Genomic DNA, 69,083 nt, shown 5'->3' with positions numbered 1-69,083 from the left:
GAGGTATAAGACCTCCACGATTTTCTTAGCCTGCAAACTAAGGGAGAAAAGCTCAATTGTTGAGCTTGTGCTCAGATTGTCTGAGTACAACAATCATTTGAATCAAGTGGGAGTTGATCTTCCAGAAAAGATAGTGATGTTTCTCTGAAGTCATTACCACCAAGCTGCTAGAGCTTCGTGATGAACTATAATATATCAGGGACATATATGATGATCCTTGAGATATTCGCGATGTTTAACACCACGAAAGTAGAAATCAAGAAGGAGCATCAATTGTTGATGGTTGGTGAAACCACTAGTTTCAAGAAGGGCAAGGGAAAAAAAGGGATACTTCATGAAACGGCAATTCAGCTGCTGCTCTAGTGAAGAAACCCAAGGTTGAACCCAAACCCGAGGCTAAGTGCTTCTGTAATAAGGGGAACAGCCACTGGAGCAGAATTACCCTAGATACTTGGTAGATAAGAAGGCTGGCAAGGTCGATAGAAGTATATTGGATATACATTATGTTAATGTGTACTTTACTAGTAGCACCAGGGTATTAGATACCGGTTCGGTTGCTAAGTGTTAGTAACTCGAAATGAAAGCTACAGAGACTAGCTAAAGGTGAGATGACGATATGTGTTGGAAGTATTTCCAAGGTTGATCAAATATCGTATGCTCCCTCTACCATCGAGATTGGTGTTTGCATTGAGCATAGACATGATTGGATTATGTCTATCGCAATACAGTTATTCATTTAAGGAAAATAATGGTTACTCTGTTTATTTGAATAATACCTTCAATGGTCTTACACCTAAAATGAATGGATTATTGAATCTCGATCGTAGTGATACATATGTTCATGCCAAAAGATAGTAATGATAGTACCACCTACTTGTGGCACTGCCACGTAAGTCATATCGGAATAAAACGCATGAAGAAGCTCCATGTTGATGGATCTTTGGGCTCACTCGTTTTTGAAAAGTTTGAGGCATGCGAACCATGTCTATTGGTGTATATGCATGAAGAAACTCCATGCAAATGGACCGTTTGGACTCACTTGATTTTGAATCACTTGAGACATGCAAATCATACCACATGGGCAAGATGACTGAAAGCCTCGTTTTCAGTAAAATGGAACTAGAAAGCAACTTGTTGGAAGTAATACATTTTGATGTGTGCAGTCCAATGAGTGATGAGGCATGTAGTGGATATCGTTATGTTCTTGCTTCACAGATGATTTGAGTAGATGTTGGGTATATTTACTTGATGAATCATGAGTCTAAATTATTGAAAGGTTCAAGTAATTTCAGGATGAAGTTGAAAGATCATCGTGGCAAGAGGATAAAATATCTATGATATGATCATAGAGATGAATATCTGAATTACGAGTTTGGCACAGAATTAAGACATTGTGGAAATTGTTTCACAACTAATACAGCCTGGAACACCATAGTGTGATGGTGTGTCCGAACATCATAACTGCACCCTATTGGATATGATGCATACCATGATGTCTCTTATCGAATTACCATGATAGTTTATGGGTTAGGCATTAGAGATAACCACATTCACTTTAAAATAGGGCACCACGTAATTCCGATGAGATGACACCGTATGAACTATGGTTTAGAGAAACCTAAGCTGTCATTTCTTAAAAGTTTGGGGCTGCGACGCTTATGTGAAAAGTTTCAGGCTGATAAGCTCGAACCCAAAGCGGATAAATGCATCTTCATAGGACACCCAAACAGTTGGGTATACCTCCTATCTCAGATCCGAAAGCAATAAGGGATTGTTTCTAGAATCGGGTCCTCTCTCGAGGGAAAAGTTTCTCTTGAAAGAATTGAGTGGGAGGATGGTGGAGACTTGATGAGGTTATTGAACTGTCTCTTCAACTAGTGTGTGGCAGGGCACAGGGAGTTGTTCCTGTGGCACCTACACCAATTGAAGTGGAAGCTTATGATAGTGATCATGAAACTTCAGATCAAGTCACTACCAAACCTCGTGGGATGACAAGGATGCGTGCTACTTCAGAGTGGTACGTAATCCTGTCTTGGAAGTCATGTTGCTAGACAACAATGAACCTACGAGCTATGGAGAAGCGGTGGTGGGCCTGGATTCCAAAATGGCTCGAGGCCATATAATCCGAGAGAGGATCCATGTATGAAAACAAAGTGTAGACTTTGGAAGAACTACTTGATGGTCGTAAGGCTGTTAGGTACATATGGATTTTAAAAGGAAGACGGACAATGATGGTAAGTATCACCATTAAGAAAGCTCGACTTGTCGTTAAGATGTTTTCCGACAAGTTCAAGGAGTTGACTGCGATGAGACTTTCTCACTCGTAGCAATGCTAAGAGTCTGTTGGAATTATGTTAGCGATTACTGCATTATTTATGAAATCTTGCAGATAGGATGTCAAAACATTGTTTCCTCGACGATTTTCTTGAAGAAAGGTTGTATGTGATACAACCGGAAGGTTTTGTCAATCCTGAAAGATGCTAATAAGTATGCAAAGCTCCAGCAATCCTTCTAAGGACTGGAGTGAGCATCTCGGAGTTGGAATGTGTGCTTTGATGATGATCAAAGATTTTTTGGGTTTATACAAAGTTTATGAGAAACTTGTATTTCCAAAGAAGTGAGTGGGAGCACTATAGAATTTCTGATGAATATATGTTGTTAACATATTGTTGATCGGAAATGATGTTGAATTTCTGGAAAGCATATAGGGTTATTTGAAAAGTGTTTTTCAATGGAAAACCTGGATTAGGCTACTTGAGTATTGAGCATTAAGATCTATAAGGATAGATCAAAACGCTTAATAGTACTTTCAAATGAATACATACCGTGACAAGATTTTGAAGGAGTTCAAAATGGATCGGCAAAGAAGGAGTTCTTGGCTGTGTTATAAGGTGTGAACATTGAGTAAGACTCGAAACCTGACCGCGGCAGAATAGAGAGAAAGGACGAAGGTCGTCCCCTATGCTTTAGACGTAGGCTCTACAGTATGCTATGCTGTATACTGCACCTGAAGTGTGCCTTGCCATGAGTCAGTCAAGGGGTACAAGAGTGATCCAAGAATGGATCACAGGACAGCGGTCAAAGTTATCCTTAGTAACTAGTGGACTAAGGAATTTTCTCGATTATGGAGGTGGTAAAGAGTTCGTCGTAAAGGGTTACGCCAATGAAAACTTTGACACTAATCCAGATTATTCTAAGTAGTAAACTGGATTCGTATAGTAGAATAGTTATTTGGAATAGCTCCAAATAGAATGTGGTAGCTGCATCTAGGAGATGACAAAGAGATTTGTAAAGCACACACGGATCTGAAAGATTCAGACCTGTTGACTATAACATCTCTCACAAGCATAACATGATCAAACCCAGAACTCATCGAGTGTTAATCACATGGTAATGTGAACTAGATTATTGACTCTAGTAAACTCTTTGGGTGTTAGTCACATGGGGATGTGACCTTGAGTGTTAATCACATATCGATGTGAACTGGATTATTGACTCTAGTGCAAGTGGGAGACTGTTGGAAATATGCCCTAGAGGCAATAATAAATTGATTATTATTATATTTCCTTGTTCATGATAATCGTTTATTATCCATGCTAGAATTGTATTGATAGGAAACTCAGATACATGTGTGGATACATAGACAACACCATGTCCCTAGTAAGCCTCTAGTTGACTAGCTCGTTGATCAATAGATGGTCACGGTTTCCTGACCATGGACATTGGATGTCGTTGATAACGGGATCACATCATTAGGAGAATGATGTGATGGACAAGACCCAATCCTAAGCCTAGCACAAGATCATGTAGTTCGTATGCTAAAGCTTTTCTAATGTCAAGTATCATTTCCTTAGACCATGAGATTGTGCAACTCCCGGATACCGTAGGAGTGCTTTGGGTGTGCCAAACGTCACAACGTAACTGGGTGGCTATAAAGGTACACTACAGGTATCTTCAAAAGTGTCTGTTGGGTTGGCACGAATCAAGACTGGGATTTGTCACTCCGTGTAAACGGAGAGGTATCTCTGGGCCCACTCGGTAGGACATCATCATAATGTGCACAATGTGACCAAGGAGTTGATCACGGGATGATGTGTTACGGAACGAGTAAAGAGACTTGCCGGTAACGAGATTGAACAAGGTATCGGGATACCGACGATCGAATCTCGGGCAAGTATCGTACCGATAGACAAAGGGAATTGTATACGGGATTGATTAAGTCCTTGACATCGTGGTTCATCCGATGAGATCATTGTAGAGCATGTGGGAGCCAACATGGGTATCCAGATCCCGCTGTTGGTTATTGACCGGAGAACGTCTCGGTCATGTCTGCATGGTTCCCGAACCCGTAGGGTCTACACACTTAAGGTTCGATGACGCTAGGGTTATAAAGGAAGTTTGTATGTGGTTACCGAATGTTGTTCGGAGTCCCAGATGAGATCCCGGACGTCACGAGGAGTTCCGGAATGGTCCGGAGGTAAAGATTTATATATGGGAAGTCCTGTTTTGGTCACAGGAAAAGTTTCGGGTTTTATCGGTAACGTACCGGGACCACCGGGAGGGTCCCGGGGGTCCACCAAGTGGGGCCACAAGCCCCGGAGGGCTGCATGGGCCAAGTGTGGGAGGGGACCAGCCCCAGGTGGGCTGGTGCGCCCCCCCCCCCCCCCACCAAGGCCCAAGGCGCAAGGAAGAGGGGAAGGGGGCAAACCCTAGGGCAGATGGGCCCTAAGGCCCACCCTGGTGCGCCTCCCCCTCTCCCCTCCCCTTGGCCGCCCCTAGATGGGATCTAGGGGGCTGCCACCACCCCTAGGGAGGGAACCCTAGGTGGGGGTGCAGCCCCTCCCCTTCCCCTATATATAGTTGAGGTTTGGGCTGCCCAATACACATGAGTTCCTCTCCCTATTGGTGCAGCCCTACCTCTCTTTCTCCTCATATCTTGCGGTGCTTGGCGAAGCCCTGCTGGAGTACCACGCTCCTCCACCACCACCACGCCGTCGTGCTGCTGCTGGATGGAGTCTTCCTCAACCTCTCCCTCTCTCCTTGCTGGATCAAGGCATGGGAGACGTCACCGAGCTGTACGTGTGTTGAACGCAGAGGTGCCGTCTGTTCGGCACTAGGATCTCCGGTGATTTGGATCACGACGAGTACGACTCCTTCAACCCCGTTCTCTTGAACGCTTCCGCTTAGCAATCTACAAGGGTATGTAGATGCACTCTCCTTCCCTTCGTTGCTGGTTTCTCCATAGATAGATCTTGGTGACACGTAGGAAAATTTTGAATTTCTGCTACGTTCCCCAACACCCAGCCCATGTAGGGCTGGTTCCCTTTCCTCTACAGCCCATTAGGCCCTCCGAGAGAGGTGGCCCCTCTCTGTGGACCCCCGGAACCCCTCCGGTGGCCCCGATACAATACCGATATGCCCCCGAACCTTTCCGGTGACCGTATGACAACTTCCTACATATAAATCTTCACCTTCGGACCATTCCGGAACTCCTCGTGATGTCCAGGATCTCATCCAAGACTCCGAACAACATTCGGTAATCACATACAAGTCTTCCTAATAACCCTAGCGTCATCGAACCTTAAGTGTGTAGACCCTACGGGTTCGGGAACCATGCAGACATGACCGAGACAACTCTCCGGCCAATAACCAACAGCGGGATCTGGATACCCATGTTGGCTCCCACATGTTCCACGATGATCTCATCGGATGAACCACGATGTCCAGGATTCAAGCAATCCCGTATACAATTCCTTTTGTCAATCGGTATGTTAGTTGCCCAAGATTCGATCATCGGTATCCCAATACCTCGTTCAATCTCGTTACCGGCAAGTCACTTTACTCGTTCCGTAATGCATGATCCCATGACCAACTACTTAGTCACACTGAGCTCATTATGATGATGCATTACCGAGTGGTCCCAGAGATACCTTTCCGTCATACGGAGTGACAAATCCCAGTCTTGATTCATGCCAACCCAACAGACACTTTCGGAGATACATGTAGTGCACCTTTATAGCCACCCAGTTACACTACTAGGGAAAACCTTATACACAGAATCTTAGCTGCAGCGCGGCATAAAAACAGGCGCTGCTGCTAAGTAGTAGCAGCGCGGCTACGGAAAGCTCGCTACTAGTGCAAACTTAGCAGTAGCGCATGACGCTTAAACCGTGCTGCTACAAAAATCCACCGACAATACACAACGACATAAGTTTACCAGTAGCGCGGTGCCAGGGAGCCCGCTGCTGCTAATGCCATAGTAGCAGCGCGCTTTTTTGTCACCTCGCTGCTGCTAATTTTTAAATTGTGCACAGGGTTGGCCCATTTAGCAGTAGCGTGTGACAGGAAAGCGTGTTGTTGCTACGCTCTTAGCAGCAGCGCGCTTTCTCTCCCGTGCTACTGCTAAGACGCAGCACCCACCACCTTTTCCACCTCCCCTCCCCATCTCCTCTCCTCCCTTTCCCCTACCTCCCACATCCTCCCTCTCTCACTCTTCTTCTTCCTCAATACTTCTCCCCCCATTACTCTCCCTCTTCTACCTACCTTTCTCTCTCTTCATTACTCCTAGCTATAACTACACCACCTCCATTAATTCATCTCCTTTCTCTTTTTCCTCCCCCCTCCACTAGTTGAAGTTGTCTCCTCCCAAATTAGCTAGCTAGGTACATGTAGCATTTAGTTAAGTGACCTATTTGCCCCCTAACTAGATCTTTCTTTGTCAAGAAGAGCTTTGTGCACTTTTGACCTCCCTACATCATCATCTCCACCGTGTGCTCGATCTCGAGATAGAGGTGTGATTAATATTTCATGCTTTTGCAAAATGGAAATATGTTTATGCATGTGTGTGATATTTTTATGGAAATTGTGTGTGTGGCATGAGTTGACGCCAAATTGTGCATTTGAGTTGCCTATGTTTTGCCGAAATGTCGATTTATTTCCGTTTCGGCGAATTCCGGGCAAACTCTAGATCTATATATGTCCTATTTTTAAGGAAGGTCATGCCAAATTTTTGTATGACTTTGATGAATGCACGCATTTTTATAATCAATTTGTTTATTATTACCGTGCAGAGTTGACGATGGTCAGTGGAACGATGGTGGACAGGTGGTTGCGGTCGGCGGTGTAGGACATGAAGGAAAATAACCTGACAGAGGTTTTATGTCCGTGTCAAAAATGCAAAGGAATAGTTTGGCTTGACCCCCATGTCGATGGTCGTGTCGAAGCGCACCTGCTCATGACTGGTTTCATGGATGGCTATACTCGGTGGATAACTGAAGATGAGGATGACGATGTTGAGGATGCCGACGGGGCAGGCAATGATGACACGGGGCAAGACGAAGAGATGATCGATAATGGCGGCGGGGAAGAGGCCGGACATGGCGGCGGAGAAGGGGCCGGACATGGCGGCGGAGAGAACGACATGGACTCCACGCAGCAGAGTTCGTAGGTACTAAGTTCAATCGTGCGGGACCCTCATGTTCAAGCATTGCTTCGCAAGGAGACGAGTACTGAGAGAGCTGCTTCTAGAGAGGAGGCTAAGCTAGAGCAACTGGTGGTAGACTCGAACACTCCATTGTATGATGGTTGCAATCCTGAGGTGACCCGCTTGAGTTTCACGCTCCAAGTGCTGAAGACGAAGGCTAAAAACAAATGGACCGACACTAGCCTCGATGAGCATCTCAAGTACCTAAAGGATGTTCTCCCCGAGGGTAATCTATGTCCTAGTAGTGTTGATGAGGCCAAGAAGATCGTGTGCCCTCTTGATCTGCCACATGTTAGATACCATGCATGCATCAACGATTGCATAATTTATCGGAAGGAGCACGCAGAAAAAACAAGTTGTCCGGTGTGCAATGCTTCTCGATGTTGGAAATATGCCCTAGAGGCAATAATAAATTGGTTATTATTATATTTCCTTGTTCATGATAATCGTTTATTATCCATGCTAGAATTGTATTGATAGGAAACTCAGATACATGTGTGGATACATAGACAACACCATGTCCCTAGTAAGCCTCTAGTCAACTAGCTCGTTGATCAATAGATGGTTACGGTTTCCTGACCATGGATATTGGATGTCGTTGATAACGGGATCACATCATTAGGAGAATGATGTGATGGACAAGACCCAAACCTAAGCCTAGCACAAGATCATGTAGTTCGTATGCTAAAGCTTTTCTAATGTCAAGTATCATTTCCTTAGACCATGAGATTGTGCAACTCCCGGATACCGTAGGAATGCTTTGGGTGTGCCAAATGTCACAACGTAACTGGGTGGCTATAAAGGTACACTACAGGTATCTCCAAAAGTGTCTGTTGGGTTGGCATGAATCGAGACTGGGATCTGTCACTCCGTGTAAACGGAGAGGTATCTCTGGGCCCACTCGGTAGGACATCATCATAATGTGCACAATGTGATCAAGGAGTTGATCACGGGATGATGTGTTACGGAACGAGTAAAGAGACTTGCCGGTAACGAGATTGAACAAGGTATCGGGATACCGACGATCGAATCTCGGGCAAGTGTCGTACCGATAGACAAAGGGAATTGTATACGGGATTGATTAAGTCCTTGACATCGTGGTTCATCCGATGAGATCATCGTGGAACATGTGGGAGCCAACATGGGTATCCAGATCCCGCTGTTGGTTATTGACCGGAGAGTCATCTCGTTCATGTCTGCATGTCTCCCGAACCCGTAGGGTCTACACACTTAAGGTTCGGTGACGCTAGGGTTATAGAGATATTAGTATGCGGTAACCCTAAGGCCCACCTAGTGGTGCGCCCCCCTCTCTCCCCCCTTGCCCCCCCTAGATGGGATCTAGGGCTGGCCGCCACCCCTAGGGGTGGAAACCTAGGTGGGGGCGCAGCCCCTCCCCTCCCCCTATATATACTTGAGGTTTTGGGCTGCCATAGGCACGAGTTCCTCTCCTTCTTGGCGCAGCCCTACCCCTCTTCCTCCTCATCTCTTGTGGTGCTTGGCGAAGCCCTGCTGGAATACCACGCTCCTCCACCACCACCACGCCGTCGTGCTGCTGCTGGATGGAGTCTTCCCCAACCTCTCCTTCTCCCCTTGCTGGATCAAGGCGAAGGAGACGTCACCGGGCTGTACGTGTGTTGAACACGGAGGTGCCGTCTGTTCGGCACTAGGATCATCGGTGATTTGAATCACGACGAGTACGACTCCATCAACCCCGTTCACTTGAACGCTTCCGCTTAGCGATCTACAAGGGTATGTAGATGCACTCTCTGATCACTCGTTGCTAGATGAACTCATAGATGGATCTTGGTGAAAACGTAGGAAAAAATTTTGTTTTCTGCAACGTTCCCCATCAGTGGCATCATGAGCTAGGTCTATGCGTAGTTTCTATGCACGAGAAGAACACAAAGTAGTTGTGGGCGTTGATTTTGTTCAATATGCTTACTGTTACTAGTCCAATCTTGATTCAGCGGCATTGTGGGATGAAGCGGCCCGGACCGACCTTACACGTACTCTTACGTGAGACTGGTTCCACCGACTGACATGCACTAGTTGCATAAGGTGGCTAGCGGGTGTCTGTCTCTCCCACTTTAGTCGGATCGGATTCGATGAAAAGGGTCCTTATGAAGGGTAAATAGCAATTGGCATATCACGTTGTGGTTTTTGCGTAGGTAAGAAACGTTCTTGCTAGAAACCCATAGCAACCACGTAAAACATGCAAACAACAATTAGAGGGCATCTAACTTGTTTTTGCAGGGTATGCTATGTGATGTGATATGGCCAATAAGAATGTGATGAATGATATGTGATATATGAGATTGATCATGTTCTTGTAATAGGAATCACGACTTGCATGTCGATGAGTATGACAACCGGGAGGAGCCATAGGAGTTGTCTTTATTTATTGTATGACCTACGTGTCATTGAACAACGCCATGTAATTACTTTACTTTATTGCTAACTGGTAGCCATAGTAGTAGAAGTAATGAGTTGGCGAGACAACTTCATGGAGACACAATGATGGAGATCATGATGATGGAGATCATGGTGTCATGCCGGTGACGATGATGATCATGGAGCCCCGAAGATGGAGATCAAAAGGAGCAATATGATATTGGCCATATCATGTCACTATTTGATTGCATGTGATGTTTATCATGTTTATACATCTTATTTGCTTAGAACGAAGGTAGCTTAAATAAGATGATCCCTCACTAAAATTTCAAGAGAAGTGTTATCCCTAACTGTGCACCGTTGCGAAAGTTCGTCGTTTCGAAGCACCACGTGATGATCGGGTGTGATAGATTCTTACGTTCGAATACAACGGGTGTTGACGAGCCTAGCATGTACAGACATGGCCTCGGAACACATGCGAAACACTTAGGTTAACTTGACGAGCCTAGCATGTACAGACATGGCCTCGGAACACGGAAGACCGAAAGGTCGAGCATGAGTCGTATGGTAGATACGATCAACATGAAGATGTTCACCGATGATGACTAGTCCGTCTCACGTGATGATCGGACACGGCCTAGTTGACTCGGATCATGTAATTACTTAGATGACTAGAGGGATGTCTATCTGAGTGGGAGTTCATAAGATGAACTTAATTATCCTGAACATAGTCAAAAGGTCTTCACAAATTATGTCGTGGCTCGCGCTTTAGTTCTACTGTTTAGATATGTTCCTAGAGAAAATTTAGTTGAAAGTTGATAGTAGCAATTATGCGGACTAGGTCCGTAAACTGAGGATTGTCCTCATTGCTTCATAGAAGGCTTATGTCCTTAATTCACCGCTCAGTGTGCTGAACCTCGAACGTCGTCTGTGGATGTTGCGAACATCTGACATACACATTTTTGATAACTACGTGATAGTTCAGTTAAACGGTTTAGAGTTGAGGCACCGAAGACGTTTTGAAACGCCGTGAAACATATGAGATGTTTCGAGGGCTGAAATTGGAATTTCAGGCTCGTGCCCACGTCAAGAGGTATAAGACCTCCGACGATTTTCTTAGCCTGCAAACTAAGGGAGAAAAAAGCTCAATTGTAGAGCTTGTGCTCAAGATTGTCTGAGTACAAAAATCATTTGAATCGAGTGGGAGTTGATCTTCCAGATGAGATAGTGATGTTTCTCCGAAGTCATTACAACCAAGCTGCTAGAGCTTCGTGATGAACTATAATATATCAGGGACATATATGATGATCCTTGAGATATTCACGATGTTTGACACCACAAAAGTAGAAATCAAGAAGGAGCATCAATTGTTGGTGAAACCACTAGTTTCAAGAAGGGCAAGGGCAAAAAGGGATACTTCATGAAACAGCAAATCAGCTGCTGCTCTAGTGAAGAAACCCAAGGTTGAACCCAAACCCGAGACTAAGTGCTTCTGTGATAAGGGGAACAGCCACTGGAGCAGAATTACCCTAGATACTTGGTAGATGAAAAGGCTGGCAAGGTCAATAAAAGTATATTGGATATACATTGTGTTAATGTGTACTTTACTAGTACTCCTAGTAGCACCATGGTATTAGATACCGGTTCGGTTGCTAAATGTTAGTAAACTCGAAATAAAAGGTTGCGGAGTAAACGGAGACTAGCTAAAGGTGAGCTGGCGATATGTGTTGGAAGTTTTTCCCAAGCTTGATGTGATCAAGTATCGCACGCTCCCTCTACCATCGAGATTGGTGTTTGCATTGAGCATAGACATGATTGGATTATGTCTATCACAATACGGTTATTCATTTAAGGAGAATAATGGTTACTCTGTTTATTTGAATAATACCTTCAATGGTCTTGCACCTAAAATGAATGGTTTATTGAATCTCGATCGTAGTGATACACATGTTCATGCCAAAAGATATAAGATAGTAATGATAGTACCACCTACTTGTGGCACTGCCACGTAAGTCATATCGGTATAAAACGCATGAAGAAGCTCCATGTTGATGGATCTTTGGGCTCACTCATTTTTGAAAAGTTTGAGACATGCGAACCATGTCTATTGGTGTATATGCATGAAGAAACTCCATGCAAATGGACCGTTTGGACTCACTTGATTTTGAATCACTTGAGACATGCAAATCATACCACATGGGCAAGATGACTGAAAGCCTCGTTTTCAGTAAAATGGAACTAGAAAGCAACTTGTTGGAAGTAATACATTTTGATGTGTGCAGTCCAATGAGTGCTGAGGCGTGTAGTGGATATCGTTATGTTCTTACTTCACAAATGATTTGAGTGTTGAGTACATTTAGTTGATGAATCATGAGTCTGAATTATTGAAAGGTTCAAGTAATTTCAGGGTGAAGGTGAGAGATCGTCATGACAAGAGGATAAAATATCTATGATATGATCATAGAGATGAATATCTGAATTACGAGTTTGGCACAGTATTAAGACATTGTGGAAATTGTTTCACAACTAATACAGCCTGGAACACCATAGTGTGATGGTGTGTCCGGACATCATAACTGCACCCTATTGGATATGATGCATACCATGATGTCTCTTATCGAATTACCACGATAGTTTATGGGTTAGGCATTAGAGACAACCACATTCACTTTAAATGGGGCACCACGTAATTCTGATGAGATGACACCGTATGAACTATGGTTTAGAGAAACCTAAGCTGTCATTTCTTAAAAGTTTGGGGCTGCGACGCTTATGTGAAAAAGTTTCAGGCTGATAAGCTCGAACCCAAAGCGGATAAATGCATCTTCATAGGACACCCAAAATAGTTGGGTATACCTCCTGTCTCAGATCCGAAAGCAATAAGGGATTGTTTCTAGAATCGGGTCCTTTCTCGAGGAAAAGTTTCTCTTGAAAGAATTGAGTGGGAGGATGGTGGAGACTTGATGAGGTTATTGAACCGTCTCTTCAACTAGTGTGTGGCAGGGCACAGGGAGTTGTTCCTGTGGCACCTACACCAATTGAAGTGGAAGCTTATGATAGCGATCATGAAACTTCAGATCAAGTCACTACCAAACCTCGTGGGATGACAAGGATGCGTACTACTTCAAAATGGTACGTAATCCTGTCTTGGAAGTCATGTTGCTAGACAACAATGAACCTACGAGCTATGGAGAAGCGATGGTGGGTCTGGATTCCATATAATCCGAGAGAGGATCCATATATGAAAACAAAGTGTAGACTTTGGAAGAACTACTTGATGGTCGTAAGGCTGTTAGGTACATATGGATTTTAAAAGGAAGACGGACAATGATGGTAAGTATCACCATTAAGAAAGCTCGACTTGTCGTTAAGATGTTTTCTGACAAGTTCAAAGAGTTGACTACGATGAGACTTTCTCACTCGTAGTGATGCTAAGAGTCTGTTGGAATTATATTAGCGATTACTGCATTATTTATGAAATCTTGCAGATAGGATGTCAAAACATTGTTTCCTCGACGATTTTCTTGAGGAAAGGTTGTATGTGATACAATCGGAAGGTTTTGTCAATCCTGAAAGATGCTAACAAGTATGCAAAGCTCCAGCAATCCTTCTAAGGACTGGAGTAAGCATCTCGGAGTTGGAATGTATGCTTTGATGAGATGATCAAAGTTTTTGGGTGTATACAAAGTTTATGAGAAACTTGTATTTCCAAAGAAGTGAGTGGGAGCACTATACAATTTCTGATGAATATATGTTGTTGATCAGAAATGACGTAGAATCTCTGGAAAGCATATAGGGTTATTTGGAAAGTGTTTTTTCAATGGAAAGCCTGGATTAAGCTACTTGAACATTGAGCATCAAGATCTATAAGGATAGATCAAAACGCTTAATGGTACTTTCAAATGAGCACATACCTTGACATGATCTTGAAGGTGTTCAAGATGGATCAGTCAAAGAAGGAGTTCTTGCCTGAGTTGTAAGGTATGAAGTTAAGACTTAGAGCTCGACCATGGCAGAAGAAAGAGGAAGGACGAAGGTCCTCCCCTATGCTTTTGTCATAGGCTCCATACGGTATGCCATGCTGAGTACCACACCTGATGTGTGTCTTGCCACATATCTGGCAAGAGGGTACAAAGGTAATCTAGGAGTAGATCACCAGATAGCGGTCTAAATTATCCTTAGAGGAATAAGGATATGTTTCTCGGTTATGGAGGTGATAAAGAGTTCGACGTAAAGAGTTACGTCGATGCAAGCTTAACACCTATCCGGATAGCTCTGAGTAGAGATACCGGATACGTATAATGGAGCAACAATTTAGAATAGCTCCAAGTAGAACAGTTATTTGAAATGGCTCCAAATGTAGCATAGTAGTTGCATCTACAAGATGACATAGAAATTTGCGAAGAACATACGGATATGAATGTTGCAAACCCGCTGAAACCTCTCTCACAAGCATAACATGATCAAACCCAGAACTCTTTGGGTGTTAGTCACATGGGGATGTGACCATGAGTGTTAATCACATATCAATGTGAACTAGATTATTGACTCTAGTGCAAGTGGGAGACTATTAGAAATATGCCCTAGAGGCAATAATAAATTGGTTATTATTATATTTCCTTGTTCATGATAATCGTTTATTATCCATGCTAGAATTGTATTGATAGGAAACTCAGATACATGTGTGGATACATAGACAACACCATGTCCCTAGTAAGCCTCTAGTCAACTAGCTCGTTGATCAATAGATGGTTACGGTTTCCTGACCATGGACATTGGATGTCGTTGATAACGGGATCACATCATTAGGAGAATGATGTGATGGACAAGACCCAAACCTAAGCCTAGCACAAGATCATGTAGTTCGTATGCTAAAGCTTTTCTAATGTCAGGTATCATTTCCTTAGACCATGAGATTGTGCAACTCCCGGATACCATAGGAATGCTTTGGGTGTGCCAAACGTCACAACGTAACTGGGTGGCTATAAAGGTACACTACAGGTATCTCCGAAAGTGTCTGTTGGGTTGGCACGAATCGAGACTGGGATTTGTCACTCCGTGTAAACGGAGAGGTATCTCTGGGCCCACTCGGTAGGACATCATCATAATGTGCACAATGTGATCAAGGAGTTGATCACGGGATGATGTGTTACAGAACGAGTAAAGAGACTTGCCGGTAACGAGATTGAACAAGGTATCGGGATACCGACGATCGAATCTCGGGCAAGTATCGTACCGCTAGACAAAGGGAATTGTATACGGGATTGATTGAATCCTCGACATCGTGGTTCATCTGATGAGATCATCGTGGAACATGTGGGAGCCAACATGGGTATCCAGATCCCGTTGTTGGTTATTGGCCGGAGAGTTATCTTGGCCATGTCTGCATGACTCCTGAACCCGTAGGGTCTACACACTTAAGGTTCGATGACGCTAGGGTTATAGGGAATAGATATATGTGGTTACCGAATGTTGTTCGGAGTCCCGGATGAGATCCCGGACGTCACGAGGAGTTTCGGAATGGTCCGGAGGTAAAGATTTATATATGGGAAGTCATGTTTTGGTCGCCGGAAAAGTTTCGGGTTTTATCGGTAATGTACCGGGACCACCGGGAGGGTCCCGGTGGTCCACCAAGTGGGGCCACTAGCCCCGGAGGGCTGCATGGGCCAAGTGTGGGAGGGGACCAGCCCCAGGTGGGCTGGTGCGTCCCCCCACCAAGGCCCAAGGCGCAAGGGAGAGTGGAAGGGGGCAAACCCTAGGCTCAGATGGGCCTAAGGCCCACCTAGTGGTGCGCCCCCCTCTCTCCCCCCTTGGCCGCCCCCCTAGATGGGATCTAGGGCTGGCCGCCACCCCTAGGGGTGGAAACCTAGGTGGGGGCGCAGCCCCTCCCCTCCCCCTATATATACTGGAGGTTTTGGGCTGCCATAGACACGAGTTCCTCTCCTTCTTGGCGCAGCCCTACCCCTCTCCCTCCTCGTCTCTTGCGGTGCTTGGCGAAGCCCTGCTGGAGTACCACGCTCCTCCACCACCACCACGCCGTCGTGCTGCTGCTGGATGGAGTCTTCCCCAACCTCTCCTTCTCCCCTTGCTGGATCAAGGCGAAGGAGACGTCACCGGGCTGTACGTGTGTTGAACATGGAGGTGTCGTCCATTCGGCACTAGGATCATCGGTGATTTGAATCACGACAAGTACGACTCCATCAACCCAGTTCACTTGAACGCTTCCGCTTAGCAATCTACAAGGGTATGTAGATGCACTCTCTGATCACTCGTTGCTAGATGAACTCATAGATGGATCTTGGTGAAAACGTAGGAATTTTTTTTGTTTTCTGCAACGTTCCCCATCACTCGATACAAGAAGGCCGGGAAGAAATGTTCCCAGAAAGTGGTATGGTACTCCCTCCGGTCCTTTTTACTCTGCACATTAGGTTTGTCTGAAGTCAACCTCATCCAACTTTGACCAAGTTTATACAAAAAATTATTAACATTCACATAACAACACATTTATTAATAGATCCATCTCGGAATATATCTTCATATTATATTTATTAGATGTTATAGATGTTAATATTTTCTAATATAAATTTGGTTAAACTTAGCAAACTTTGACTTCAGTCAAAGCTAATGTGCGGAGTAAAAAGGACCGGAGGGAGTACTTACCGATCACTCCCCGTCTCCAGAGGTATTTTGTAGATCCTAAGGAAGCAAAGCTAATGCGCTGGCACGCGGAGAGGAAGAAGCCCGACGATGGAGATGATCCAAAGCTGAGACACGTCAAGGATGGAAGCCAGTGGAGAGCGTTGAACAGCTTCTATCGGTATTTTGAATGTGATGCAAGGAACATCGTGCTCGGCACGTGTACCGATGGCATGAATCCGTTTGGCAACCAGAGCACCAACCATAGCACATGGCCCGTGTTTGTATGGATGTACAACCTCCCCTCCTGGTTGTGCATGAAATCGAAGTACATTCACATGGGCATGCTTATTGAAGGGCCGAAACAACCAGGAAATAATATTAATTTGTATCTGGGGCTACTTCAGGAGGAGTTAGACACGTTATGGAAAACACCGGCCAAGACATGGGACGCCAGCAAAGGCGAGTATTTCAACATGAGAGCCGCGCTGATCATGACAGTGCACGACTATCTTGGTTATGGATATGTGGCAGGCCAGGTGTGCCATGGATATTGCGGATGCATGCGGTGCATGGATGATACGATGTCTCAGCAGCTAACGTCAAGGAAAGATGGCGGGTCTGGGAAAATCGTGTACATGGGGCATCGAAGATGGCTCGAACAGGACGACCCGTGGAGAAACCGTGGAGATCTATTCAATGGTCACGCTGAGCATCGAGGACCTCCACGTAAGCGGAGCGGTGCCGAAATCGATGAGCTGTTGAAAAACTGGAAGGAGTGCCCCGCGCCGGGAAAGACGATGAGAAAGGCGCCGGAGCCGCTGCTGAAGGTATGGAAGACGAGGTCTGTGTTCTGGGACTTGGAGTACTGGCACAAACTCGATACACCTCATTGCCTTGATCAAATGCATATCTGTAAGAATGTCCTTGAGAGCTTGCTCGCAACACTGATGAACATGCCGGATAAGACCAAGGATGGGCCGAAGGCAAGAAAAGACTTGCAAGATTTGAAAATCAGGGAAGATCTGCACATGCCGCCCCGTAAAATGTCGGACGAGACAGAGACGGAGACAGAGGCACGGGAGAAGAAGGGCAAGAAAATAAAGAATGAGGATTATTGCCCCCCTTCTTGCTTCACCTTAAGTCAGGCTGAGATCAATCAATTCTAAGTGCCTTACCAGAGTCAAAGTTAGTTCCGGTTACTGTGGCAAGATAAGTAGATATCTAGACACGGACAAGAAAAGGTTCAGCGGGATGAAGTCTCATGACTGTCATGTGATGATGACGCAGATATTACCTGTTGCCCTTAGAGGGATAATGGACAAGCACGTCCGTGACACACTTATTGGTCTCTGCAACTTTTTTGACGTCATCTCTCGAAAGTCGATCAGTGTGAAGCAGCTCCGAAGGCTACAGGAAGAGATCGTTGTGATACTGAATGAGCTTGAGATGTACTTCCCGCCCGCGTTCTTTAACGTGATGGTGCATCTCTGTGTCCATATTGTGGATGACATAATAGACCTGGGGCCGTCATTCCTGCACAACATGATGCCGTTTGAGAGGATGAATGGGATCATCAAAGGATTCGTTCGTAACATGTCCCGTCCGGATGGAAGCATCGTCCAGGGCTATTTGACACAAGAGTGCATCTCTTTCTGTGAGAATTTTCTATATGGCGCAGACCAGCCGCCTGGTGTTAGTGTTGGTTTGCCCGTTAACAAGCACGATGGGAGGCTCGAAGGAGAAGGTCACTGCAACGGTCGCAGGGAACTACACGTGGCATACTCAAATCGACGCAACGACTTTGACAGAGCAAACTTGGTAGTGCTACAACACCTAGACGAGGTAGATCCTTTCGTGGCACTGCACAAAGAAATTATCGCAAAGAAGTATCGTGACCGGGGGGTATGCAGGAAGGACGCCGAAGTTACTAGAGAGCACAACTCCACTTTCCTGCATTGGTTCAAAGAGCATATTATTGCTAATCCCCCGGAGGAGGGCTCTAAGGACGGATTGCTCATATACGCCTTAGCACATGGCCCCTCGCCCAACCTCGTAACCTATCAGGCATATGATATCAACGGATACACGTTCTACACGAAGGCCAAAGATACGGACAGTGATGAATATCAGAACTCAGGGGTGACGATGGAATGCATGACCGGCAGGGACAACGGCGCAACTGAATGATTTTATGGAAGGGTCGAGGAGATCTGGGAGCTTGACTACTCTGGACTGCACAACACGACGATGTTCCGTGTCAGATGGGCTAAGAATGTCGAAAGAGAAAGCCGGATTTTCACTACCATGACTATACCCGACGCCAAGAGCGCTACCGTGAACGCTATCACAAAAAACGAGCCATGGGTACAAGCTAAGCACGTGACACAATGCTTCTTCATAACCGACCCATGCAATCCCAGTCGTGTTGTCGTGAGGAAAGGCAAAAGAAACATCATTGGAATGGATGGAGTCGCCAACGAGGAAGACTATGATCAGTACGGCAACCCAATGAGGGAAGATGACGATGATGATGAAGTATACGTCAAAAGAAGAACCAATACTACATTACCAAAGAAAAATCGTACTCCATGGAAAAGGCAAAGTCACAATGAGGGGCTCAATTATTCTTCGACGAACAAGAAGGGAAACAAGCTGACTCAAAAACGAAAACGTCAGCGCTGAGGAATCGGTCAAATGATGTAATATATATACGTTCCTATTTTGTATACACACTTAATTAGCCAATATTATGCATGGGTCCAATGATGTAATATATATATGTTCCTATTTTGTATACACACTTAGCCATTATTATGCAAGGGTCCAATGATGTAATATATATGTTCCTATTATGCTGAGGAAAAGAAAAAAGGGAAACTGGTTATAGCAGTAGCGCTTTAGTGAAAAAGAGCTACAGCTAGTCAAGATAGCAGTAGCGGTTTCTGCAGAAAATTGCTATAGCTGCTCGTAATAGTAGTAGCGCGTTTCGTGAAAACGCGCTACTGCTACGTCCACTTAACCCAAAATTCTCCCTCTCCCTGCTTCATCCCGCCTCTTTTCCCCCAAATCCCCACTCTCTCTTCCCCGACCCCGTCGCACCGCCGCGCCCGCCCCCGACCTCGGCGCGCTCGCCCCCAACCCCGCCGCCCCCGACCCCGCCGCGCCCGACCCCGGCGCGCTCGCCCCCGACCCCGCCGCCCCCGACCCAGGCGCGCTCGCCCCCGGCGCCGGCGCTCGCCCCCGACCCGTCGGCCCTCGCCTCCCTCCTCTGCTTCCTCCCCTCCCAACCTCGGCCGTCGTCGGGCCTGCCTCCTCACCTTGCACCCTCTGTAAACCACCCCCCATCTCTCTCTCTGCTAGCTAGGGTTAATTTACTTAGGTTTTAGTTATGTTAATTAGGTTATCTATTTAGTTATGAATTTAGATAGGTTCCAAATTTGCTGAATTTATATGCAAATTTGAACTGGACATGTGATATGTGGATATGTCATGTTTTGGACATGTCATGTTTTGGTAAATGATCCGAGTTGCCTATGTTACGCCGGAATGTTGATTCATTTCCGTTCCGGTCAATTTCAGGCGCTCGATATGTCCATTTTTTAGCAAAGGTCATGCCGAAATTGTCCTCGTGCCTTATCATCCAAAGTAAGTCAGTTTCGAACAACCCTTTCATACATTTCAATCATTCCTTCTCTCTCTATGGGGAATAATTTGAGGTGTCTTTTCCCCGCGGCAACGGGCGCGCCGTCCTTATCGTTCTTTATCCGCAAGTCTCCCACGCCGTGTATTTTGACCCTTCCAGAGACTACGAGAAAAAAAGACTACACCCACATAATGAATATTCTAGATGATGCTCTCCAAGGCTTCAGCTTTAGAGGTGGCCACATGCAGATCAGGAAACAAAGGAACAAGAAGATGGGTTTCGCGCATAAAACTAACTTCTCCTGCATCCAAGTCCCAAAACCAAGCAAGAAGGATGGATTCTACATCCTCCATCTCATGATTCAGTTCAACACGGATCACCAAAAGCTTCGCATGAGAAGCAGAAATGATGATCATATCCACAAGTGGCTAGAATCTCATGGAGAAGCGGATTATAAACTTAGAGATGACTTCTTTCGCATCCAAAGCGACATTGCGACGATCATCATGAAAGAAGTCGTCGATGAGAAGGGGATGTTCCACCACGGCCCTATATCGCGAGCTGATGTACGAACTCGCATAGACATGCAACGTCTAGACCTCACGCCGTTCAAGAAGCTAGGGTCCATCCTCGATGATATGGAAGGATGGAACTTCTAGTGATTTATGATGCCGATGATGATGATATGTGTCGGTTGAACTTGTATACTATTTGTAGCGATGCAACTTTGTGATGTCCACGATCCCTAGTTGCATCTAGTTGCTAACCCTTTCTTTTTCGGTGTTCTCTAGTATATTTTGTTGCATATATATGAGTGTACATCCTCTTCATGAACAAGCATCTCTAACAGGTACCTAGTTTCTTGATGGCGAGATGGAACTGTTATGTCGTGTACAAAGGGAAGGTTCTGGGGGTGTACAACGAGTGGCATGAGTGTCAGGCGCAAGTTAATGGGTTCTCGGACGCCAGCCATAAAGGCTTCAAAAGCAGACAAGAAGGAGAAGCTAGTTACTTGAGGTTCACGCTAGCGCGAGAGAGGACTCGTAACCGCCATCTCATGTACTGCATAGTTCCGCTCTCACTCATAGTGATAGCTCTTCTCGCGTATACCTTTGTTTAGATGGATAACATTGTAGTTGCAAGTATTCGAGACTTGCATGTATCGCTATTTTCGAGATGATGACAAGATACCACTTTGTGTTGGATGATGATTATGACGAGACTATTTGTATGTATATGCTATGATTACATTTGTGGTCTCGCAGGCATTTGTATGTGTATCATGATGAAATTTGTATGTGCTAAAGATTCTTCTATAAAGCCTGTTCAAATACAAAACAAATATGCCGAAAAAAAACAAAAAAACTACTAAAATTAGCAGTAGCGAGTGGAGAAAAGTTAGCAGCAGCGCGGTTGTAGCAGTAGCGCGCGCAGGGGAAGCGCGCTATAGCTATTAGCAGCAGCGAGGTTCCTTTAAGCGTGCTGCTGCAACACTTGTGTAGCAGTAGCGCGGGTGGACCAGCGTTACTGCTATACGTTAGCTGTAGCGTCTTATTAGTAGCGCCGGCCCCCGCGCTACTAAAAGGCCGAAAACCCGTGCTGCTGCTAGGCTTTTCCCTAGTAGTGTTACGTTGTGACGTTTGGTACACCCAAAGCACTCCTACGGTATCCGGGAGTTGCACAATCTCATGGTCTAAGGAAATGATACTTGACACTTAGAAAAGCTCTACCAGACGAACTACACGATCTTGTGCTATGATTAGGATTGGGTCTTGTCCATCACATCATTCTCCTAATGATGTGATCCCGTTATCAATGACATCCAATGTCCATGGTCAGGAAACCGTAACCATCTATTGATCAACGAGCTAGTCAACTAGAGGCTCACTAGGGACATGTTGTGGTCTATGTATTCACACATGTATTACGATTTCCGGATAACACAATTATAGCATGAACAATAGACAATTATCATGAACAGGGAAATATAATAATAACCATTTTATTATTGCCTCTAGGGCATATTTCCAACAAGGTGGTTATCTAGTTGGTATGTGCTGGCGGATGTCGATGGCGGCTTTGTTCTTGAGGACTGTGTGGTGGTGTCGACCTATCTCATCATGTCTATTTGTTTCACATTCCTTTCCTGAATGCGCGTTTTGATATGACCGTGTGTAATTTATTTATGATGGTCGCTGCTAACAAAACAAAGTCTACACCTATGGTCGAATATGCTACTGGTATTGTTCAAGATAAAGCTCTAATTGTTGTTGATCATGAAACTACATGTGGGCTGACTAGGGGAGCAATCATGGAGTTGATACGGTGGACTAGTATGAAGCAAAGTGATGCATGCGTTCTTGCATGGAAGGTCTTTTCTTGGAGTTGCAAAAAAGGAAAGAGATCATGTATGTTTGGTAACTACAAATACAAGGCACGATGATGTATATTATATTTGTTCCTGCCATGCAAGAAGGCATACAAGATAGATACGGGCAGGAGACTTAATGCATGGAGTTGTTTATCTCTATAGGATGTAGGATGGGGCCCACCAGAAAGAAAGATGGTGTACAGGGTTAAACTAGCTAGAAAATCCAATCTGAGATGTAAAAAGATTGGGCTCTTATATTTTATACTAGTTTATTTTCTTTCCAAAGTTGAGTGCGTGCGTGAGGGGTTTAGGCCAGGTTCAAGTCAGTTATTTAAAGCCATTGTGCATGGATGTAAAAGGCAGGTTATATTTTTATGAAATAGACACGATGTGTTTTTAGGGTAGACACCCGTATCAAGTTTTGGAGGGATGTTTAGAAAACCTCTGTGTTGCGATTTCTCTTCGTGGAAATTGTTTTGCACGTGAGTACCTTCGTCGAGATTGGTTTTCTCATGCTGGGCCGCAAGGTTCAAACCCTCTACATCGTGTACATCGCGTGCGCGGGCGAGATGTTACTGCTATTGGTGGTGGAGTGTCGTGAAAGGTCTGGCCGCAATGACGGATCAGATCTTGCCATGAGGTTCGGTCTATATCAGGTGGTATCAGAGCATCAGGTTGTTCACGACACTATGGAGAAGATGGTGAGGGCATCGTCATTCAGTAAGTTAAGCTATGGATTTCAGTTGGAGGAGGAAGGCCGTTGGACCGGGCTTTTTCACACGCGTGTGGTGGTGAGAGAGAGATCATGTGCCATGACGATCGATCACATGAATTTGATCAACGCTGCAAGCATCGAGATGGTGGAGAAGCTGAATCTACCAATGACACCACGTCCACAACCATACTTGTTTCGTTGGGGCCAAGAAGAGCTCACTGTCACGCAGCAAACCAAGGTACCGTTTTTGTTGGGAAATTATTTTTGTGAGGTTTTGTGCGATGTGATTCCGGCACCGATGGTTTCGTGTCACTTGTTGCTGGGCAAGCCATGGTACAAAGAGCACGATGTTGTGTATGATGGTCAAACACACAGATATACCATTAAGAAGGGTAAGAAGTGCATGCTCGTGCCCATGGGTGAGGAGCGTTATATTGCTTGGAGGAAAGAACATCAGGAAAAGATTAAAGAGGAGGGAGAAGCAACGAAGAAGAAGGTTCAAGCTGGTAAAATTTCTACAATCATGGTGCAGTCTATAGATAAGAATTTTGCTGAACAAATCGACTCGAAACCGAGGACGGTTTCGTTGCAAGGGGGAGAGGATGATATGACCGTGTGTAATTTATTTATGATGGTCGCTGCTAACAAAACAAAGTCTACACCTATGGTCGAATATGCTACTGGTATTGTTCAAGATAAAGCTCTAATTGTTGTTGATCATGAAACTACACGTGGGCTGACTAGGGGAGCAAGCATGGAGTTGATACGATGGACTAGTATGAAGCAAAGTGATGCATGCGTTCTTGCATGGAAGGTCTTTTTTTGGAGTTGCAAAAAAGGAAAGAGATCATGTATGTTTGGTAACTACAAATACAAGGCACGGCGATGTATATTATATTTGTTCCTGCCATGCAAGAAGGCTTACAAGATAGATATGGGCAGGAGACTTAATGCATGGAGTTGTTTATCTCTACAGGATGTAGGATGGGGCCCACCAGAAAGAAAGATGGCGTACAGGGTTAAACTAGCTAGAAAATCCAATTGAGATGTAAAAAGATTGGACTCTTATATTTTATACTAGTTTATTTTCTTTCCAAAGTTGAGTGCGTGCGTGAGGGGTTTAGGCCAGGTTCAAGTCAGTTATTTAAAGCCATTGTGCATGGATGTAAAAGGCAGGTTATATTTTTATGAAATAGACACGATGTGTTTTTAGGGTAGACACCCGTATCAAGTTTTGGAGGGATCTTTAGAAAACCTCTGTGTTGCGATTTCTCTTCGTGGAAATTGTTTTGCGCGTGAGTACCTTCGTCGAGATTGGTTTTCTCGTGCTGGGCCGCAAGGTTCAAACCCTCTACATCGTGTACATCGCGTGCGCGGGCGAAAGGTTACTGCTATTGGTGGTGGAGTGTCGTGAAAGGTCGGGCCGCAACGACGGATCGGATCTCGCCACGAGGTTCGGTCTATATCACGTTTTCTGCATGGCCATGCCATTGCAATGACAAGTCTCATGTGGTGTAATGTGGATTGTTCATTGTTGATGTCCCTCCCTGATAACCTTGTTGTCATGTGTTCATTCGGGTTATTGCAGAACCACTCCGACTACGGACAGTGCTACGTTCTTTCAATCCGGGACAAGAAGGTTGTAGCCTTTTCGGCGACGAAGACGGTTGTCATTGTACCCAGGTTTTCATCATTCGGGAGTGGACTAGGGCTTACTCCTTTTACTTTGGTGTCTCCCACAAGATCAATGTTGCTTTTTTGGTGATGACTGCTTCGGCGGACGAAGATCTCGACGGATCAAGCTCAAGTTTGTGTTGGCAGTTACTTGTGATGTCTTTGGCATGTGCCATGTCTTGATTGCACCATGTATCTGCCGCATGGGGTTGTTTCTCAGTTTCTTTTAATTTTATGTTGCTTGTAAGTAATTGATCATTGTATCTATGGACGCTTGATCAGTATATCTTTGTAGTTGTTTCTGATGTCTTTGGAAGATGAAATCGCCATAGGGGGGACGCGACAATCGGCTCTCGGCGAGCCAATCCGGAATTTGAGTGCACTGGTGAGCACCGAGGTTGCAGCAGTCGAACCGAAGGAAGGCGGATAGCCAGAGCGATCGGGACATCAAAGCTAGAGGGGGCATCGAAGGAGAACAGGTGCTCCCGAACAAAGCCCTGGAACGCAGCTCTAGGAGCCGTCGAACGAAGATTCTCGGCAAGAGGGCCAAACACTAGAGAGCCAAGGAGGGGCGAGATTGAGCAGTGAAGCCCGGACAATAAAGGACGTGAAAACTGTTGTCGAGACTATACAGCGGAGAACGTGAATATAAATCAAGTGCGCCTTATAGTTTGGAAAGGTGCACATCTTTTCTGAAAATTTGAAAAACAGTTTCCATTTCCAAGTTGATGTGATACGGCGTTCACTATACTTGCTCGATCTTTCATCTTTTGACTATCTACCATACTCGAATTACTTGCGTGCGAACCAACCCTGACCGACGGCGTTGCTCGCTCGCCAGGGTACGATGTAAACGGGATGCCGACGACTTGTGGACTTGTTTACTGGGTGGCAGGCACAGCAACCAAAAAGTGGCTGGATCTTTGGTTGGTACCAAGAGCCGCCCTCTTGAGGTTGACACTGTGCTGCTTCTGTTGTTCAATATTCTTTTTCTTCCAAGTGGTTCGCTTGGACCCTCGAGCTCGAATGGCTACAGCTTTAATTAGGTTCTTTGATTTAACAGGAGTCAGGCTTTGGATCCCCGAAAATGCACATGCAAATTTGTTCTAGTCAACAGTTTACCTAGTATAAATAATTATAATGCACCCTAATAAAATAAAAAGTTAAACTGCGTGCATAGTTTATTTTATACAGTATATAATAAAAACAAAGGTATACTAATGCGCATGTTAGGCTTGGCGCTGGCAGGCAGCGATGCCATCACCACATCTCTGTTGCAGATGCAACCAATAATGCAACGACAGAATAGTACTGAGCTTGAGCTTTGGCACATGCCAAAATATCACCACAGACCTACCCCCATCATACTACTGCGGTAATCAGTCTTTACTTCTAGGACATGCCAACATGTAGTGCAAGAAGTGCAGAGACAATCTATCGGCCACCCAAATTTTACCGCTCTGTCCTGAATGTAAGATGTTTTTGCAGTTTAATTTGGTTAAACTGCAAAGACGTCTTACATTTAGATGCTTCCTCCATTTCTTTTTAGTCATATAAAGTTTGGTCAAAGTCAAACTTTATAGAAGTTTGACTAACTTCATATTAGAAAATATCATCATTTACAATATGAAGTCGATATATTTTCATACTATACAGTTTTTTGGTATTATAGACATTCGTATTTCTTGATGTAAATTTGATCAAACTTTGTGTAGTTTGACTCTGACCAAATTTTATACGTGGGGGTAAAAAGAAACTTATTAGAAGATCCTTTCATTGTACTACTATCTCTTTAGGAACGTTCTCGGACTGGCCATTTAACGAACGAACGGACCCGGCGGTCACCATTTCAAGGGTAAACCCAGCATGAAAACCGCCTGGGGTTTCATTTCGATTGGCCCATGCGTGCCGCACCGCACGTGGAGATATGCCACCACTGACGAACGGACGGTTAGCATATGGATGGAATCGGTTGGCGGAGCCAGAGCGATGACCAAGTACTACCAGCCAGCGGATCCCAGACCTTCCTTCCCGGCGATCCAATCGGCGGCCTACTCAGACCCAGCCCCAGCCCCAGCCCCAGAGAGATCCACTTGGAATAAGATAAGTAAAAAGCGCGCGCACGCATGACAGTCAGTATGTATATATATCTCGCCGTTTCTAGCTAGCTAGGCAGCGACTCTCCACGCCGCCGAAGAGCTCTTTCTCCCCCGACTAGTCTCTCGGCAGCTCGTCTCCCTCCCTCTCCTCGCGCACCCAAGAGGCCATCCATCTTTCCTCCCCCGACCCCATCCCCCTCCTCCTCCTCCTCTCGCACCTTATCTTACTCGTTTAAATACCTTGTCCTTCTCGGGCCTCCAGGAGAGAGAGAGAGAGGAACCAACCAGGAAGAAGGGTAGAGAGAGGGGGTGGGTGGAGAGAGAGGGACAAAAGCATGGCAGTGCGGCCCGGCATTGGCTGCACCAGCAGCAACGTCCTGGCAAGAGGAGGATCGCGGTGTCTGGCAGCGGCGTCCCACGCGCCCTCCTCTTCACCTGTCTTCCTCCTGCACGTCAATGGCGGCGGCGGCAGCAGCAGGCAGGCGCATCTCCTCTCGCGCAAGGCCACCGGCAACGCCGCAGGCCTATTAAGCGAGAGGACGAGGAGACGAGAGCCACGGGCCGTCGTCGTCGCCGCGGCGGCGGCCAATGTCACGCCGGCGTCGCCCCGCGGCGTCAGCGCCAGCGACGTCCTCTGGCCTTCCGCTGGTGAGTCCGTCCGAGTTCTTAAGCTTCGATGCTCTCTCTCCGCTTGGCTGGTGTGTGGTGTGGTGTGGTGTGGTGTTCCCGGATCTTCATGCTCTCTTCCCGGCCGTTCGTGTCAGATAGGTGTTGCCGGATATGGGTTTCCTCTCTTCAATGGCACTTGCCACACAAAGATTTTAACCATTTGAGAGCATCTTTATTTGCAAAGCCATAGAGTTTCATTAGCAGTATTACCAATAATTTTTCATCAGGAATAAGGCCTCCGGTTTGAGATATTGTCCGGTCATGCTCAAGCTGAAATTATGATGATGCAGGCGCCTTCTTGGCGATGGCGGTGCTGGGAAGGATGGACCAAATGATGGCCTTCAAGGGAGTGTCATTGACAATTGCACCACTGGGGGCCGTCTGCGCCGTGCTCTTCACCGCTCCAGACTCACCACCTGCCAAGGTTCCTACCTTACAAGTCAACACCAATTTTTTATTTATATATTTGTATCACACACAGCTACGAACAACCTAGGGCAGATTTACAATGACCTAGTGCATGCACTGATTACCTTCAAAGAAAATCTATGTGCATAATGCATCTAACCGTTTCTTACTAGGGTACATCTCCGAGAGTTGGTAGAATAGTAGTATATTCGTAACTACAGAATGCACAAGAGTGGCTGTAACTCAACATATCAGTTCATGTTAATTTTTGAAACAAAATTTCCAGCCAATGAACTATGCAAATTAATATTCTTCAAGTGCTCCATCCATAAGCTCATAAGCGGTTGGTATCAAGCATATATACTACTAGAACACTATGAACTTTGTTCAAGTCTCAGCCCACTGTGATTGATTTCTCAAGTCATCAACAGACCATAAATTGTGATGATTCCTGAAATTTTTAGTGTAGTAAAAGGCCATGTTATACTAGTTTTTTCATGTGCCTTACAGTGAAAAGAGAGATCTGGATAACCAATACTAACGCTTTCAGGTGGAAATTCTTGCAGAAATATAACATGTTCGTCGCTCAGATTGGTTGTGCGGCCATCGGTGTGCTAGCCCTTTCGTTGTTCGGGCCCGGATGGCTAGCAAGGGGTGCAGCTCTTTCTGCATCCATAGCATTCATGACCATCACAGGCTCTTCGCACCCTCCAGGTAAACCCTCAACAGAAATACTGAATTTGTCTTACTTAACTCTTATTTATATGTGCCTTCTTTTTTTCAGCTACAAAATGCAGCAAAGAAATATTTTGAGCTCACCTCTTTTTATGATAACTGCAGCTGCGAGCTTGCCTCTCCTGTTTATTGATGGTCCGAAGTTTCACCACTTACAACTTTGGTATGCACTTTTCCCTGGGGCTGCCGGCTGCGCCATCCTTTGCTTGATTGTAAGTTAACTGTACATCTCATCTATCCTGAAACTACAGCAGAATTATTAGATTGAGAATCAAAACATTGACCCTTTTACTGCACTTGTTGCAGCAAGAAGTGGTGGTTTACCTGAAGAAGAACTGCAAGTTTTGATTCAAGCGGTGGCTTTTCCTGATTCTTGATGGTTGTTTGATTATTATCAAACCTGTGGCATACATAAGTTGACGAAGCGGCCTTTGGATGAAGTTGATAAATGTAGATTTAGTCTTCTTGGTTCATTTACCAAGGAAAAGTAGTAGGAAAAGAAGCTGATTCTGCTTCATAATTGTTATTGATCATTGGTTCACATCATGAAAATGTGAAGTACATATATACCAATCCGAATGGAGCGTGATATTTCGACACAGAAATACCTCTTTTATCCAATAGTATTCTTCATGCAATACAGCTTGTGACTGCAAATGGCAAATGTAAAACATTTCCAACAACATCTGGTAATCTGAAATGAAAAAACAAACTATTCATTCTGAACCATGGTAGCAGTTGCATGCACACTGACAGTGACAAATTACAGTTTGCAAACCCGATACAACTCTGATTAACAACTGAAAAGGTAAAAAGTGTATCCAGTAATATATACAGGTGGGACCATAGATGCGATAAAATATGTTATCTTTGGAGACGTATAGAAATGGGATAATATACTTAACTGTATGCAAACGGTCACTTCAGTGTTGCACTAATCATCCTGAACTACCAACTTGGAAACTTAGCCAATCAGACTATGCAAATCTCAAGAAAAAGGTATCCAGTTATCTCTGTTACTATACATCCCAGCCATCACCTCGACTGCTAAAGAATCTTTTAGCAGATAAGTTCCCATAGACTTCTGAAAATTTAGCAAGGCATTTGCTCCTAACATGATAATGTGCTTGTGTGTTTCGACTAATGGCTACTCCTGAAAACTTAGACATATCAATTGCCCAAGCTGGCTTTACATACTCCACCGTGCTCATTGAGCTTGCATTTGCAAACAGAAAATTTAGAAGGACATCCTCACAATTGAAGAAACTGTCTACCATCTTCCTTCCTACCTCAGCCTTCTTGCTCCAATACCTCTCAAAGGCCAAGCCATGATCCATGAATGCTGCTCCAGTCAGTACCATGTTATAACCTCCTTGTTGCCGAGCATACCTCTCATTGCGGTATTCCAGTGGAGTACCTTCAGCGAGGCGTGGGTAGTACCCAACAATCCTATTAGGGTGCTCCCTCCATACCTTGAACCCACGCTCTAAGTCGTCACATGCCATCATGATATCATCATCGAGCTCCATAACAGCTCTTGTGTGAATTTTTTCATCTATGTTGAATCTATTGTTCAGAGTGTTCTTATCTTCAACTCTGACCCTGACAGGAACAGCCGACTTCAATTCATTTTGCACTGGCGGGCGACCTTTATTCCAGATAACCACAATCTCCCTCACTGATGCACATTTGGAGTAATGCTCCACAAACATCTTCAGATTCCAAAGACGGGCATCATATGTCATAGTTAACAGCGTGAACTGCGAGTACCTACCCTTGATTGGATATGGCTCTTCAGCACCATTGCCACCATATATGCAGTGAGTTCCAAGACAAGTTAGAAAAATTAAGACTAGTATTACTAGCACAACATAAACCCGTCCCTTCCAAGTTCTGTAGTTGATTCTCCCACCAAGAAGAGAACCCAACTTGTTCAAACTGGAAAACAGCGAGCTTAGCTTATACTTCAGAAAGAACTGCTGCTTTCCATGTAACAAGTCACCCCGTTTCTCAGTATGTGGAACATACCATCTGAGTGGTATCGTGCATCTAATTGCACCAATAAGCCCACCAAGCAGAAGAACTAGTAACAGAGTGACTCCATAAAACATGTACCCTATGGTCAGGCGGTGAACTGAATCGTTTGAGGGCACTCTATCACCATCCATTACCCCAATCCAGAGTTGACTTGATGGAAGCCATTGAACATCAAGGTGATGGGATCGTGCACCGTTCCATGCATTTCGACCCTTGCGGGGCTTGTCAAAGACAAATGGGACCTCAATTTCCTTGTATTCATTTGCTGTTAGGATTTCTACTCTGAACACTTTAATACTATGGCCAGACACACCACCACTCTGTTTGCCTATACGATAGAGATCGCCGTCATAAACGAATGGCCTGCCTCCATTTCTAAAACTCGACCCGTTATCCATGCTACCGATTGTATTATGCCTGTGTGGATTCCAAGGAGCAAGAGGAGAGCTGCTATACCAGATACTGAGCTCTCCATTCTGCTTCGCACCATAAGAACTTAAATCTGACCCAAGGAGCCAATACGAACCCCTGAAATTTATGATGACTGAATCCACAAGTGGCTTCTCCAGAAGGACCTTTTCCAGTGTCCAATTAAGGGGGAAATCTAATGCACGATACAACCGGAGATCTCCGTTCTTGCTACTTTCAGGCATCATATAGACCTGTGGAGCCAATAGGCAAGCAAAGAAGCGCATGTGAGAATGATTACAACATGAACTTGTTGGTTACAAATAAAATAAGCAGCTGCGAGTGGGATATTTGCCTTGCTATTGTAGCTGAACACGTATGGGTAGGAGAGATGCCACTCCTCATCTAGCACCACGCCCAGCTGCTGCCATGTCGCGCCGGCGTCCTTGCTCACGGCAGCGGCAATGTCGCCTTGCGATGTTACGGGGTTCTTCGTCTCGAAAAACATGTAGATGGCATCACCCTGAGGAGAATTTAGCTTCACGTCCATCAGGGCAAGAACAGGAATCGATCATGGTCGTTGTCAAAATTCACATGAAAGATGGCCGGCAGGGTACGAATCACAATTCACAAGTACCACTGCTGATTTCACCTCTCGGTGTCCAGATGTTTGGTAGTTCCAACCTGGAGGAAGAGGAAGGGGCTGGCGACGAAGCTGCTGGGGGACCCGGCCTCCGCCACGTCCGCGCACGTCACCGCCGGGTTCGCGACGGGCCACGCCGCGCCCGCGTCCGCGTCCGCCGAGATTCCCCACTGCACGCACGCGAACCACACGGAAAGCCAAAATTAACGCCACGAGCGACGACGACGACGCGCCTAGGGGGGGAATTGGGGCCGTTGAGGTACGTGTTCGATGGGCTTGAGGGCGAACGGGGAGTCGCCGAGGAAGACGCCGGCGGACCAGGAGCCCTCGGGGTCGGGGCGGCAGCGGCGGGCGTCGGGCGGGCTGGGGAAGCGGGGGGCGAGGGCGCGGGAGAAGGCCGCGGCGACGAGGGCCAGGAGGGCGGCCGCCGCGGAGAGGTAGGCGGCCGGGTGCAGGCGCCGGCGCTGCGCCGCCGGCCGCGGGGACGACGACGACATCGGCGGTTGGAGATGGTATGTAGTACTACTAGGTGGATACGTGTCGCGCGGAGAAGCCGTGCAGCCGCGCGCTTCGGGGGCACTTTGCGCGGAACTGGACGTGACGGTTACGGGAAAAATCCTGCGACGTCGATGGCCGATCCGACGGCTGCCGTGAGCCCGCAGGAACACGCAATCTCGTCTTCCTTTGCCCATCATTTTGTTTTGAGAGAACGTATCATTGAGATTCGAGAGGGAAACGCGTGTCGTCTTTGTATAAAAAAATGGGGAGGTCGAGTCACAAAATCAATGGTGTTCACAATTGTCACTAGATTCACTTTCAAAAATATTTACTCATGTTGTGATTTACTATGTACTAACATAGTAATAATTATCAGTTAAAGACTCCATATATTTTGCGGCGAAGAGAGTACCGCTGTTGCGGGTTTTGGATGATAGGAAAAATAGATTCTGAAAAACATGAGCAGGAAAACGGCAACCATGAGCACGGTAGGAGGAAAAAAAGAAAAACACCGTCAAGGCGGAGCAAAAATGGATTCTGGACATGTTACATGAATTTCCAACATCATCAGTAACATCAATAGAAGTTCCAGATTTTTTCCCTTCTCAGCTCAATAAGGGGATGACATTCCCAGCAAAGTAGCAGAAAAATACTTGCTCCTTGGTATGGCGTGTGTATCAGTATCAGAAAAACACTTTCTCCCAAGTTGGTATGTGTAAGCATCCACCAGCACACCAAAACAATGTCATGTCATGGATCCATACGTGCCTCCAGAAGAGATCAAAACCGCTTTATTTACAGTTCTAGATTTCTAGGTGATTCCGCATATGGTGCATGGTGTCTACAATATCTTCCTATCCTTTAGGTACTTGTACATGATGAAAAACCCGGCTACTGCTCCCACTGCTATTCCACCAGTCGTCGCCCAAAATGCCCACTGCTCCAAAACAAACCAACTGTCAAAAAAGACGGGCATACGCTACATCGGGTACGAATCCAACGGCTAGTGCCGGCACGTGTCTGTCACTGAAAGCGGAATAAAATCTGAGGGGTGCGATGCTATACCGTGTTGTTCTCCAGGTACGATTTGAGGTTCATGCCGAATATCCCTACATGAAGAAACACGGTGATTTAGCCAGGTATAAACAGCATTGTTTAGGAGTGCCATGTAGGAAAATAACCACCTTCTGGTGAATAAGAAAGTACCCAAAGTTGTGAAATGCTCAGATTTGTATACCTGCGATTAATGCTCCTACAGCGACGCAAAATGTTCCGACCTGAAGAAGCAACTCCACTCTGCTTACTTCTAGTCGTCGGGAACTGTGGCAAGGGAAAACGTCATGTCATGGTTTATGAGCAAGTTGGCTACATATATTTAACGGCACCAAAATACGAGATCCTGTAATCCTCAGAATCGTTTGATACATCTGTTGTCAGAGACGTAGGAGCCACCAACTTATACTGGTTAAGTCATTTTATATTGACCTCAACCCAGTTCTTCAAGGCACGACATTCTTGCTTATGCGTAGAACCCAAAACAAACTTAATCAAAATGCACAAACCTTAAGTTCACTGCAATTGAATCTTCCATTTCTCTTGCAGAATCAAGAAGCCTCTCTGCTTGACCATGGCATGATTCACATCTGACAGTAAAAATGCACACCTTAATGAAAATGCAAACCACAAGGAAGCAACATGAAACACAATAATTTGTTGCAGAGCTCACCTTTGAAGGTAATTTTCCAATAGCATCTCAATTTCTTCCTCTTCCTCTGTTGAGATCAAAAGTTGCCAATAAATTCAAGTGAACACCAATTAGGTGACTACTGATGAAATACTCGGAGCCACATAACCAAATTTAAAAAAAAAACATTCCTTCTCAAAACTCCAAGCTGCTCCACATAAACATAACGAAAATACTTTCAGTTGCTTTCATTTCATCTTCATCAGTGGGCCTTCCTTTTCATTTGTTTCATTTCTTCATAAAAATATCACAAATGCATTTGTACTTTGCCAGCTAAAACTACCTCCGTAATCCAAAAAATTAATCTATTGCTTTTCATACGATATTGCCCAAGTAATTAGATGGTAGAGTAACATACTGAAGGAGCAGAAGATGCAAAGTCGTAATGATAAATTTCAGCTGTACCTTCGGCAACTTGCTTTTCTAATGGAACAGAACATTCCATATCATCACTCACTTTATCTAGTGTACAATTTCTCCCCATAATGCATATTCGACGAATTTCATGGGGATCTTCAAGGAGATCGATGAGCATTTGTTTAAGATCACCTGCCCGTGAACCCAGCTCGACCTTGACAGATGAATATAGAAGCAAAATTAAATTAATTTACCAAATGAATCTAGGAGATGATTCTCAGGGCAGCTGTAATACCAATGATTGTTTGCTTAGACGAAGCTGCTCCAAAACATCACCTGTCAACCGATTTGGTAGAACTTCAAGCAATGTAGCCACCTGAGATGAAATCCCAGATACCCAGAACAATGTTAACTATCTTTTTTAGGTATTACAATAGGATGCATTTGTCATAAATGCAGCTGCTTGATTGACGGTCTCTGATCAATTTGCGTCATATTAAACCATCACAACGTGAGGAGTAGTGGCTTTGCTTCAGTCCATAGGGAATAAAAGGAAAACTTATCCTAAGGTGTTTCACTACTTTCCATTCCACCATAACAAGATCGCCAGTTCATCACAATGAAACTGCAGAGCCAGCATGGCAAGGCTCTTCCCTACTGTTTGGGTGTAAAATAAGATGCAGAGTCAGCGACCTGACCACAGATACGGTATTAAGTTCAAACAGGGCCCCAGTGAGCAACATAGCACTTGTCCTATCTCAGCTTGCTGGCAATTTACAAAAGAATACTTAGTACTATGGTCAGGCAACTAGACGGCTGAAACTGATTGCTAGCAAGTAGCAGTCATCCGGCGAGTTCAGTTGGCAGAGGTATTATAGGGAGGAGGATTTGCACCGGAGTTGGACACTTGTAAGAGACCAAAAGGCTCTCAGGTGTTAAGGCACGGCATGAAATTGTGTAAGCTAAACTAGGAAATAGGGAAAGGGAACAACAGTCCAGAAGTGATCGAAGTTATCTATTGAGGAACAGACTACAGATTACCCTTAAAATGAATGTGCGCCAAGAAAGCGAACAACATCGTATATGGTTCTGTACAAGCATATCAACTGATGTGAAGACCATAGACACCTTAAGGAGACATGACTTTTCAGGTACTCACACGAGGTTCAACATGCATTAATCTTCGTTCCAGCCTTTGTATTCTAGAAAGCAATGCAGCTTCAACAACCTGAACATAATGAAAACACAATGAAAGATTATATCATCTCGCTCCAATGTCTGACAGACCGGTACTCCCAAATTCTGTGAAAAATGCAAGCATGGCATGAAATATTGTCAAATTCAAATGGAAAGGCCACAATAGATCATGTCTTATTACCACTTTATTAACTGAACTGAATGTAAGAAGATTAAACGGGTACACTACAACCATAAAGAATTTAGGAAACCATGGATGATATCCGTATAGTTATTCTTCAAGATTCGACTTACTGGATAAGGGGACTCAGGATGAACAATCAACTTGTAACGATGCTATGCTACTTTTAAATTAAAAATACTTAACTGTTCGACATGATTCATTGGGAAAAATATGATATAGATATGAACAGAAATAAGCAGCTCTTTTACGAATGCTGAGGCTCCCAAATACTGGGTGAGTTCAAATCAGTAAACCTCAAGAGACAGAAAACTTCCCAAGTTTCTATTTTCTAAGGATATAGGTAGTGAAGAAAACATATAGCCAAGGCAACACGTTGTCAAATTAACACCATTTAGACTGCAAATGCAGATGAATATAGTATCTATATATTTATTACCTCAAGTTGAAAAGGCATTGCAGGCCCACCATTGATGTTCCTTGGATTTAACCGAGGTCGTAATAGCTCTAAAAAGACCTTTCCTCCTGGGCTACTCATGTTAGAGAAAATAACTGATAAGTTTGTAGCACAAACGATGACAAGTTCACCAATGCCAGTAGGTCTTTTTCTGAACAAACATACAAACTGACCTGTTATAATTGAATATAAGGACACGTTCATGCATAGCAATTGCTCGCAAGGAACCAAGGTTGAGTAATATGGCCTGTTCACGTACCTACAATAAATGGTGAAACACGAGTTTACATGCTACATATAAACCGTCATATAGCCATCTTTTATACAAAGCAATCAAGTAGTGCCTATTAGCATTTAATCAGTCATAGTGAAGGTTCCTGAAACATATAACTAAGCACAACTTCAGCTGATGTTATGAGTCTGACAGAAATTGCAGTGAACTTAACTTTATTTTCTTATTTTCCAATCTGTTAAAGTACATGTATTTGTGAAATCCATGATCTACTATAAAGACACCAGGTGGTTTTGACTTTTGGAGAAAAGGAAACAATTATGCTGTCTTAGGAGTAGGTCGTCTGTCGCCCGGCATCTATTGTTTTTACAACTGAAAAGATGCAGAGGACAAGAATACAGCAAACAGAGGGAGACCTATATAGTTAAATATTGGAAAGTTTCCTGTTACCAGCAGGGAAGGCATTGAATTCATTAGCCATAGTGACGGGTCAACGCTTCTTGTATCTCGTAGGCGGAGGCCTGGCAGCACAAGAGTAAAATGAGATCACGTGCAAGCACTTAAAAACAACAAAGAAGAATGTTAAGCATCCGTATCAAGAATATTTTACAATTATAACCAGCCAAAATCAAAGTAATGTGTAGTAGTGGTATATGGAGTTTATGCAATCATATGGAGAGTTCGAGCAAGTATGATTGGTGAACATGATGAAGTTAATGCGTTGTAGTACAGAGCATTGGAAACACACTGATTTTACATACCACTTGATTTCAGTAGCTGCCGGCGGCTTATTTTTTCGGTAGACACGCTTCCATTAGCTTTCACTTCTACCACCTGAGTAGAGTTTCGATGGTGAGGTGGGGTTTAGTTTGCATCTTGCATGATGGTAAGCTCCAAACCTTGTATTGTGCATACCCCATCCCAAGCCCACCCACCCTTTCGGAAAACATGTCATCAAACTAGCATACCAACTCTTGATTTGAACTATAGGAGAACAAAAGTACACACTGCTCCTTCATATTTTTCGGTCACGACACGCAATGACACGCTTTTGATGCGTGCTCAAGAAAAAATATTTGTGGTCAGAAATTCAGAATGACCAAATTACTGTATTTCCTTCTAGACTAGAGGCACGGAATGCTTGTTTTTACAGACTGTGGCAGTCTGAAACACTTTCAGAACAATTTTGCAGGAAGAGGGCATGGAGGTAGTGTTTCAGAGCAGATGTGGGCATTCCTGGTGGATGATGATGATTTTCATGTGGCAATGGCAATGTGTGATTGCAACAATTCAATTTCTGGCCGGCCGGAGTTGGCCGGGGACCTACCTCGTAGACGGGCTCCCTGATGCCAAGCGAGATGTAGTCGGCGGCGAACCGCCCGGAGCCCCTCGCCGCCCCCGCGCCCTCCGCCTCCCGAGCCCCGTCGTCCTCGCCCGCCTCCCTCCCTCCCACATCCTCCTCCTCGTCCTCCTCATCCACCTCCTCCTCCTTGGCCGCGGCCCGCCCGTCGCCCCCCTCCGCGGCCCGCGGGAGCGCCTCTCCCCTCCGCGCGGCGGCGGAGAGGCCTAGCTGCGGGAGCGGCAGCCTCCGCAGGCGGCAGACGAGCTGGAGCTGGAGCGGCAGCGGGAGGAGGTGGCGGACGGCGGCCTGCGGCGGGCGCGGGCAGGAGGCGGGCACGGACGCCATGGGCGCGCGCTCCGCGGGGGCATGAAGCGCACCCGCCCCGTGTTTTTTTGGGCCGGCTCGGAGGGCGACGGCAATGGCGAGGTGGAGGGCGGAGGGGGAGGCGGGAAGAGGGAAATGCTATCCAGTGGTTGGGCTGGTGGCTGTCCGGCCTCCCGCGGAGGGGCATCCGGGCCGTCCGACGCCCGATCCGACGGCGCAGGCGGGTCGGGGGCTGGCGATTGCTCCTTTGTCGTCCGCACGTACCAACTGGCCGGCGGGGCCTCCGGGGAGTGAGTTGGTGAGCTCATTCCACGGCTTGTCGACAGCTGGTGGTCCCGTCGCCGTCGCCGTCACGTCGTCACCGAGCTATCCTTCTTCTTCTTCTCCGGCGACAGCGAGCGCGGGAGAGGGAAATGTGGTAGAGAAATCCCGTCGGCCGTATACGCGCCCGCGAAGACGACTGTTGATGCGCGCGCGCGTCGTTTGTGTTCGGGACGTTCAACCAGGGCTACAACAAATGGTGGCCTTATCCAGGTGGCTTTTTTTTTGTCTGATTTGATTGATACAGGCGTTTTCTCAAATATGAATATCGGATATTTCGGATTGTTCACTTCCACTTTCCACCTTAGCTGAGACTGTCGTTTAGTTTAGCCTTTCCTTGATGCACTGATGCCCCGGCTGTCAGATGTGTCATTTTTTTTACTTTTCCAGGGCATGGTTGAGTTAGACAAGCGTAAAAACAACAACTAGAGCAACACCCTGTGGTTTCTTAATAAGATGGAAGGTGTGAAATCCGGGATGGTTAGGAGGCTTCGATGTGCTCCGACCACTCGGCTACTGGCATAGGCAAGCTTGGGTTCCGCAAAACATAGTATATTACTTCAAAATATACTAGAAGTATCAAGCTATCCTTGTTGAAAATATGCACAGGAGACAATAATAAGATATTATTATGATATTTTTCATTTTCGTAATTAAGTTTATATTTATGTGTTATAGTTGCATTGGTTCTTTATGAATTACTGAGAGATTACATCGTTAGTATGTTGTCGGTATTTTCATATAAAGTATTATGTTGTCGTTATTATTTAGGTTCCTCCCTGGCAGCCTACAAGACACACAAAGTTGTGTAGAACCTTCATGTGAATATCCCAATAGTTATCGTCCCAACAAAGAGCGGAGGAGAATATTGATTGTGGCGTTTCGATCACACTCAATGTGTTATAAAGTCTTGTGTGAAGTAACTGTTCAAAAATTTGCAAGTGCCACTATTGAAGGTAGACGAACCAGAAGCCGGGTTGATCCAATCACATAACACAAGAGGAGCCCGCCTGTATTTCGTCTTCGAGGAGGACTGATTCCAAAACTTCAGACAAGTTCGGAGGAGCTACTGACGATACATTATACCGGGGAGGATAGTCATCATCTTGGCATGCAAGCCAAGGTTCCTTTGGTCAACTCTGAGTCGGGGTCGATTAGGAAATCTGTAAAGCCTACCGCTAAGTAGATCGAGGATCATCTGACTTATCATCAACACCTCGGTAGCTATTACCACATCCTATCTGTAACACCCCTCACACGAGGCGTTTTTACCATTAATCAAAAGCAAAGCAAGAGATAGGGTGTTACCTCAAGCCATGACGGCCCGAACCTAGGTAAAAACCTCGTGTGTGATCCCTTCTGGTACATCCAGTCGTGCTCTCCACCCTACCGAGGACACTGGCGGTTTTCGATACCATCACCTTAGAGGTATGGTCTTCTATCAGACATGCGGCCTCGTGGTTGGTGTGGAAGACAAAGCAGCGGCTCCGAATCATGTAGTAGGGTGTCGACTCTAGTTGCCTGGGTGATAGAGTCATCAGCTCATCTGGTACACAACCTCGAGGCCGGTGCGTGTGTTCTTGAGGTTTGTATGCCAGAGCGGTAGCTCTGGGTCGTTTGATAGGGTGTCATATCCAGTTGCTTGGGCGGCAAAGTAGTCAGTTCGCTTGGGGCGCAACCTCGGGGCTGGCGTGTGTGTGGGTATGTATTAGTTTTTGGCCAATTTTCCTTTTATAAACAGGTCAATTATCTTCTTGTTCTTATATGAAAAAAGGGAGAGCTCCTGCCAGTTGCTAAAAAAATGTTTGCTTCAGACTTACAGTCAAAATCTAGTATTAATTGAAATAGTTTTTGCAAGAGTCTTATAGATTAGTTTGCTAAATATTAATGAAACGATTGGGTCTGACAACAAAAATATTTCCAGGGACGCCCGATTTGATACTAGGTTTCTTTTCCCAAATTACTGATCTCATAAGTGTAGTGAACTCAAACCATAACGTGTTCACCAAATTGATGCAACCAGGGCGAATCCTGATGCATGAGACATTAAGTTAAGTCATCAACAGAACCACTAGCGGCGGCCCAACACGACTACACGAGACTGCAGGAGATGTCACGAATCAGTCGCATGAAAATGTTGAGAGATTCCAGTCAAATTTCTCGCTGTTGGAATTTGGACGTGCTCCTACGTTCATCTGAGATAACCCTAAAACAATTCGAAGCACCAAAAGGGCCTCTCTGAGTTACCAGCGGGCGATCTACAACAAGGTAACGAGCACGGGTACAGAGTGGCAGCAATGCTAAGAGTGCTACACTGACACGAATCATCAGGAGGGAGCAAGGAGTTAAGAGTGCTCATGACGGTGAGCCGACACCATAGGCATCGGCCTCGTAGAAGAAGTTGTAAGCCTCAGCGACTTCCATGTACCACATCGCTTCACGGTCCGGCTGCGTCGAGAGATCCACTATCTTGTGCACCTGCGACGATCAAATCCAGGAGGTAAGAGATGTATCTGACAGCATGCACCGTGATGCAAGATATAACGGCTTCTCTGTGAAATCTCAGGTGTGGTAAGCACTGAGCATACAAACAGTAAGCAACTGCTGAAGTGTGCACTTAAGACAAAAACTGTAATTTTTGGCCCAAAATCATGAGTGTTGTTGAAGTTAAAAGGATGAACGCCTCGTCCACTCCCACGAGTGAGACTACTAAACTGTACATGAGTACTAGTGTACTACGAGCAGACATTACTATTATTCTTTCTATTTGCATAATCATTAGACAGGCAGCCTGGAACTCCAGGTGTTGGCTCAAGTATTCAAATGGTTTCAAAACTGAACTTCACCTCAAACAATATAGAAAGCACCAACAGAAAACCTCAAAATTTCAGTATATGGATACAGATATGAATGTAAGCAGACAAGGATGGGCAAAGAGTGTAAGGGAGGGAGATGGAACCTTGACCGCTGGCAGATTTTCGGTAGACTCTGGCGCAATATATGCCCCAATAATCAGCACATACATCCCTACAGCATAAGATAGGGCCGTCAGTAAACAAATCATGAACTAGCCTGAAAAAGAAGCAGAGCACGAACAGAGTAAAAGCATTGCAAAATGCAAACAATAAAAATACTACTGTATGTACCACTTTGCCAGGTCTGATAATTAATTTAACTCATGGGGCATCTTGTCTTGTGGTAATTTCTAGGTTTTCCACACTTATTTTTGCAAGCAGTTTCGCATCAACAGCACTACAGCAGCAAAACAACACGTGCAATTTGATTATGTCGCACAGGCAAAGTTGATCTTCAGAAACAACATATCTAAGAAACGGAGCATAAGCAGAGGGGATCGAAGAAGGTTGGGAGAACCTGGGCGCCAGGGCTGGCCCTTGGCATCCTCGGACCGGAGCATGAACTCGGTGACGCAGGAGCCGTCATCCACGAACAGGCTCCCGTTGTCGCCGGTGCTGTAGTCCACGCGCACGATCACGCCCTGCCTGCCGCTGCAAGTCGTCAGGGCTCCGAGCAGGGGAACGGGGAATGGCGGGGAGAAGATGTGGGATGGGTCGGGGTCGGGGACCTGGATCCAGGCGCGCTGGAAGCGGATGCCGAAGAGCATCTGCGCCGGGGAGGAGTCCTCGGAGGAGGGGGCCGTGGTGGAGCCCGCCAGCTGCGAGGCCAACAGCTTCAGCGCCGCCAGCGAGTAGTCCATCGCCGTCCGGCCGCCGCCGCCGCCGCCGCGGGGGCGCCCCTCCATTTTACTCGCGGTTGCGATTCGTGCTGGTCGCAGTTGCGCGGATGTTCTTTTTTTTTAGGCAAGGTAGGGTAGGGCTCCACATCCATACACGATACGCGGGCTTCCAAACTGGGCTCAGACGGTGAAAGGCCCAAACATCTGAATTCTCGCTATCATTTGACCATTTTTTCCTCCGCTGATTAACTTAACATCTCACGGTCCCGATATCTCTCGGGAGTGCCCTTGTTACACGCTAAAAAACCCTATAGGGAGGGTAATCTGGTGGATTTGCAGATCGTGATGCCGTCCTAGTCTCCTAGACAACTGTTTGCGATATGTTGCCAGCCGCAAGCGTTTGAAAAGCGCGGGTGATAGATAGCCCTAGCTATCGCACAAGTGTTTTTAGGCCGCATCGTGCATGATATACCATACTAATGCAAACATTTTGTTTAAGCAAATTGTGTGGGATGTTTAGCAAGTCTCATACAGCTTGTCCCAGATAGCTCTCCCGATCACACACGTGCACTTTAGTGTCTTCGTGTGTGGTCTGAGGAGCAATCGCAGATGATTAGTCTGGGTCTTGTGCGGTGGACCCCCTATCGCACACCTTCACATAAGACGGCGGTTTAAAACTATGTCAGTGAAAGTAATTTAAAACTATTTGCATCCTGCAGCAGTGATCTCACATGTTAACAAACAACACACATCAAGACACGCTTAATTAACCAACGGTACTATAGCAAGATTCCGTACGTTACAGGGCCAAGAGAGGTAGTAAAAGGGACCAACAAGTTTTTATTCTCATTACACGGATGAAAAAGAGGTAAATACACCAATGATGATTAAACTTATTATGGATGTTCACTTTAGTGTCTGAACTTGAAAAATATGTCAAACCGATTCTAAAACTTGGCACGAACGCGTAAATACAGTGCTAATCTCATTCGTAGACGTAAAATGCGTCGACACATATAGCATCGTATACGGCTGAAGTGGCACCGACATGGCATGGGACCCACTTGTAGCGACGAAGCAATAGTACGTACTGTTATACGCATGCGCATGCATGGTCTCCTCGATCTCCACGATCGATCTTCAAGCAGTGGAGCTGTTCCTCTTGAAGGAGCCCATCGCCGCCAGCGACTCCTTCACCACAGCCCCGTCGCGCAGCACGATCTTGTGGTAGAACGCCGCCATGGCCGCGCCGGTGAAAGGCCCGACCCAGAAGATCCACTGCATGCAGATCATCAAAGGGACACTTTATTTTAATCTCATTAATTTTCTAACAACAGCAATTAATGGGTCCCACGTACGTACGTGTTGCTTCCAGGTTTCGTGCTGGTTGTACAGCACGGCGGCGCCCAGGCTCCTCGCCGGGTTGATGCCCGTGCCGGTGATCGGGATGGTGGCCAGGTGCACCACGAACACCGCCATGCCGATCGGGAGCGCCGCCACCAGCTGCATGCAGTTAATCGACGACAAACCATCATATACATAGTATATAGGCACTTCCGGCCGTGATCACCACGAGCTAGCTAGCTAGCTGAGAGTGAGTGAGTGAGAGGAGAAGGCGTCTGGTACGTACGGGGACGAAGGCGTCGCGGGCGGTGCGCTTGGGGTCGGTGGCGGAGAAGACGGCGTAGGCGAGGACGAAGGTGCCCAAGGTCTCCGCGCCAAGGGCCGCCCCGAGCGAGTACCCCCCGGCCACCGCGTTGGCGCCGCCCCCCAGGTCGTCGTAGGGGTGCTTCATGATCCCCTTGACGACGCCCACGCCGACGACGGCGCCGAGGCACTGCGCCGCCACGTACAGCACCGCGCGCACCAGCGTCACCTTCCCGGCCATGAAGAGCGCGAACGTCACCGCCGGGTTTATGTGCCCACCTGCATTGCACACGGCCGGGGCGGGAGGCGAAATATAATCAACCGTCGCAACAACTTGCACGTATCTGTATGTTGCTAGGTGTGCCTGCCTGAGACGCCGCTGGTGGAGTAGACGAGGACGGAGACGGTGGCGCCGAAGGACCAGGCGACGCCGAGGTAGCCGACGCCGGTGCACCGCTCGTCGGCGGCGGAGGACTGGTTCCTGTACCCGATGACGGTGGCGATGCTCACGTAGAGGAGGATGAGGGAGGCCGTGAACTCGCCGATGAGGGCGCGGTACAGGGACCACGTGCCAAGCTCGCTCGTGTCCAGCGCCCGGACCGCTGGCGGGTCCCCGTACGGCACCCTATGGACGACGATATCTGTTGTCTCTTCGTCGGCGGTGACCACCTTCTCCACCTCCTTGGCCGCTATGGTCGTCTGCGGCATGGTCGGTCGGCTTGGTTGGAACCTCTCTCTCTCTGTGTGAGAGAGAGAGAGAGTCTGGTAGTAGGATTGTTCACGCCAAGAGTGCAAGCTTAAATAGGCATGATGGTGGTCAAGTGCTGGCAAAGCTGCATGCATGCGTGATGGAGGCTGTGCTTGGACTAGATACTTGGAGTTGGAGGAGGTTTTCTCCTTGGAATCTACTCCTACATGTCCGAGAGCTTCTACCGCACGGGTGATTAACCTAACGGCGGAGGTGGAATATAACCAACAGGAACCCTACACCTACGATACTGTTTTTTTAGGGTCACATCTACGATACTGTTAGTAAGCCTCTATCAATCACATAACATTTCTTACGTAGATGTAGCATTGCTCTTCCGTTTACGAATTATATATGTCGACCGGATCTTCATCCATTGTCCAATGGTGGATCGCCCCATTCATTTATCTTTGCTTATTCTTAAGTCTTAACCCGGATCCTCCTGGACACTACTCCCAGATCTTGCGCCGCTACGTACGTGTTTCTCCCCCGGATCAGCCCGCCCCGCAACCCCCGGTGTGCTAGGAGGTGGCGGTGGCGGCCGATGTTCTTCTCATGAAGGCATGTTGTTTCTTTTGTTGTCCGTCGGTGTTGCTCGATGTGCATCGTTGGGGAAACCATCGTCTTGTTCAACAACCTCTTCTTCTGAGACTTTGTGAGCAAGATCATCGGCTTGGTCTCACGATACTGACCGACCACTTGCCTATACCAGGGTGATGCCCCATTTTTGCCAATCTTTGTGGCACGTGGTGGCCTACTATTGCGCGGGTTAAATGAGGTCTGGTCTTCTAAATGTCTTGTAGGTACTTTAGTGGTTGAGTTTCTCTATGTTTTCCATTGCAAGTGAAGCCATGGTGGCACAACGAAGATGAGTCTGGTAGCTGGCTGGCTTCGGAAAGAATATTGAGGTGTATGGCATTGGTTGTACATTGTTCAAAAAATCTCCCGATTCAGTGATTTATCGTCCGCTTTATCTCTACTCCTAATGAAGCAGTTGGTAGCCTCGTACGGTTTATTTTCGTCCTCCTCCCACCTCTCCTGGGTTTTTTTCGTCCTCCCTCCCACCTCCTAATTTCGTTGGTTTTTTTCGTCGGTTTTTACTCGCCCCCTCCCACCTTCCAATTTCATCCGGTTTTTATTCGTCCCGCCTCCCACCACCCCCTCGTACTGGTTCTTTTTCTCTCTACTCTTTCCTTGCAAACCAATAATGTCCTAACATACAAAAGATCATGAATCTATCTTTCCTTACCCGAATCAATCGCTCCCTACATCAGTGCATTTCTTTATTAAGAAAACTAACACGTAAATTTTAACACATTGTAAACAAATCCCGTTATGGACCTAATTAATTTATTATGGAATCTATACGTGGTCGCATTGGTTCTTTTTCTCTTCACTCTTTCCTTGCAAACCAGTAATTTCCTAACATACAAAAGATCACGGATCTATCTTTCCTTACTCGAATCAATCGATTCCTATATCAGTGCATTTCTTTATTAAGAAAACTAACACGTAAATCTTAACGCATTGTAAACAAATCCCGTTATGGACCTAACTAATTTATTATGGAATCTGTAACGGGATTTTTGTAACAGAATCTGTAACGCATTGTAAACAAATCCCTTTATGGAATCTGTAGTTTAGGTTCTGATTCATTTCAATCACGTAAATAAATAGGTAATTAACAATTCAGAACTCGCACCATATATTTGAGATTATCTTCCTAAAATATAGACGTAATATTTTCCTCGATAACCTTCCAAAACAAAATGAGATATTCCTAAATAACAAACCATTAATTCTGCGCACTATATCATTATTATTATCTCCACTATTAATTGACTATCACAAGTTTCCTAAACAACAAAAGAACATATATTTTACTTGTGGGTGTACGCATCTACGCGCCCCTACGGATGACGCCATGCGCGATACGATGGAGGATGTCGTGGCCGGGCCTAACACTTGCGTGATACTCGAGAATGCCACGGCGTGCATCACGATGTCAAGGACGGCCATGACAGGAGGCGTGTCGTCATACCACCACGTACATGTGTTCGTGGACACGGTCATATTATATTTCTTGTCATTAATACACAGAAACACACATACTACATTCTCAAATCAAGTGTGTCCACTAAATGTCAAGAAATTGGTTAAGGAAATGTGTCCTAAAATACTTGGTAGTCGTCATCATTCGTAGCAGCCATTCATGCGATAATATTTTGTAAATCGAGCGCTGAATCAATTTGGAAATAAAACCATTAATGTAATTAATTAACTAGATGGTTAATTATGTATGCAAATAATTAGGTCCATTTAAATAGAAATTATTTTTTGCATCCAATCAATTTTGAAACCAAGTCATTAATGTAACTAATGGTTTAGGTAGACACTTAATTATGCCTACAGATAATTAGAAGTAGAGATTTTTTCCAATTAGACGGGTAATTAGTCGATTTGGTTGGCAGTTAATCAGGCGTGCGAAGAATTAGGTAGGTTGTTAATTATTTATGTAATTAATTAAGCAAGCAGTTCATCGCGTTGAATCATTTTAAAAGCGCTCGTCGACAAGGACAATCAACAGGCTCTCAGCGACATGGTCGAGCACCACTTGGCAGCATGGACAACGGACACCATGCGCCCGCGACATGGACGACCTAGCGTTCACCAAGATGGATGACGACCATCCTTTGCAGGATGTCCACATGTTGACGGTTTTCGAAACGTTCGCAGATGAGTACAACACGACATTAGATTGGCGAGGTGGTTCATGCTATAGTTGAAAGCGAGTGTTTCATGAATAAGAAGGAAAAAAGAACTAAAGCGGCCAAGTGGTCCATGGTGTTGGAGATGTAAAGAGTGTTCCAAAAATATAAAGTGAAACAAGAAAGAAAGAGTATTATAAAAAATAAGTAGGAATGAGAATTAAAACTGGCGAGGAAGGAGGAAGAAAAAGAAGATGAGGCGTCACTGACAAACGCGCTGATGTTGGTGTCAACGAAACGGGTTGGCGAAGAGACTAGGAGTAGAAGATGTGGGGAAGGACGAAGAAGAGAAGAATATCAATTATCCCTTCTATCAATGAATGGTATCTGGGCTGGAGGTGGAGCTTATTGGCGACTAGGAATACATTCAGGTTGCCACTTACCTCCCATGTCAGTGTGCATTTGCGAAGTTGAATGGACCTTTGAGACTGATCTCTATAGTTATTTATTATTTTGTGTCAATAGTATGTGTTAGTTTAATCCACTTTATTATATAATAAATATGAAAAAAATTATCTTTGTTGCAACGCATGAGGAAGATGAGGTGGGTGTCATTTGATTTTAAAGGAGGCTCCAGCGAGAAATGTCCCATTACGGCGGGAAACCGAGTGAGAAAGGAAGGGTCCGAGAGAAAAAGGGGGCGATACGTTGTGGGGTGGGGTTTTTTGTGTTGGGCCCATGTGTTGGAGATAACATGGGGGATAGTCTGAACAACCGCATTTTCCCCCATATAAAGTCTAAATTTGGAGCAGCCTAGACTATCCATACGGTTAAATTTTGAAGAGCCTACTAAGCGTTCATTTGATGTCCGAACATGTCCGGACCTTTGAGAACAAATGAGTTTTGACCTTATAGCTAACCTTAATCATTTGTTTAATTAATTTATATATGCATAGCCCGTAGCAGCGCACGGGCGTTCTGCTAGTCACTACTCAGGGGGTAACCGATAAGATTATGACATATCTTTACCGTTTAGCGTTTGGGTCAATTTATCACTTTGACAAGTGATTTATCAGGAATCTATCGATAAACCGAGCCTATTTCTAGTATTTTGTGTGCAAAACTATATTTATTTGTGTTTTTTCAACCTTGTTATCAAATATGTATTCTTGTCCTGCTTTTATTGTCACTGTAAAAGTATTCAAAGCCAAGTAATCAACGTAACACTTTTGTCTAATAGTATTTGTTTATTTTGAATATATCATATTTTAGTGCTACGAAACTTTTAGTTGCAAAAAAATGCCGATTAATTATCGACCGATAAAATCGATTAATAGGCCGATTGCTGATTAATCTCTAATCCCTGGCCGACCGAAACACTAACGATAAGCGATATCCTCAACATTATTTGGTTGTATCTTATTTTGTCTGTGGATTCAATTACCCATTATCTGGTTGTATTTTATGTTCACTTGATCATATATGCTCCTAAAAGAAACATATTGATTTTTTTAATGCGAGGCAAAGTTTGGTTGTTTCTTTAGTTCTTCTATATGAGCTTCAATCACTGGCTTGAACAATTAGTGAGAAGAATGAGCCATAGCATGCTGATGGGTGCTTACTCAATTATTTTATCTCAGAAACTAGCGTACTGAGAATCTGAGATGCATTTCTGTGACGCTTTGTGCAAAATCAAGACTCTGTTCATGGTACGGGGGGTTCCTTCTTTTGGGGGCAAAAAGAGGGAGATTCCAAAGAGCAATGCTTGTTTGGGCATGCAAGCATCGTCCGAAAACCGAGCTCTGAGTGATGAACTCGATTCTGGTTGTTTTGCTTCAGAAATGAGCGAGCCTAAAGTAAGTCTAAGCCTATATGGACTGCCGACCTCCACAACAAAAGGAAAGCAGAGCATTCTCTGAGGTGAGTTACCAGCAGCAATCTACGACAATGGCAGCAATGTAAGAGAGTGCTGCACTGAAACGGATCGTCGGGAGAGACCAAGGAGTGCTCATGGCGGTGAGCCGGCACCGGAGGCGTCAGCCTTGTAGAAGAAGTTGTATGCCTCGGCCACTTCCATGTACCACATCGCTTCACGGTCCGGGTGCCCAGAGAGATCCACTATCTTGTGCACCTGCAACGATCAAGTCCAGGGATGCTCGAGTATGAGATGTAGCCGACAACATGCACCGTGATGCAGGATATTACTTCACACAAAAGCTTTCATTTTGATTTGCATTGGTAAGCCATGGTAAAGTGGCAATTGACTGGAGACTGAACACATAATCTAATGATAATCTAGGGGGTCAAACAAAAAAGGAATCCAAAAAAATGCCTCCCACTTAATCTAGGGGGAAACATTACATGTCAAGATTACCCATCCATACATTAGATAGCTCTTGTAATAATATGATACCATGCTGATTACAACACTACGACAGCATGTGATGACATTACTAAACTTTCTGTTATCCTCAATACATTCAAATGATGAGTTGCAAGAAGGATGCCAGGCCCAAAATCATGGGTGCTATTAATTGAACGTAAAGGATGAACCACTCCCACGAGTGAGACTACTAAATTGTAAATGAATACTAACATGCATTACTATTTCCTTTTTGTATAACCATTAGTCAGGCAGACTCTGAAACTCCAGGTGTCGGCTCAAGCAAACAAATGGTTCCAGAACTGAAGTTTGCATCAAATAATCCCTCTCCCGAATTACTTGTCGCAGAAACTGAAGTTCAGGACGGAGGGAGTAATAAACAAGGCACCAACAGAGAACCTCAAATTCTTCACAGTACGTGGATAGGAATAAGCAAGGATGCATAAATAGAGTAAGAGAGGGAGACGGAACCTTGACCATTGGCAGACTTTCAGTAGACTGGGGAGCAATATATGCCCCAATAATCAGCACATACATCCCTGCAGCATAAAATAGAGCCATCAATCAGCTAGAGTAAAGAAAATCATGAATTAGCTTGCAAAAGAAAAGAGGCGGTCGGTCGGGCCCCCCAGAACACGAACAGAGTAAAGGCATTGTAAAAACAATCAAAAAAAAGTCACCGCCTCCGTTCCAAATTATAAGACGTTTTGGATGTTTTGTATGGACTGCATGCGGACTGACACGGGTGAACAAACACACTAAAACACGCCTATATACATCCGATTCAGAGAAAAAGTTAGAACATCTCGGTACGGGGGGAGTGCCACCAAGTACCACTGTAGCATTTTTACCAGGTCTGATAATAATGAATGAATTACTTCATGAGGCCATCTTGTGGTAAAGAGCCTCTACTGCAAAGAGTACACCTGCAGGGTATTTTGATGGTGGCTGGGATTGTTCGACTCTTGCATCGATCATCCCGAGGGGGTTCCCAAGTAAATTCTAGGTTGTCTTGGCATGCAGTTTCGTACATGATACCGCTTTTTTTCAGGGGAAATAATACAGCTAATATTACTGAGCAACAGCAGCAAAACTAGTAGTCCCTCCGTTCCAAATTACTCGTCGTGGTTTTAGTTCAAATTTGAACGGAGTTGAACTAAAACCACGACGAGTAATTTGGAACGGAGGGAGTACTACATGGGCAATGTCGCGGCACAAGCAAAGTTGGTCAACAGACACATCATCAATCATATCTGAGAAACGGAGAAGGCGAGACAAAATAAGAGAGATTGGGGGAACCTGGGCGCCAGGGCTGGCCCTTGGCATCCTCGGGCCGGAGCATGAGCTCGGTGACGCAGGAGCCGTCATCCACGAACAGCCTCCCGTCGCCGACGCTGTAGTCCGCGCGCACCACCACGCCCTGCCTGCCGCAGCGAGCCGTCAGGGCAAGGGCTCCCAGCAAAAGAAGGAAGGGACGGGGAAGAAGACGGGACCTGGATCCAGGCGCGCTGGAAGCGGATGCCGAAGAGCATCTGCGCCGGGGAGGAGCCCTCCGAGGAGGGGGCGGTCGTGGATCCCGCCAGCTGCGAGGCGAACAGCTTCAGCGCCGCCAGCGAGTAGTCCATGGCGGTCCGGCCGCCGCCGCGGGGGCGTCCCTCCATTTTACCTCCACTCTTTTTTTCTCGGGCTCGCGGTTGCGATTCTCGGTCTTGCAGGTGGCAGTTGTGATACGGGCCTCCAAGCTGGGCTCAGACGGTGAAACGCGTCGCCCTCAAAAAAGACGGTGAAACGCGTCAATATTTGTGGTACGGGCTTTCATCATGGGCTAAAAAGACTAACTAGTACTGCTTCACTCACCGCTCAGAAAAAAAAGGTACTGCTTCACTTGAAACAGAACAAAAACTCAAGGGCCTCTCTGATTCATAATAGGATTATTAGAACAGAAATGTCATGCCCGCTCGAATTCTAAAGGATTTGAGTTTATTTGATGATTGCATCACAGGAAAAACAAAGAATTATTTTAAGAGGTTGGAGTGGATTCTAAAATTGGTATGAAATATACTCCCTCCATTTTTGTATACAATGACACAGACCCATATTACAGGTATCAAGGCAAAAGTAAATGTGTGCTTAAGCCAATGTTTGTCGTGTTAATTAATGCATATTTCTTTGTTCCACCCAAAACTCGCATATCCCCACCCATGCCCCTAGTTAATCTTCGTTTGCCGATTTTCTTTACAGGTTGCAGTCGTCTGAAACGACATTCCAGTTCCAAAATCCCAGCGGCCAACATACCGCATTCTCTCTCAGGTCAGCAGCGTTGATCACAAAACCGCAGCAAGCTTGTCAGTGGAGTGGGGTTTCCAGTTAGCGGAGCACCTTCTGGCAGTAGCTCAGCACCTCCCGAGCATTGTCAATGGCGTCTTTGTTGCCCCGGGAGGACTTCTCCTCGATCCATCTCTCCATGAAGAAGGAGATTGCCATGAGCTGTTACGGATATTTTGTAGCATAGGAAAAACAATGCGATTGCCATCATGTTAGTTTGTTTGTAAATGTAGCTTATTAAGATCTAGATTTCCATGAAGGACAACTTGTATATACTATTGTTTTAAAGGATACACATCTCGATATCCATCCCTTCAGGAGAGCATCCTCAGGTGTTAACTTCTCTTCATCAACCACCTGACTCTCGAGGTCATGTTTGATGAGGCCGAACTTGCCTGAAAACAGAGACGCAAACCGGTTGAGGGACAAGGAGTTCAACTCAGTTCCTTGCACTTGTGCCAGAACACGCGATAAGATACTCCAAAGTGCATATCGAGCTTGGTCATCATCAGGGACCACTGGAAGAACTTCAAGTAGGCCCTCCAGGAACGGTAAATCTGAAACAATTGAGAGACTGGATCACTGTAATGGCACTAAATGGAAACATCGATTTCAAGTCATGCAGTGCACTGCTTAGCAAATACGATAGTTGCTTAGAAAATACGGTAAGTGCTAAGAAAAAATGTGCCTACCACGGGATATCATAGGCATCAAATGCTTTCCATCTGTCAAAATATTTGATATTACGATCACCACCGAAGCACAATAGCCTGCAACCTGAAGAAGAGTTTGTGAATAAGAATACAATTACCATGCTTGACTTGCATTCCTACATCTGAATCTACACATCTTTCAAGTGAAACATCCTAGGTCACCATTGAGGTTGTAGGGTGAGGACTCAAAAGAATTAATGCAAGGTGAAGTTTGCCAAATGTACAAATGGAAGAGGCAAGGAATGTTTCTTCAAATTTCCGGAAAAAAAAATGTCATGACTTACTGACAATCAAAAATCAGAACAGGTTGCTTGTTAAGAGTTATGAGTTGGTCAAGCTAACAATTCGGTACCAAGGAGGCAACAACATAATGCATTTCTTCCAAAATGTATGAACCAGAATTCGATCGGGCTGATGAACAAATATATGAAATGGTAGCGGTGGCAAACATGCTCACCTCAACTTTATCTGGCGACTTGATCATGTTAACTAGCACTTTAATCAGCCGGTCATTCGATGTCATTGCCTTTGAAACACAGTGTATGACTGATAATTCTTCCATGAAGTGAAGGACCAAATCAAGAGAACCCGATCTGAAACGTGTTAAGAAAAAGGTAAGGTAAATCCATTACTGTCCCAGGTTCTTAATTCAAAATTCAAAAACTAAGAAGGGTTATCGTAGTGACAGAGAAATGCAGCTACAGTCCTATTAAATTAAAACTAGGAAGTGGGAATGTAATAAGAAATTTAAAATGCTCAGACCATATTATTGGAAAACAACAAATGGCCGCATCTCAGAAGACAGGTTAAGGACCTAAACTTTGCCTAGAAGACATGAAATATATATAAAAAAAAATCTATGAAGCTTTAAGGATCTCTTTGAAACAATGACTTTAAACGGGACTATGGAGGATTCAAATCCTTGAGGGTTCCTTACACAACTGTTTTGGAAGCTTCAGCATTCAGCCCATAATCGAACTGAATGCCACATATCCAAATAGGCCCTTAGGTGTTTTTCCTATGATTTGTTCTTAAACTACAGAAAGTTTACCAAATACTCCCTCCAATCTAAAATGTAAAGTGTATTAGTTTTCAAAAGGTCAAACGCTTTTCTATTTGACCAAACCTAGATACGTTTGACTTCTCTCAAAATTAATACACCTTGCATTTTGGAATGGAGGGAGTACATAGGAGAAGCTTCCATGATACCTTGAACAATAATAGTTCAAAATCTGTAACAGATAACTTTTATAAAATGAAAATCTTGCCGAATTTCAAGTTAGTTCAACATACCTGTCTAGCTTCTCATCCGGTGATCTTTCAAGCTCAGTTGTTAGTAACCCAATAACACGGTCAACTAAACCCAGTTTAAGCAAGGGCTGGATAAGCATAGCATTCACATCTTGATTATCAATGACAGTTGATAGGAAGTCAATGATCTGCGACCAGTAATTCACATAAGAAATAACCAAACAGTTGAACACATGCAAATATAAAGGAATGGAAATTTTTCAGCTGAACCATAGTATAATAAGATGAAAGTAGTTGCGATAGTTCGGCTGGGCTGACAATTTCAACCGAATCATACAACACATAACAATAGGCAACATTAGTTTTACAGTATAATTGTATGAAACTTGTTATGTAGAACGATAAGCAAATAGATGCTAGTTCAAAGACCATAAGACCTCTGCAGCTAAAAGTTTGATAAAATTGCAATCTGAAGTCACATGTTTCTCAAGTCAACTGTTGCCAAAATGCAGTCAAAAAAGTTCAGATATTCTCCTAAGAGAAGAATTTTCACAGAAGAAAAAAACAGGACCTCATTCTGAACAAGGATAATTCTACATTGTTCGGATAACATGGATATGGTAGCAATGAGTAAGACTGGACCATACAACTAAGTGTTTGGGAAGATGAAACAGTCCATAGAAACAATTCGATGACGACCTTCTTGAAACTACCTCAGGATATGGTGAACTGATAAAAGAGTTAAGCAAGCAAACACATGCCTAACCATCACGTATAGAAGAATGAGCTAAGATGATTAAAACAATTTATGTTACACAAGTCCTACAAAAGAAATATAATGTGTCCATATATGTCAAAATTCAATTTAAAAAGAACAGAAGTCACTAAAGTTGTGAGGACCAACTCTACGGATTAGTCACAACAAGTTGCATATACAAATTCAGTAAATACGCAGTCACAACAAGTTGCATATACGAATTCAGTACAATACCTTTTCAAGTAATGTAGAATTATCTGTCTTCCCAACTATCCGTAGAATACGTGAAAGAATCTCATCAGGTAAAAGAGCTTCAGCCCAAGAAACAAATGCACTGGACCGAAGAATGGCAGCCAACAACCTGTCTAAGAAAAACTGTGTGAGGATGCACCACTGATGAAATTTAGCAACAATACTCATTCCAACTATCTCGGGGTGTAAGATTTTTTTTTTACAGACAGCAACACAAGTCAAAATAAGCAAAAAAGAACAGAGCATAGATGGAACTTCTCAGTTCTCATTGTCTACAACTCAGAACAATTAGAAAGCAGCTTCTCCAAGTTTTGAACATCGACAAATAGAAAATTAAATTATCAAGAAAAACAAAATCTAAATTTACTTAGCTCCCATCCCCCAAATGATTAATAACATAAGTACATAACCTACTAACACAGTTGAAAATGGTTATATTTTTGCAAAACTGCTGTATGTTCAAGCATTTTCATCCACAAGTTCAACAACTTGTGATTGATTGGGTATGTCCAAATGTAGGTATGCATGTAACATGTGATGTAAGGATGTGTAGTTTTGCATGTGGGCATTTGCATAGTTATTTGGTAAAATTGAATGGGTATCTGACCAATACAAAATGCACAAATTCAAGAACATAAATAATATATCAACATGGTAATCGTGTGTGTGCTGAGCTGAACTACCAAGATCTATTTCACATGATAAGACTTAAATTTCACGGGATGAAATATCTTGCAATGCTAGAATAGTAAACAGCTTGTCAAACAGCTGATAAATAAATAAATAAATAAATGGTTCTAAATAATAACTTTGAGTCCGGCAAAAAAAAACTTAATCCCAAAGATACCCAACCTGAATGTTTCAGAAAGGCATTTGACATCATCTAGAAACAATTGCTCCACGACAGTTGCAATTAAACCTTTTTTCAAAGAGATTGCAGCAACTACAGATTCATGACAGGCTAAGTTTCCCATGATTCCAAGACAAATTTCCTGCAGGGACAAAAGATTCAAAGAAACAAGATACTTTAATACATGCTTAGCAAAAAGAGAGGAGGTAGCAGTAGAGGAAAATTTCATTTCACCTTCACCCTAGAAGAATTTGCCATACAAAGGTTTTCCAAAAGCACTTCAATCACAAGGTTATTAATCTACAAGGGTTAAATATAATGTGTTGTTAGCAGCAGAAGATGCACAATTACTAAGGTATAAAGAAAGGTGGATAATTCTGTCGATTATGCCTTAATTTCCTTTTGTAGTTCCTTTGAACACTTGATTTGCTCTTAGATCAATTAGGATTTAGGAGAAATACTTTTGACTTACTGCAACCTGGCCATTCTTCGATTTAAAATGTTTGTTAGAATTAGCATGTTATTATGACATAAGCATTCACACTACAAGTAGCTATCACCAGCAATAATTTATATGGTTCGCAAATTATACTAAAGAATTTGCTACAATAAACTGATAGAGAACTAAAATTCAGGGCCAGGAAGATAAAATATAAGCACAAAGGAGCTACAAAACTAAAAGAATGAAACAATTACAGTTATCCACCTTAATTTTTTGCTTATCTACTCCTAATTGATCTAACAAGCCAACCACATCGTATTAAAATCCAGGACATCCAAACAATGTCTAAAGCCAGTGCAGATAAGGCAATCAAAATCTCTCACACTTCCTGCTTGCTAGTATCTTGCTCAGTAAAAAATTGAGCAGCAATAAACAAGTTTCATATAGCAAAACGGTCCGCCTTCTGTTTATGACAAACCTATAGAAGAAATACATCCTTATACAAGAGAATGATGCAGATAAATACCATAAGTTCTGCTTGAGGTTCACTAGCCGCAAGATCCCACAGAATACAACCACACTCTTCCAACTGATCCTTAGGACTGACACTCCTTTCTTCTGGAAGACCCTGCTTGTCACTTTTTGCATGAGGTAGACATTATTAGGACAACCAGGTCGTTTTAATAACAGCCTTCATTGCTAAACAAACTTAATGAGGGGAAATCTGAAAGTACCACTCACCTGAACTCTTTCTCCACACTGGATCCATTAGGTATTAGTTGCCTTATAAGAGAGATGGTATAGCTTGGATCAACTGTAGTTGTCTCCTCAAGTGACTGCAGATAATTACAACCAGAAGATTGAACATTAAGACAACACGATATTACTATAATTCCAAGGGAGCATGTATGGCAACTATTTATGTCTTCCTGGCAAGGCATCTAAATGAAAATATTGATGACAAAGCAACTAAACAGGGTAATTAAACACCAATTGAGAAAACTATGTACATTAAACTTCCATGTTCACGATAAGCAGTTGCTTGGTACTAAGTAAACTCCAGTTGTAATAACTATGTAGAGGGAGTACATTCGAGTGCCATATTCACGGTACTCAGCTGTAAATGCAAATTGACATCATCTAGAAACAATTGCTCCACAACAGTTAAACTCCAGTTGTAATAACAGATTTGGGCATGTAAACATAGTGGCAGTTCTCAGCAGTAAATGCAAATTGCATGGCCCACAAATCACAATAGCAAAGGAAATGCAAGATGGATGTTCCCCAGGAAGGAATTCACCCTCTGTCCCATGGATGGAGGAGGATTCAACCAGCATCGAGCACAACGTGCCGTGTGGGCTGTCCTCGCTCACCCTGAGGCACGGAATCGCCTAGTTTTTCGAACAACAGCGGTCGCCCCTCGAAGCGCACACCAACTGCTCGACGGAATGCTCGCGAGAGCGCGAGGGAAATGGAGACCGCACGAGCGACGCAAAAACCCTCGTCGCGCGCGCCGCAGAGGGGACGCTAGGCGTGGAGATGGGTGGGAGGCGAGGCGAGGCCGCGTACCTCTTCCTCCGCGGGCGCGAACGGCAGGTGCGTCGGGGCGTCCTCCTCGTCCTCGTCCCCCTCCTCCTCCTCCTCGTCCATATCGTCCTCCGTGGCGTCGCCGCCCTCCTCCGGGTCGGGCGCGCCGTCGTCCTGCCCCGCCTCGACCGCGCCGCTGGCGCCCTCTTCCTCTTCGGAAGCGCCCGGCGACACCGGAGCGTGGTGATCGGGGTCCGGCCCCCGCGGCGACTCGGGCTCGCCGTCCTTCCCCGCTCCGCCCGCCGCGGGCGCGCCCGTGTCGCCGGCCGCCATGGCAGCTTCTTCGGCGGTGGCGGGCGTGGGCGAGAGGAGAGGAGCGGGGGGCGCAGGTCTGGTTTAATAATTGCACAAAAACCCCAACCCGGACGCAGAACGTTTGGGCTTTTCGCAGGGCCGGGCTGCGGCAGGGCGTTCGGGCGGCCAGTGGGTTTTGGCCTGGCCCTGATAGTCCTTCTTTTTTTTGTTTGAGGTGGTCCTTTTTCTTTTCTAGAAAACTTGCAATCCTGTTAAAAAAAACTTACAACCCAGGTCAAAAAACAAAAAGACTTTGGCCATGATGAATGCTATCAGGCTTTGCTGAAGAGTTTAGTATGGGCTGAGTTATTTTCATCACGAACCGCCTCTCGCCGAAGCTTGCGTTGGGGTCAGTAACCTCGGACCGTGCGCCTCTTGGCATCCTCTTCCGAGAAGCTAAGTTCAAGCTACAAATGGACTTCATAGATTGTAAGATTGATTGATGCTTGTTCTCGTCTTTGTAATATCCCTGCTCACCACTAGCTGGTTATGCTTCGAGGGCTATGATCGACAGCCAATGTATTTGGCTTACTGATCTCCCCCAAAATGTAAGTGGTGTTGTGGCTGGTAATATTACCGGACCCACTAGTTAATGGAATGCATGGTGTTTCACGTAAAAAAAAGAATTTGCAATCGGCTCAGTTAGGGCTAAATATTAGTCAAAGAGACACGCTCCTGGCGTTTTAATGTGACTGGTAAAACTATTATATAGTATTGAAATGGTTCGCAAAGTATTAAGTCTGAATCGATGCACTTACCCTTTTTGGTTACACTCTTTTTTATATAAATAGCAAATAAAAAAAATGTGTTCCATTTCCATGGCATCACCATGAACAAAAAAGGGCAACTAGATGCGAGTGAAGTGAAGTGAATATAGTTATGGTCAACATTGGTTGTATCTCAAAGCTAGCGTGGTGGACGCTTAGGGGGTTCTGTGGTTCATGTCGGTGTCAAAACCGACGGATCTCGGGTAGGGGGTCCCGAACTGTGTGTCTAAGGTCGATGGTAACAGGAGACAGGGGACACAATGTTTTACCCAGGTTCGGGCCCTCTCTATGGAGGTAATACCCTACATCCTGCTTGATTGATCTTGATGAATATGAGTATTACAAGAGTTGATCTACCATGAGATCGTAATGGCTAAACCATAGAGGTCTAGCTTGTATGGCTATGATAATGTCTCTCCTCCGAACTAAGTCCTCCGGTTTATATAGACACCGGGAGGATCTAGGGTTACACAAGGTCGGTTACAAAGAAAGGAATCTACATATTTAGTCGCCAAGCTTGCCTTTCACACCAAGGAGAGTCCCATCCGGACAGGTGTGTAGTCTTCGGTCTTCGTATCTGCACAGCCCATCAGTCCAGCCCATGGCTAACAGGCCGGACGCCCGAGGACCCCTTAGTCCAGGATTCCCTCAGTAGCCCCTGAACCTGGCTTCAATGACAAGGTATCCGGCGCATAGGTCTGTCTTCGGCATTGCAAGGCGGGTTCCTCCTTCCGAACTCCACAACAGTCTTCGGACGTATCGACGTGTCCGGACCTGTAACACACACAACACACAACCGCAGAGAGAATATAGTTTTACACGAGTCCAATCTGCTGACAACTTTTCATAACATGACATCACAGCTGTTCGGTCATAATTTCAAACTGTTTTTCGTCTGCCGCTCCACGTTCCGAGACGCGGTTGCCATTGGCACGTCTTGTCAAAGCAGAGATCGTGTCCCCTTATTACGGGATTCTCATCAATACGGGCGTGGGTAACCCAACCGTGCGGTTTATACAGCCCTTGGGAATAGGCGAGTTTTATGGCAAGTAGGAAGGCGTTTGACATTCTTGACCTTTATAAGGGGATAAGGATTCACCCTCACTAACCCCTGCCTTCTCCTTCCTCTGCCCATCCATTCCTGAGCTCCAGCGCCCAAGCCCTAGCTTCCCCCGCCAGAGAAAGCACTCCAACCATGTCCGGATCCGAAGCTGGTGGCAAATGGATGGCTTCCTCTGTTAAGAAGAAAGACATCAAGGAGCTCCGAGAGGCCGGATACCTGGCCAAGGAGACCGCTCACCGTCTCCCGGACGAGGGACAGATCGTCCCTACCCCAGAGCCCCATGTGAGGGTTGTGTTTCTCACACATTTCGTCCGCGGGCTAGGATTCCCTCTCCACCCGTTTGTCTGCGGACTGATGTTTTACTACGGGCTGGACTTTCATGATCTAGCCCCCAACTTTATCCTCAACATCTCAGTATTTATAGTCGTTTGCGAGGCCTTTAATGTAAAGTAGAAGGTGGTGAGAGGCCAACAAGGAGAGTGCGGAGGTGCCATGGTGGGAAAGATGCCCAACGTCACATGGCCCGAAGGCTCCTTTGTGGAGATGGTGAAGGGGTGGCAGTCGGAGTGGTTCTACATCACCGAGCCGCGCGACACCAACTGGGCGGCGACCCCCGAATTTTGATCCAAAGCTCCGCTGCGGCTCATCTCCTGGCAAGAGAAGGGCCTAACCTGGGGTTCTTTGAGCGAGCTAGCTGGGCTCCAGACGTGCGTCCAGAACATGATAACCAAGAGAATAAAACTTGTCAACGTGATTCAGGTTATGCTCATTCGCCGGATCCTTCCGTGCCAACGCCGGACTTGCTATTTGTGGGAGTTCGATCCGGCCAAGCACCAGACGCTGCTAGAGCTCTTCGGCACGACGCACGAAGACATCTGGAAAGTGCTCTTCAAGGCCAGCGAGACACCACCGCCTACGACCGAGGATCGCGGGCTCAGCTTAAAACACCAGGCTAATTCGATAAGTTCTTTCATGTTTTCAAGGTATGGCCTTTACTGACATATTCTGAGAAGGAGTCTAAGCTTTCCTATCAATTTTTTCAGGCCTGGATCGACATAGCGGGGCAGACTAACTGTCCGGCTCCGCTGCCCGAAGACCAAGAGACCCCGCTTCTGATGAAGATGTTGTTTCCGGCGCCTTATGACGTGCCAGAGAAGAAGGCCAAGAAAACGGCCAAGGGGGGCCGGAGTGGCCTTCGCCGAAAAGGCGCTTCGGACGTGACGTCCAAAGACGGGACTCGCTCTTCGGCCGCCGAAGATGACGACGAGGAGGAGGAAGAAAGCGACTCCCCCCTAGAGGGGGAAGGAAGAAAAGGGGGGCCTCCCCAAATTTGGAGGCGAAGGCCCCCAAGAGGGGAAGGGCTCCCTTGTGGATGAATCTGCGTGGGATGTCGATAGCAGTCCAGAGCGGATGCCCCGGACCAAGCCTCGGGCCGCCTCGTAAGTACCAAAAACCTTATGGACGCCCAAATGCCTGGCCTTTCCATTTTGTAATATTAATATGTTTAAATTATGCCATCACAGTCCAGCTCGCGACAGCTCCTTGCGATCCTCGACAGAGGGTTCGCTAGATTCAAAGGAGATGGTCAGTGTATCACTGCCGCCCGCTGACTCCCCCAAGGCCAAGGACAACGCGGAGGTGTTGTCCTGAAGGACTTTCTCGGGCCGGGGAGAGGCTCAGGAGGTGCCATAAGGCGATGCCTCCGTCGCCGGACACCAGCGGGAGCCGATCCCCAGGGAGACTGGTGGCGAGGAGGGTCGTGTTCGGTCCGGCCCTCAGCCGGACTCGATTCCGGAGACCGATGCGGCTCCCGAATCCGGCACGCAACCTCCTTCGAAAGAAGAGGGTAGCATATTCCGCCAGTGACCCCTGTCCAACCCGGGGCACCGGATAATCTGCTGGAAGCGCTGCAAGGCGCTTCCATTGTGGATGAGCACCGTGTCCTTATGGGCACGGTAGTCGAGAAGGTTCAGTCCGTAAAAAGCGGACTGACTGAAGCCTGTGCTAGCCTTTTAACAGGCTTTGAGGTAAGTAATGTAATTGTAGAAAGGATATCACAGTGTAGACAGTAGCCCCTGATGCTCTGTTCGGTGTTCGGAAAGAAAAGGCCGAACAGAGGATCAAAATAATTTTCGCATGAGTCTAACATAAGATGTCTATGTGAATAAACAGGTGTCACTGCTGGCTGCTGCCGCTCATATTGTGGAGGTCTCCGGCCTGAAGCAGAGCCTGGAGCGGGCCGAAGAAGAGCTCCGCCTCATGAAGAAGTAGCTGGAGGACAGCCAAAGTATGCAGTGACCTGCGCGTAAATTGAGGAAGGATAATGTTTCGTGCTGACTAAAGTGGCATGAGTTTTATTAGGGGCCACGACCGAGGTGGCGGCCCTCAAGAAGGCGTTAGCCGAGGCTGAGGACAAAGCGGCCAAGGAGTACATCAGAGAAGTCAGTTCCCGTAATGCCTACACCAAACAAAGAGGGAGCTAATGATGATGATCATGAAACTTCAGATCAAGTTACTACCGAACCTCATAGGTCAAACAGAGTACGATCCGCACTAGAGTGGTACGGTAATCATGTACTAGACATCATGTTGTTGGACAACGATGAACCTACGAACTATGAAGAAGCTGTGACAAGCCCAGATTCTGACAAATGGCTCGCGACCATGAAATCTGAGATAGGATCCATGTATGAGAACAAAGTGTGGACTTTGGTGGACTTTCCCGATGATCGGCAAGCCATTGAGAATAAATGGATCTTCAAGAGGAAGACAGATGCTGATGGTAACATTACTGTCTACAAAGCTCGACTCGTCACAAAAGGTTTTCGACAAGTTCAAGGGGTTGACTACGATGAGACTTTCTCACCTGTAGCGATGCTTAAGTCTGTCCGAATCATGTTAGCAATTGCCGCATTTTATGATTATGAAATTTGGCAAATGGACGTCAAAACTGCATTCCTTAATGGATTTCTTAAAGAAGAGTTGTATATGATGCAACCAGAAGGTTTTGTAGATCCTAAAGGTGCTAACAAAGTGTGCAAGCTCCAGCGATCCATCTATGGACTGGTGCAAGCATCTTGGAGTTGGAACTTACGCTTTGATGAGGTGATCAAAGCATTTGGTTTTACACAGACTTATGGTGAAGCCTGTATTTACAAGAAAGTGAGTGGGAGCTCTGTAGCATTTCTGATATTATGTGTGGATGACATATTGTTGATCGGAAATGATATAGAATTTCTTGATAGCATAAAAGGATACTTGAATAAGAATTTTTCAATGAAAGACATCGGTGAGGCTGCTTACATATTGGGCATCAAGATCTACAGAGATAGATCAAGATGCTTAATTGGACTTTCACAAAGCACATACCTTGATAAAGTTTTGAAGAAGTTCAAAATGGATCAGTCAAATAAAGGGTTCTTGCCTGTGTTACAAGGTGTGAAATTGAGTAAGACTCAAAGCCCGACCACGGCAGAAGATATAGATAAAATGAAAGTCATTCCCTATGCCTCAGCCATGGGTTCTATAATGTATGCCATGCTGTGTACCAGACCTGATGTGTGCCTTGCCATAAGTTTGGCAGGGAGGTACCAAAGTAATCCAGGAGTGGATCACTGGACAGCGGTCAAGAACATCCTGAAGTACCTGAAAAGGACCAAGGACATGTTTCTCATTTATGGAGGTGAAGAAGAGCTCGTCGTAAAGGGTTACATCGATGCTAGCTTCCACACAGATCCGGATGACTCTAAGTCACAAAGCGGATACGTATTTTTATTAAATGGTGGAGCTTTCAGTTGGTGCAGTTCCAAGCAGAGCGTCGTGGCGGGATCTACGTGTGAAGCGGAATACATTGCGGCTTCGGAAGCAGCACATGAAGGAGTCTGGATGAAGGAGTTCATATCCGATCTAGGTGTAATACCTAGTGCGTCGGGTCCAATGACAATCTTTTGTGATAATACTGGCGCAATTGCAATAGCAAAGTGAAGGAAATATGCCCTAGAGGCAATAATAAAGTTATTATTTATTTCCTTATTTCATGATTAATGTTTATTATTCATGCTAGAATTGTATTAACCGGAAACATAATACATGTGTGAATACATAGACAAACATAGTGTCACTAGTATGCCTCTACTTGACCAGCTCATTGATCAAAGATGGTTAAGTTTCCTAGCCATAGACATGAGTTGTTATTTGATCAACGAGATCACATCATTAGGAGAAGAATGATGTGATTGACTTGACCCATTTCGTTAGCTTAGCACTTGATCATTTAAGTTTACTGCTATTGCTTTCTTCATGACTTATATATGTTCCTATGACTATGAGATTATGCAACTCCCGAATACCGGAGGAACACTTTGTGTGCTACCAAACATCACAACGTAACTGGGTGATTATAAAGGTGCTCTACATGTGTCTCCGATGGTGTTCGTGGAGTTGGCATAGATCAAGAATAGGATTTGTCACTCCGATTGTCGGAGAGGTATCTCTGGGCCCTCTCGGTAATGCACATCACTATAAGCCTTGCAAGCAGTGTGACTAATGAGTTAGTTGCGGGATGTTGCATTATGAAACAAGTAAAGAGACTTGACGGTAACAATATTGAACTAGGTATTGAGATACCAACGATCGAATCTCGGGCAAGTAACATACTGATGACAAAGGGAACAACGTATGTTGTTACACGGTTTGACCGATAAAGATCTTCGTAGAATATGTAGGAACCAATATGAGCATCCAGGTTCCGCCATTGGTTATCGACCGGAGACGTGTCTCGGTCATGTCTACATAGTTCTCGAACCCGTAGGGTCCGCACGCTTAAAGTTCTGTGACGATCGATATTATGAGTTTTTGTGTTTTGATGTACCGAAGGTAGTTCAGAGTACCGGATATGATCACGGACATGACGAGGAATCTCGAAATGGTCGAGACGTAAAGATCGATGTATATTGGAAGGTTATATTCGGACACTGGATGAGTTCCGGGGGTTATCGGATAAATACGGGAGAACCGGGAGGTTACCGGAACCTCCCGGGGGGTTATTGGGCCTTATGGGCCCAAGTGGAGGAAGAGGAGAGGCGGCCAGCTAGGGGCGCCCCCCCCTAGCCCAAACCGAATTGGACTAGGGGTCCAGCCCCCCTTTCCTTCTTCTTCTCCAACCCTTCCTTCCCCTCTCCTACTAGGACTAGGAAAGAGGGGGGAATCCTACTTGGAGTAGGATTGCCCTCCTTGGGCGCACCTCCTCCTCATTGGCCGCCCCCTCCTCCATTCCCTCCTTTATATACGGGGAGGGGCACCCCTTGGAGACACAACAATTGATCTGTTGATCTCTTAGCCGTGTGCGGTGCCCCCCTCCACCACAATCCACCTCGGTTATATCGTAGTGGTGCTTAGGAGAAGCCCTGCGACGGTAACTTCATCAACATCGTCACCATGTCGTCGTGCTGACGAAACTCTCCCTCGAGCTCTACTGGATCATGAGTTCGTGGGACATCACTGAGCTGAACGTGTGCTGAACGCGGAGGTGCCGTACGTTCGGTGCTAAGGATTGGTCGATCGTGAAGACGTATGACTACATCAACCGCGTTGTTATAACGCTTCCGCTTAACGGTCTACGAGGGTACATGGACGACACTCTCCCCTCTCGTTTCTATGCATCACCATGATCTTGCGTGTGCGTAGGATTTTTTTTGAAATTACTACGTTCCCCAACACAAAGAAGCCCAGATTTCACAAGAGAACCAAGCACATCAAGCGACGCTTCAACTCCATTCATGATTATGTCAAGGATGGAGACATAGAAATTTGCAAAGTACACACGGATCTGAATGTGGCAGACCTGTTGACTAAGCCTCTCCCAAGGGCAAAACATGATCAACACCAAGACTCCATGGGTGTTCGATTCATTACTATGTAATCTAGATTATTGACTCTAGTGCAAGTGGGAGACTGAAGGAAATATGCCCTAGAGGAAATAATAAAGTTGTTATTTCATATTTCCTTATGTCATGATAAATCTTTATGATTCATGCTAGAATTGTATTTACCGGAAACTTGATACATGTGTGGATACATAGACTGTTGGAAATATGCCCTAGAGGCAATAATAAAATGGTTATTATTATATTTCTTTGTTCATGATAATTGTCTATTGTTCATGCTATAATTGTGTTATCCGGAAATCGTAATACATGTGTGAATACATAGAGCACAACACGTCCCTAGTGAGCCTCTAGTTGACTAGCTCGTTGATCAAAGGATAGTCATTGTTTCCTGACTATGGACATTAGATGTCATTGATAATGGGATCACATCATTAGGAGAATGATGTGATGGACAAGACCCAATCCTAAGCTTAGCTCAAAGATCGTGTAGTTCGTTTGTTGTAGCTTTTCTAAATGTCAAGTATCATTTCCTTAGACCATGAGATTGTGCAACTCCCGGATACCGTAGGAGTGCCTTGGGTGTGCCAAACGTCACAACGTAACTGGGTGACTATAAAGGTACATTACAGGTATCTCCAAAAGTGTCTGTTGGGTTGGCACGAATCGAGACTGGGATTTGTCACTTCGTATGACGGAGAGGTATCTCTGGGCCCACTCGGTAATGCATCATCATAATGAGCTCAAAGTGATCAAGTGATTGATTACGGTACGAGTAAAGTGACTTGCCGGAAACGAGACTGAACAAGGTATTGGGATACCGACGATCGAGTCTCGGGCAAGTAACATACCGATTGACAAAGGGAATTGTATACGGATTGATTGAATCCTCGACATCATGGTTCATCCGATAAGATCATCGTGGAGCTTGTGGGAGCCAACATGGGTATCCAGATCCCGCTATTGGTTATTGACCAGAGAGGCTTCTCGGTCATGTCTGCATGTCTCCCGAACCCATAGGGTCTACACACTTAAGGTTCGATGACGCTAGGGTTGTAGATATATTAGCACACGATAACCCGAAAGTTGTTCGGAGTCCCGGATGAGATCCCGGACATCACGAGGAGTTCCGGAATGGTCCGGAGATAAAGATTTATATATAGGAAGTCCAGTTTCGGCCATCGGGAAGGTTTCAGGGTCACCAGTATTGTACCGGGACCACCGGAAGGGTCCCGAGGGTCCACCGGGTGGGGCCACCTATCCCGGAGGGCCCCATGGGCTGAAGTGGGAGGGGAACCAGCCCCTAGTGCTCTGGTGCGCCCCCCTTGGGCCTCCCCCTGCGCTTAGGGTTAGAAACCCTAGGGGTGGGGCCGCCACCCTTGCCTTGGGGGGCAAGGCACCCCCTTGGCCGGCACCCCCCTAGGAGATTGGATCTCCTAGGGCCGGCGCCCCCCCTAGGCACCCTATATATAGTGGGGGGGAGGGAGGGCTGCGCACCCAAGCCCCTGGCCTCTCCCTCTCCCTCCCGTGACACTCCTCCGTCTCCCAGCGCTTCCACCACCACGCCGTCGTGCTGCTGGATCTTCATCAACCTCTCCTTCCCCCTTGCTGGATCAAGAAGGAGGAGACGTCTCCCAACCATACGTGTGTTGAACGCGGAGGTGCCGTCCGTTCGGCACTAGGTCATCGGTGATTTGAATCACGTCGAGTACGACTCCATCAACCCCGTTCTCTTGAACGCTTCTGCTCGTGATCTACAAGGGTATGTACATGCACTCCTCTATCCCTCGTTGCTAGATGACTCCATAGATTGATCTTGGTGATGCGTAGAAAATTTTAAAATTCTGCTACGTTCCCCAACAGTGGCATCATGAGCTAGGTCTATGCGTAGTTACTATGCACGAGTAGAACACAAAGTAGTTGCGGGCGTCGATATTGTCAATTTGCTTGCCGTTACTAGTCTTATCTTGATTCGGCGGCATCGTGGGATGAAGCGGCCCGGACCAACCTTACATGTATGCTTACGTGAGACCGGTTCCACCGACTGACATGCACTAGTTGCATAAGGTGGCTGGCGGGTGTCTGTCTCTCCCACTTTAGTCGGATCGGATTCAATGAACGGGGTCCTTATGAAGGGTAAATAGAAATTGCAATTCACGTTGTGGTTTTGCATAGGTAAGAAACGTTCTTGCTAGAAACCTATAGCAGCCACGTAAAAACTTGCAAAAACAATTAGAGGACGTCTAACTTGTTTTTGCAGCAAGTGTTTTGTGATGTGATATGACCAAAGGTTGTGATGAATGATGAATGATATATGTGATGTATGAGATTGATCATGTTCTTGTAATAGGAATCACGACTTGCATGTCGATGAGTATGACAACCGGCAGGAGCCATAGGAGTTGTCTTTATTTATTTATGACCTGCGTGTCAACATAAACGTCATGTAATTACTTTACTTTATTGCTAAAGCGTTAGCCATAGTAGTAGAAGTAATAGATGACGAGACAACTTCAAGAAGACACGATGATGGAGATCATGATGATGGCGATCATGGTGTCATGCCAGTGACAACGATGATCATGGAGCCCCGAAGATGGAGATCAAAGGAGCAAATGATATTGGCCATATCATGTCACTATTTGATTGCATGTGATGTTTATCATGTTTTACATCTTATTTGCTTAGAACGACGGTAGCTTAAATAAGATGATCCCTCGTAATAATTTCAAGAAATTGTTCCCCCTAACTGTGCACCGTTGCGAAGGTTCGTTGTTTCGAAGCACCACGTGATGATCGGGTGTGATAGATTCTAACGTTCGAATACAACGGGTGTAAGACAGATTTACACACGCAATACACTTAGGTTGACTTGACGAGCCTAGCATGTACAGACATGGCCTTAGAACACAGAAGACCGAAAGGTCGAGCATGAGTCGTATAGAAGATACGATCAACATGAAGATGTTCACCGATGTTGACTAGTCCGTCTCACGTGATGATCAGACACGGCCTAGTTAACTCGGATCATGTTATACTTAGATGACTGGAGGGATGTCTATCTGAGTGGGAGTTCATTTAATAATTTGATTAGATGAACTTAATTATCATGAACTTAGTCTAAAATCTTTACAATATGTCTTGTAGAT

At 45.4% G+C, this 69,083-nt stretch overlaps 7 protein-coding genes across 9 annotated transcripts; 1 reads left to right on the top strand and 6 right to left on the bottom strand.

Annotated features, from left to right (window-relative positions):
• Positions 1-27,104: 27,104 nt before the first annotated feature.
• Positions 27,105-29,448, top strand: LOC125550275 (uncharacterized). 2 transcript variants are annotated; one of them, XM_048713236.2, is made up of 5 exons: positions 27,115-27,663; positions 27,975-28,108; positions 28,659-28,806; positions 28,933-29,039; positions 29,134-29,448. In XM_048713236.2, the coding sequence occupies exons 1-5, from the start codon at positions 27,351-27,353 to the stop codon at positions 29,173-29,175; spliced, it is 744 nt and encodes a 247-aa protein (XP_048569193.1). In that variant the 5' UTR covers positions 27,115-27,350; the 3' UTR covers positions 29,176-29,448. The 2 variants fall into 2 exon arrangements, with proteins under 2 accessions (XP_087373644.1, XP_048569193.1); XM_087517518.1 differs by having other exon boundaries at positions 27,105-27,663; positions 28,659-29,039.
• Positions 29,355-32,473, bottom strand: LOC125550273 (glucosamine inositolphosphorylceramide transferase 1). 2 transcript variants are annotated; one of them, XR_007301559.2, is made up of 5 exons: positions 32,179-32,473; positions 31,957-32,085; positions 31,628-31,795; positions 29,733-31,526; positions 29,355-29,521 (listed from the first exon to the last, which is right to left on the bottom strand). XR_007301559.2 is itself a non-coding variant. In XM_048713234.2 (4 exons), exons 1-4 carry the CDS (start codon positions 32,410-32,412, stop codon positions 29,847-29,849), a joined length of 2,211 nt encoding a protein of 736 aa, XP_048569191.1. In that variant the 5' UTR covers positions 32,413-32,473; the 3' UTR covers positions 29,560-29,846. The 2 variants fall into 2 exon arrangements, 1 of the variants encoding a protein (XP_048569191.1); XM_048713234.2 differs by lacking the exon at positions 29,355-29,521 and having other exon boundaries at positions 29,560-31,526.
• A 471-nt stretch (positions 32,474-32,944) lies between these two features.
• On the bottom strand, positions 32,945-38,369 carry MGT10 (magnesium (Mg) transporter 10). The gene is made up of 13 exons (XM_048713235.2): positions 37,909-38,369; positions 37,343-37,415; positions 37,032-37,102; positions 36,523-36,608; positions 36,332-36,422; positions 35,674-35,742; positions 34,810-34,890; positions 34,563-34,728; positions 34,140-34,185; positions 33,976-34,056; positions 33,651-33,733; positions 33,479-33,522; positions 32,945-33,350 (listed from the first exon to the last, which is right to left on the bottom strand). Exons 1-13 carry the CDS (start codon positions 38,266-38,268, stop codon positions 33,255-33,257), a joined length of 1,347 nt encoding a protein of 448 aa, XP_048569192.1. The 5' UTR covers positions 38,269-38,369; the 3' UTR covers positions 32,945-33,254.
• Positions 38,370-40,679: 2,310 nt separating this feature from the next.
• Positions 40,680-42,385, bottom strand: LOC125550271 (uncharacterized). The gene is made up of 4 exons (XM_048713232.2): positions 42,152-42,385; positions 41,941-42,064; positions 41,528-41,595; positions 40,680-41,046 (listed from the first exon to the last, which is right to left on the bottom strand). Exons 1-4 carry the CDS (start codon positions 42,326-42,328, stop codon positions 40,924-40,926), a joined length of 492 nt encoding a protein of 163 aa, XP_048569189.1. The 5' UTR covers positions 42,329-42,385; the 3' UTR covers positions 40,680-40,923.
• A 735-nt stretch (positions 42,386-43,120) lies between these two features.
• LOC147974473 (putative aquaporin PIP2-7) lies at positions 43,121-45,196 on the bottom strand. Its single transcript, XM_087517517.1, has 4 exons — positions 44,278-45,196; positions 43,893-44,188; positions 43,625-43,765; positions 43,121-43,540 (listed from the first exon to the last, which is right to left on the bottom strand). Exons 1-4 carry the CDS (start codon positions 44,750-44,752, stop codon positions 43,403-43,405), a joined length of 1,050 nt encoding a protein of 349 aa, XP_087373643.1. The 5' UTR covers positions 44,753-45,196; the 3' UTR covers positions 43,121-43,402.
• A 3,872-nt stretch (positions 45,197-49,068) lies between these two features.
• On the bottom strand, positions 49,069-51,428 carry LOC125550272 (uncharacterized). The gene is made up of 4 exons (XM_048713233.2): positions 51,242-51,428; positions 51,048-51,168; positions 50,220-50,287; positions 49,069-49,496 (listed from the first exon to the last, which is right to left on the bottom strand). The coding sequence occupies exons 1-4, from the start codon at positions 51,407-51,409 to the stop codon at positions 49,374-49,376; spliced, it is 480 nt and encodes a 159-aa protein (XP_048569190.1). The 5' UTR covers positions 51,410-51,428; the 3' UTR covers positions 49,069-49,373.
• A 354-nt stretch (positions 51,429-51,782) lies between these two features.
• On the bottom strand, positions 51,783-58,257 carry LOC125550269 (ARM repeat superfamily protein). The gene is made up of 11 exons (XM_048713229.2): positions 57,908-58,257; positions 57,080-57,174; positions 56,865-56,976; positions 56,131-56,196; positions 55,899-56,038; positions 55,029-55,155; positions 54,080-54,225; positions 53,244-53,379; positions 52,766-52,850; positions 52,368-52,630; positions 51,783-52,235 (listed from the first exon to the last, which is right to left on the bottom strand). The coding sequence occupies exons 1-11, from the start codon at positions 58,196-58,198 to the stop codon at positions 52,116-52,118; spliced, it is 1,581 nt and encodes a 526-aa protein (XP_048569186.1). The 5' UTR covers positions 58,199-58,257; the 3' UTR covers positions 51,783-52,115.
• Between the last annotated feature and the right edge of the window lie 10,826 nt (positions 58,258-69,083).

This window comes from Triticum urartu, chromosome 4A, assembly GCF_056163025.1.
Source record: "Triticum urartu cultivar PI428250 chromosome 4A, HENAU_Tu73, whole genome shotgun sequence".
Classification (NCBI taxonomy): Eukaryota; Viridiplantae; Streptophyta; class Magnoliopsida; order Poales; family Poaceae; genus Triticum; species Triticum urartu.
This window is presented reverse-complemented; position numbering and strand designations above follow the sequence as displayed.

Bases quoted from the DNA above. Each gene is read 5' to 3' on its own strand.
- LOC125550275 (XM_087517518.1), top strand. From the start codon at position 27,351: ATGGCAGTGCGGCCCGGCATTGGCTGCACCAGCAGCAACGTCCTGGCA. The intron at 27,664-27,974 runs GTGAGTCCGTCC...ATGATGATGCAG, and splicing joins CGTCCTCTGGCCTTCCGCTG to GCGCCTTCTTGGCGATGGCG. The intron at 29,040-29,133 runs GTAAGTTAACTG...CACTTGTTGCAG, and splicing joins GCGCCATCCTTTGCTTGATT to CAAGAAGTGGTGGTTTACCT.
- LOC125550273 (XM_048713234.2), bottom strand. From the start codon at position 32,412: ATGTCGTCGTCGTCCCCGCGGCCGGCGGCGCAGCGCCGGCGCCTGCAC. The intron at 32,086-32,178 runs GTACCTCAACGG...GCGTGCGTGCAG, and splicing joins CCCTCAAGCCCATCGAACAC to TGGGGAATCTCGGCGGACGC. The intron at 31,527-31,627 runs GCAAATATCCCA...TTGGCTCCACAG, and splicing joins TGTTCAGCTACAATAGCAAG to GTCTATATGATGCCTGAAAG.
- MGT10 (XM_048713235.2), bottom strand. From the start codon at position 38,268: ATGGCGTCCGTGCCCGCCTCCTGCCCGCGCCCGCCGCAGGCCGCCGTC. The intron at 34,186-34,562 runs GTACAGCTGAAA...TGATCTCAACAG, and splicing joins AGAAAAGCAAGTTGCCGAAG to AGGAAGAGGAAGAAATTGAG. The intron at 33,523-33,650 runs GTATACAAATCT...TTCTTCATGTAG, and splicing joins TGTAGGAGCATTAATCGCAG to GGATATTCGGCATGAACCTC.
- LOC125550271 (XM_048713232.2), bottom strand. From the start codon at position 42,328: ATGGAGGGGCGCCCCCGCGGCGGCGGCGGCGGCGGCCGGACGGCGATG. The intron at 42,065-42,151 runs GTCCCCGACCCC...AGCGGCAGGCAG, and splicing joins TCCAGCGCGCCTGGATCCAG to GGCGTGATCGTGCGCGTGGA. The intron at 41,047-41,527 runs GTTCCATCTCCC...TGATCGTCGCAG, and splicing joins AAAATCTGCCAGCGGTCAAG to GTGCACAAGATAGTGGATCT.
- LOC147974473 (XM_087517517.1), bottom strand. From the start codon at position 44,752: ATGCATGCAGCTTTGCCAGCACTTGACCACCATCATGCCTATTTAAGC. The intron at 43,766-43,892 runs GTACGTACCAGA...AACTGCATGCAG, and splicing joins CCCGCGACGCCTTCGTCCCC to CTGGTGGCGGCGCTCCCGAT. The intron at 43,541-43,624 runs GTACGTACGTGG...ATCTGCATGCAG, and splicing joins ACGAAACCTGGAAGCAACAC to TGGATCTTCTGGGTCGGGCC.
- LOC125550272 (XM_048713233.2), bottom strand. From the start codon at position 51,409: ATGGAGGGACGCCCCCGCGGCGGCGGCCGGACCGCCATGGACTACTCG. The intron at 51,169-51,241 runs GTCCCGTCTTCT...TGCGGCAGGCAG, and splicing joins TCCAGCGCGCCTGGATCCAG to GGCGTGGTGGTGCGCGCGGA. The intron at 49,497-50,219 runs GTTCCGTCTCCC...TGATCGTTGCAG, and splicing joins AAAGTCTGCCAATGGTCAAG to GTGCACAAGATAGTGGATCT.
- LOC125550269 (XM_048713229.2), bottom strand. From the start codon at position 58,198: ATGGCGGCCGGCGACACGGGCGCGCCCGCGGCGGGCGGAGCGGGGAAG. The intron at 56,197-56,864 runs GTATTTATCTGC...TAACCCTTGTAG, and splicing joins AACCTCAAGCAGAACTTATG to ATTAATAACCTTGTGATTGA. The intron at 52,631-52,765 runs GTAGGCACATTT...CAATTGTTTCAG, and splicing joins GATGCCTATGATATCCCGTG to ATTTACCGTTCCTGGAGGGC.